At 38.1% G+C, this 60,948-nt stretch overlaps 3 protein-coding genes across 3 annotated transcripts; all 3 read right to left on the minus strand.

Moving 5' to 3' along the window:
- Positions 1–533: 533 nt before the first annotated feature.
- sox3 (SRY-box transcription factor 3) lies at positions 534–3,403 on the minus strand. The gene has a single exon (XM_079838805.1). The coding sequence runs from the start codon at positions 3,211–3,213 to the stop codon at positions 2,314–2,316; it is 900 nt and encodes a 299-aa protein (XP_079694931.1). The 5' UTR covers positions 3,214–3,403; the 3' UTR covers positions 534–2,313.
- Positions 3,404–24,523: 21,120 nt separating this feature from the next.
- On the minus strand, positions 24,524–27,163 carry LOC307139943 (P2Y purinoceptor 4). The gene is made up of 2 exons (XM_079839126.1): positions 26,804–27,163; positions 24,524–26,372 (listed from the first exon to the last, which is right to left on the minus strand). Exon 2 carries the CDS (start codon positions 26,368–26,370, stop codon positions 25,276–25,278), a length of 1,095 nt encoding a protein of 364 aa, XP_079695252.1. The 5' UTR covers positions 26,371–26,372; positions 26,804–27,163; the 3' UTR covers positions 24,524–25,275.
- A 2,263-nt stretch (positions 27,164–29,426) lies between these two features.
- Positions 29,427–56,510, minus strand: inppl1b (inositol polyphosphate phosphatase-like 1b). Its single transcript, XM_079839224.1, has 27 exons — positions 55,095–56,510; positions 50,492–50,555; positions 49,121–49,259; positions 47,475–47,613; positions 47,193–47,333; positions 46,999–47,086; positions 43,346–43,435; positions 43,109–43,231; positions 42,896–43,010; positions 42,703–42,803; positions 42,528–42,630; positions 42,240–42,436; positions 41,969–42,086; positions 41,682–41,778; positions 39,457–39,595; positions 39,125–39,224; positions 38,899–38,987; positions 38,621–38,702; positions 35,341–35,427; positions 32,991–33,098; positions 32,761–32,849; positions 32,550–32,637; positions 32,188–32,343; positions 31,830–31,911; positions 30,904–31,711; positions 30,672–30,787; positions 29,427–30,540 (listed from the first exon to the last, which is right to left on the minus strand). The coding sequence occupies exons 1-27, from the start codon at positions 55,229–55,231 to the stop codon at positions 30,447–30,449; spliced, it is 3,690 nt and encodes a 1,229-aa protein (XP_079695350.1). The 5' UTR covers positions 55,232–56,510; the 3' UTR covers positions 29,427–30,446.
- Between the last annotated feature and the right edge of the window lie 4,438 nt (positions 56,511–60,948).

Genomic DNA, 60,948 nt, shown 5'->3' on the forward strand with positions numbered 1-60,948 from the left:
CATTGCTGTGAAAATCCCCTTTTGGAACCTTTATTTTTAAGAGTGGACATAATCTCGTTTGAGCATTTAAGTGAAATTGTAAATGCCTGGTTGAGATTAAAGTAAGGATGGCACTTTTAAAAATACAGGTAGCATTTATAATGCCGTACATCCTGAGAGTTTTTAACGTAAAGTTGTATTAGGTTATTAAAAATGCAAATCAGTTGGTTGGTTTGGATTCTAAAAATGTAGGGTGCTTTTCAGAATGGATAATTACTGAATATGGATGAACAAGTGATATTTCAAAACAAGTTAAATCACGCATTCAAAATCCAATAGGTTCTGAACACTCACTTTTTCAGCCTAATGTTATAGGGAAACTTTAGGTAACTATCACTAAGAACTTTTTTTCTGTAGTTCTTTATTCAAAAACATATATGATTTTAAAAACCAATACGCTGATCTAAAAAAATACATTTATATTTTAATCTCCTATACCATAAAATGTGTCTTTATTAGAAGAGAGTTTTTGTTGAACCAAAGATCTTGTAAAGAGCCATTGAAGAATCTTTATTTTTAAGAGTGCATGTTACACAGTACATTGGCTACTATACATATTATATATTGAGGACTCAGTAGTGGAAATTACACTCTAAATTACAGAAGGCAGTCCGAAACGGCCTTGTTTGTTCCTCCTCTTCTTAGCTAACAGCAAGAAGTAAAAACGGTCCCTAAACAAACAGACCAAAAGACAATATGGTGCGATATTCAAATCACAAAAAAAAGATACTCAAACATTTAACCTCTGTCTGACCCCACAGAAATTCGGCAACACTTGGTAACTCATAAAGTGAAATAGCAAAGAAATGATCCCTGCATTAATCTCTTATGATGAACATAATTATCAGAATTTATCGGCTGTTTCATCGTCTGGTTTTGACTAATTCAAGGAATTAAAAATATTTATAGTTAACCATAATTATACAAGTAGTTTTGAGGAACTGTGTGTACCTAGACGACTCAACAAGTGAAAATGCAGGAGGAAATTACACACTTTGGAAAATATATGCATGACAGTTCATGTGAGGTTAAACAAATATGTTTGTCTCTTTTAGGCATTTATGATTTTGCATGTTTTTAATTTTATTTATGTGTGTAGTGTATTCTTGCAAAAGAGAAATGTCTTATCAATAAAGTGTATATTATGAAAACAACAAATATATTCCATTTCATGGTCAGTAGGCTAGTCTATATATACACCAGTTGATACTTTATGGTGGGGGGGGGGGGATACTTTATACATGAATTAGCCTATATTAATAGAATTATATTTATAGGCCCATAGGATTCATTTACAGGCCAGTTGTATTTCTTAGCATTTGAAAGGCATAAAAATAGCTATTGCTGTTTGATGAGAATGTTTAAAACCAATCCACGCGTGATGCAAACTGCTTAGTATAGCGAGTTTGTCTGAATTCGCATATTTACTCTTCATTTAACCGATCGCCTCAAATTACCACATTTGGGTTCAAGCGAATTTGACAAAATTTGTCACTGGTTTCCCGGTAAACATGCGATTCGAGCAACCAAATTATAACTGAAGTAAAAAAAATAATTGATATCTAGTCATAAACCTTTTTTTGTAAAACAAATTTATTCATTTAGGAATAGGATGGTCTTAAGTAGAAACGTCAGTTTAAATAAAACTCTCCGTCCCACACAATGGATTAACATGATACTGCCATAACATCACAGAAAGGAAGATTCACCAAACAAGAGTGGAACATTTCAACAAGACGTACAATGGTTCACAAGCTTTAAAAAAAAAAAAAAAACAACTCACTATAAATAAAACAAACTTTGCGCTTGCGACCAGCACAGTCTTTCATTTCAATAAAACCTAGTTCATAAATGAACAACAACAAAAAGAGACTACACAGATTTGGACAAAATTGACATTCTAAAAATAAGTGTAAACATTTATGAGTGAAAATTCTCTCTCCCTCCATTTTTTCGTTCTTTTTCTTTTTGAAATACAGCCTCTTCACGAAGCCACGTGCCTTTTTCATAGAGACAAACTCTGACGGCAAGTAAGTCAGAAGTCCAATATTCTTCTACAGACGTTGATTGCTTTACAGCTTATGATAAAAGCTCCTCTGCAATGCAATTTATTCTGAAGTCCCCGATATGTCGTCATAAAATGCTTTAAAACGGACAACTCATTGACATTAAAAATAGTTTCTTTTTTTTAAAAACGAAATTGAACTTCGATTCTTTTTTGCAAACCAAAGTGTTCAAGTATCCGAAGTACTTAGTCTTTTTTTTAGGAGTCTTTCAAATGTGGGTTAGGGGTAGCGTTCCGTTCACGCCAGTCCCTGCGCTTTGATAGTGCGGATGAACGCTGTGTAACCGACTGGTCTGTAGACTGGAGTGGTCGGCGCTGTCTCCTCCGGGCGGTAGGTACATGCTTATCATATCCCTCAGGTCTCCCAAACAAGCACGCTGAGAGTGAGAGGTTATGGCCGGAGGAGGAGAGCTGGGTTCCGTCTTGCACACTGAAGCCATGGAGCCCAAACCCATTGCACTGGAAGTTTGCTGCGTGTATGCTGGTGACATGCTGTACGTGGACGCCGCGTTCATGTAGGTCTGGGCCGTGGACATCATCGGGTACTGAAGTCCCGCCATGTCGTACCGGTGCATCTGCTGAATCTGGGGACTGTTCATGCTGGGATGCTGAGGGTAGGCCAGCTGGTCCTGCATGAGGGAGTACGCACTGTTCGTCCAGCCGTTCATGTGCGTGTAGTCCATCCGCTGGCCCACTGAGACGCCACTGTTGACAGCGTTGGCACCGGGCGCCAAGAGTCCTCCGGGCAAGGAATACTTGTCTTTCTTTAGCAGGGTCTTGGTCTTCCTGCGGGGACGGTATTTGTAATCCGGGTGCTCCTTCATGTGCATGGCTCGTAGCCGCTTGGCCTCGTCAATAAAGGGTCTCTTCTCGGCGTCAGTCAAAAGTTTCCAGTCAGCACCGAGGCGCTTGCTGATCTCAGAGTTGTGCATTTTAGGATTCTCTTGTGCCATCTTCCTCCGCTGACCGCGAGACCACACCATGAAAGCATTCATAGGCCGTTTCACCCGGTCCTGGTCGTTGGCACTGTTGTTTTTGCCGCCCGCCGCCGAGCCCGTGTTGGACTGCGGAAGGGGGCTTTTAATCTCGGTTTCCATCATGTTATACATTCAAACTACTTCAAGGTGGTGCCTTAAAAGCACTCGAAAGACAACGCTGAAATTTAAAGAGCCTCACAAAATAAAGTAGAGGGTCAGTAAAAAGTTCAGAGAGCTAAGACTCTGGTCAAGTTGAAAGCACCGAACACTTTCTAATGTCTCCACACCAGTCCCGCCTGTCTCGCTCTGCTCTGCCACGGAACTCTGAAAAGTTGTGCGCTAAGCTCAGCTGTTAATAGAGGCTCGGCCATGTGATTTGGATTGACAGCATAACAATGAGCTCAGCACCGACCAATCAGAGAGTGCATCACACTTCGCCATCCAAGCAGCGCACTGCCGGTGCACCACTGTTTCGGGATGCACTTTAAGTGGGATATAAAATACATCAGTGGCATCTTTGCACTTTGACAATAGTAATCACTTTGCAAATATTGTTTTAAAGCGGTCGTTATCCAATGGAAAATGTTAGCCTTACCCTACTTTTGCAGTAGCCAGATAAGGTTAAATAAATAGGCTATTGTGAATTTCAAACTTTCCCCGGAACATGCGAACAATTTCCAACGTAAAATATATATATAAATAAAAAAGCATGTTTAATTCATTGAATAAAAAAAGACAAGTGTACTTAATGGAATCAGACGTAAACTGCAAACGTTGCCTCTTACAATGGTACGAAAACTGCACTAGCCTATGACCAATTACACAAATAATTAGAAACATATTTTAATTCAAAGTTCAAATATTTATTTTCTTAAGCGACATGACAATCCTATGAGCTAATGCAAGCTTGGGTTTTGCCCTGCCTGGCTCCTAGGACAGAGTTAGACTGTGGGAATTAAAGCTCTTAAAACTGACATTGATTAAAAAGTACGATTTTAACACCAAGCAAAGTACTCAACTATAATACATATTATAATAATACACTACTGAAGCAGCGATTTACATTCTTTGTCACACAATTTATTCTAACTTTCATTTGACATCTCACAGTATTAACCTATACAGCCTATGTGCATGTTTACATGCTGAACTGAAAATAACACCAAGCTAATTTTATATATATAAAAAATAAACATTCAACCAAATAGTTTTGCGATTTAAAAACACGTCGCAATTTTTGTCAACTGTCTACGACTTATAGTGCAGAATACAAAATTAATGCAGTTACGCCCCCCTGTGGATCAGTTTTGTATTGTTCTAAAGCAAAAACAGGCTAACTAATGTTACTCACAACTCGACGTTTTAGAATTTGGAGCGTATGTTAGGCCTAATTAAGCCTATTTTTTTTTTTACATTATTATTTTTTGCTAATTGCATTCATTCTGCGTTTTATCAGCTATGTGATTTACAAATCAGTAGTAAGTCGTGTAGGGTTGGGAGAGGTTTTCAGTCTCCTGGGGAGAAATTACACCTTCGAAAGGGTCAGTAGCCCATTAGCACACCGTCCATCGAGAACATCGACATTTAACACATTCAACACCACCACTGAGACTGAACGATCACAGCACTGAATATTCACGATGGGCTTTTAACGCCACACACTAACGACTCAGCCATTTAGAGAATTTTCACGGTGTGTGACCGATTTGGGCATGTACACCAACACGTCTCCGTTATTTACTTTCCAAACTGCTCTTAACACGTGCAAGTGTTGTTACTCAATGATGTTATTCAGGCCCGATGTTTACATTTGTAAAGCATTAATAATTCATGATATAGAGCATGCAATTTAAAAGAGCGATCAGGTTAGGCTTCTAATTTTAGCATAATATAGAGAAAAATATTGGCCTAATAAAACATTTCCCAATTAAATTCTAAATCATTACGGGCAGATTTTGGGCAGTCAAGTTAATTTATCACGTCAAATAAAAAACTAATAGCTTAACATTTGTGATTAGAAGGCTAGAAATAAACAAATGTTCACTGACAAATTAATCACGGAGAAACAACCATATCCATTTTCAGTCGCCTTCAGTTTCGTTAGAGAGATAAAGTAGGCTAAATGTGTCATTTGGAACATCATTAGTCACTTTACATTAATGTGAATGGCAGTGCACCAGCCCTTATGACAAAAGTTCTAATTAGAGACTTATATTCCACGAAACCGGTGATTTATCCGAGTGGTTTCAGGAACATATCCTCTTGTAATCTGCTTATGGAAATGCAGGAGACTGCGGGAAAAGGAAAACTCCCAGTTACCCGGAGCTCGGTAATGATGGCTTCTGTTCTCCAAATTTCCTAATTAACGTGAGCTAAGGCCGAGGACCACCAGGAAAGCCTTCCAGTGTTCGACATCATTGAGCTCCGAGCCACAAGGCTTCCGAAAATCACTCACGTGTATGATGGCCGAGCAGTAAATTGTCCATTACGTCGTAGGCAATAAGCAGCGAGTGTTCAAATCACCCGAATGGACCAAAACTGCCCCGTGCAGCAGATAAATACAGTCCATTATATGTTAATTAGCCTAACTAAATAAACAGCAAATGCAAACATCTAAAATTATTAATCCTTCGAAAGCATAAGGTGGAAAATTAATGGTTACATTGTTACTTTATATGTCACATGTCAGACCTGAGAAATTTAAGATGCTGAACGGTTTAACAACTTGTTCTGTCGTGATCAACTATTGAGAGACCAACAATGCCATAACAAATCACCACAGGACTTCTATTCTTTATGACATGTAAACCCTTTTTTCCGAACCCATGGATTCACTTGTTAATTAGCTCAACGTATTAAATTAAAAGTAAATTATAAGCGCACAGAGCCTCAAAAATATTTTTTTTTGTCTAATAACGTTATTATAGCCATGCTGTCCGCGCTCTACAAAAAAAAAAAAAAAAAGTGGATTTGATATAGGCTAGTTTTTTATTATGGGAAAACTATGAATAGCCTATTTCGAATTATTTTTACCGGTTGAAAAAAGACATTGTAGCCTATATAAGAATAGTAGGCTACTTTTAAAGTAAAAATAATATAAACTATAATATATAGGATATAGGCTATATACAAAATCATATAGCCTAAGTGTGAATAATACAGTCATCAAAAGTTTAATTTGAATAATATTATATATTCTGTAGCAACAAAATTAGGGCAATAACTATCACGTTCAACGACGCCAAGCCAAAAAGATACTAAAATATATAAGCTATTTTTTAGTCTTTATGTAATCTTCACCTCCGATTTTTGAGATCAAATAAGCCTTCCCCGAACCATTAAGCATTGCTCTGGAGTCAATTTAAACGTCATAACCGTATGAATTAATAACTTTTTTGTTTCAACTCACTAGCTACGAATAAGGCCAGAGTTACCATGGTTAACAGAATGATTTTTCAATTGCAGGCACAATAAAGACCGTCTCATTTGGGATTTGCATGATATTTGAACCGAATATGCAAATGAAGATGCAATTTCAGCACGGTCTGTTATTCCTATTGTATTTCGCTGAATGGTTGCGTCCCCTCTGGTTCTGACACTAGTAAAATCATATTCACTGGTCAATTAAAGAAAAGAGGCTTGGATCTGACCTTCTTTCAGATGTCACTGCGAACTATTGGAATGATATCCCGTTTTATACCTACTTGAAACACGAGTCCGGTCATTAATATTAAGCCAACAGTGATTATTGCTGTCAAAATAAAATTAAAATAACGCCATTTCTGTTTCTCATCCTATTTTACTTTTGAGTCACCAACACATAAAAAACAAAACAATTTTACGCGCTGCTTGTCGATGTCAAATTAGCCTATACTTTTTAACTTTTTATTTAGACGATTTGAATCGAAAAATAAGTTAATGTGCGCGTTTCGGATAATTCATCACAATTTTGCAATCGAAACTAATTTAATGTAGCCTATAAACAGCCTTATTTAACAGATTATTATAAATATGGATTCGATTCCTGAAAAATATTACACGTCTTGCTTCCTCACGCACTGTCCTCAGCAAGTTTGTATAACTGTTAAGTAGGCTACTGTTGCTCTGTCACTTGCAGATGACAATTACCGACTATTGAATTAACAACATGTGGGATTCAAAGCCACTAATGCCACATTTAGACATCACAAACAATCCAATTTTCTTCGTTTTCAAAAGAAAATATTTAATTTATGTAAGATTAATTTCATTAAAAAATAATGAAGTAATTTCAGAATTAAAGACTGAAACATTTCTCTCAATGATATTCCATACATTCGTTTCTTTGAGGTTCTTCACCCAAGATTCAGATTCAGTTACCTGCAGGGAATATACAGGTAAACCACAGGTAAGGCACTTCATGTCTCCCAGTGATGTCCACACCCTGGTGTTTAACTGGTTTGTCTTGGTATCATACAGCCTGAGAAAAGATAAGCACTGTTACCTGAAAAAGAAGAAAATATGTCCATCACACTCTAGATATGAAAGGATATAAAAGCATCACTGATGCAAAACACATTGTACCATCTTAGTTGAGTATGTGATTTTATTGCACTGCATGGTATAGAACCTGTCTACAGCAAACTTTATGAAGTCCCTCGTAAACAACACAAAATACCATTTCTCGCCTAATTGTGTTTATGTAGTCTTTCTTTACTATAGAAGCAAGGCATGACCATACATACAGATTTTTTCCTTTTTAAATGGTTTAGATGTATGTTAATATGCATTTACAAAGAATATGATCATTTTCACACTAACCTCTCTTATATATTGTGTGGTTTACTGTGAAAACCATCATATTCTTGTGTGATATTCGCTGCAACAGAAGAATCAAGGCATGTTCGAGAAGCTCTTTAGCCCAGTCAGTGATAAATAGGATTTCTGATCTAATGCAGCATGAAGCTAATGTGCACACATCATCTGCTGGGACATTAAGACATGCAGCACATGGTGTGAATACACAGTCCCTATTTGCTCCTCAATGACAACATTTTTCTACAATATCTTTAATTTTCAGGAGGAAAAATTTTAGCGAAACATTAATAAAACCCCATTTAGTACATGATGCGTTAAATGAAAATAGTTTTAAGTACATTTATTCTAACCCAGTGAAAGCTAATTTCAATTAAACCGCCGATTTAATTTAGCAGAAAATTACTATAAATATAGTTTTGATTAAATCACTGAGCAAATTCTAATAGCACAAGCAATTGTCTTTGAGTTTAGAGGTGTTATTAGATTTGTCTGAATGTATCTGTGAAGGAATTTCTCAACGTGTTAAAGTGGCATCTCTGTCTCCTTCACATCAGCGCTGTGATAATGTTTATAATGTCTCTAGTTTAAGTGCCTGTCAGAAAAGCGATTATGGTGTCGTGCGTGTCATGCCTAGACCTATTTTAATTATTTTAAAACAAGAAAATGAATTAAAATAATTGAAATTTAAAAAATAAAGAAAAAAAATCATATTGAGCATCCTGAGCATTTTGTTAACTCAATGTTGTCTTTTGTCAGTCAGACTTGCAGAAATGGACAAGAACTGCCATCCTTGAAATGTCATCATTGGCTGCAAGGCTAATTACAAACCTCATTATTTCCCATGTATCTTTTGAATCATTTCCATGTACTACAGTTTCTCCAAAACAATAGAAACTTTCTCTTTTTTTGTTTAGCAGAGAATGCTGAGTTGTCTGATTTTGCTCTGCACCAAATGTGGCAAGCAGATGGCTTTTGTTTTAAACATAATTAAGATCCCACTAATCTGGTGCCTTTTAAAAATGAAACAGTCGCTTCGTCAGGCCTTCATTAGTTAAGATAATATTGTGGAAATGCACAATTAATTTGCAGGCTATATCTTTAATTAATTAAATACTCCCAATTTTGTAATATGATTAATGCCACAAAGTTGTTATCTCCAAATTATTCTTAAATGAATACGAAACGATAATACTTTATGCATTATTAGCAAGAACTGAGGTTTTGGCTGTGGCGAAATCCTGAAGAACTAATTATGCAGGGTAATTTATTGAATCTCGAGGAAAGAAACAAACAAGTATAAATTGATATATTAATCATGGGCTTCATTACGTTAATCTGCGAGTGATTTGAGGTGAAAATGACGAATCTCTGTTGAGCGCCGAGCACTTGATAATGGAGATACTGGCAATAAATTTACTCTACATAAAGGCCTCATTAAAATAAGCATAATTTAATTAAGAGTTAGCCATCGCCCTCCAAATGCATTAATTACCTTGGGTATGATGAGATGAGTTTTGGGATTACTGATGATTTCATTACGGCCAGTGTTGCTGCTAACTGTGGCAGGGACCTGCTGTTGTTGACAGGATAATGGATTGGGTGCCCGGGGATGAATCTGTTCACCTTGGCAGAGAGAGACACAGAGGAGACACAGAGGACTATACCGGACCCTTATAGGTGGACACTGTCCGGAATATTTACAATAACTGGTAATACTAAAAATAATTACATCCCACTAACATTTTTATACTTATTAGCTCTGCGTTGACCTGGCAGGGAGGAAAGTTATTTTGTAATCTCAATGGTACACGACGAGCCACTTAAAATGACCCAAATGTGCATTACTTCCTCTCTCTATTTTTTATCATGTAAACTCGTTTGCCACTAATATGGCAGTCTGCCATCCTGCACACAAAAACACTCTTTCTTCCGCTCTCTCGCTACTGCTGGGGTGAGAAGGGCACAGTAGGGCTGACAGCTCAAAGCCCTGGAAACTGACATGTCAATGGCAGATACAAGCTGTTGCGGTTGCACTGGCGGGGACACGTCGCAGACGCTAACTGCTTCCTCTTGGCGACAGTCTGACAAAGACATTCGACTACCTTTCAGAGCTACGCACATCATGTATAGACCACATGTGGCACAAACAGAGCACTGCTCCATATCTTTAGTGGCTTGTGTCATCATTTTATCAATAACATTTTTTTTTTTTTTTGGTCAAAATTTGCCTGGCAACAAATTAGGCAAGAAATGAGGTTGTAATTTCAACAGGTCCATACGATACATTTAACGTTTTTACAATAAAAAAATCATGAATCCAAGTTTAAGAATCTTGCTGAATATTAGAAAGTTTGAAGTCTTTGAAACACTCAATACTGATGCTTACATAGGGAAATGGTTATGAATATTCTTTAGGGAGTACTATCATCCAATGATTAATTCATGATGCAGACTGAGATCAACCGCTTTAAGAAAAATGACTCAACAGAATGACAGCCTAAAACTTCATTTTGACAAAAGGAAGTCTCAGACAAGTTAAATGTGTTTGTTTTAATACATTTTTAAAAATCATTTTACTCTGTGTAGCCTCTGGACTGAACTGAAATGTTAACAAAATCCAACATCCCCCCACCCCCCTTTACCCCTGAACAAGCCCCCCCCTCCAAATGTACTCCAGCCCACAGCTGCAGTTTTCCAGAAAGACACTCACCGTTGCACAGTCGTTCTTCTAAATCCTTCTCTCTGCATTTAAGGTCCTGCATACTGTTCAGCTGGAGAGAGCGGGGTAAGACTCTCAAACCATGCCGCTTTGAGCCGAGACGAAACAGAGAAGGGCAGGCAAGCTGCAGTCTTCCATTCCGCAGCAATGCTGAGCCAAGCCCTCCCTGCACTGGGAGCCATCGCATTCAGCCAAGATTGCTTCATACAAAAGTTGACAATGCCCCAGTGAAAGCCATTGTTGATATTCAACATTTTTTAAATAGCTGAGCAGAATGGACAACAAGGCAGACCACAAAACTTGGTAGGGAAACTGACCTGGAGCTCCTGAAAAGCACCACAGCATGACAGAGAAACGACTGAGAGAGTCTGAAATAAAACAAAATAGAATGTTATTGCTCAGGGTTAATGCAGTACTGGGGCTTGTTAAAAGGGTAAAACTAAATTTTAAACTAAGAACATTAACATATAGCATAACATAACATAATTCAAAGCAGTGCAAACATGTTCCTAACCTGCCATATAAATGATGACCTTTCTGTGCTCATCCATTATAGCCTTTAATTGTTGTTCTGATCGTCTTGATGATTCCTGACAGTAAATGGTGTTTTATTTCCATCTTTGTCAAAATGACAGGCACAGATTAATAAAGACATTTAACGCAGCCCTCGCAACCCATCTGTCAATATGCAACCGGAGGTAAAAGAAGGCTTACATAAATATAGAGGGGATTCTCATAGATCAATCTGACTGCATAATTATGCATATGTGAGGTAAATAATTTCCGTTGTATTTATGTTCTCTATGCAACGAGGCATCATTCGTTTCATTAAGATAAGATTAGAAACCACTACTACCGCGACTCCACCAGTAGCCCCATCTAAGGCACATCAACACATTCACACCCTACTGACCACGAGCGGCTGTTAAGGACATCATTACCATACATGCCACAGGGGGCAGTTTTGTTTCACTAAGATTACATTGTTACACAATAAAAAAAATGGAGAATTGAACTACTGCCACTTACATCATACATTATTTTCCAGTAATTATGCTATAATCAAGTAACTTCATTTGGCCTGCTGTGAGGAGGGCTCCGCATCCAGTCTGTGTGATTTCCAAGGGTTTAAAGTATGGGATTAGTCACCTGGAAAACTGGCCATCTGAGCGGGAGGAGGCCACTAGAATTGCATAATTATATTGATAAGGGACAAATTACAGCCTTGACAACAGAGGCCGGCCCAGTCTGATCTTACAGGTGTGTAGGGGAAGAGAGAGCAAGCTGCAGGAAGAAAGAGAGATCTTCCTGGAAATCTACGTCAGTGGCACTCATCTCAAACCATTAACTGCCATCAAAGAGCTAATTTTACTCTGCACATTACACCCAATCCTACTCGTCCAACCCCCTCCATGCTGGGCTGGATGGAGAAGCCTGGTGGGAAAACGACATTCAATCTGCCGGCCGGCCCATTCAGGCCAAATTGTCAAATGATGGCTTTCCACCTCTAAAGTTTCAGGAAGTGAAATGTAGCACCGGCCCTGGGCTGAGCCGAGGACTGAAAGCAGCTGAAGGAGGAATAGGAAAGGAGAAAAAAATCCCCCAAACCCATCCCCAGCACCCCTACTCTGCGCACTACATGATACAAATATCATGAATTCATTAATATATATATTTATTTTATTTTGCAACCTACCTTGCCTTATAGTATAAGATATTTTAAGAGACTTATTGACATGGACAAAGTCATAATGGTCAGCAGGGGTCAAAAATATATTTCCTGTATCATGATGTTATTGATACAGGAAATAACAACACACCCCCCCCCCCCCCCCCCTATATTGGTCTTAAAAAAATCATGGCAAAATAGATATTTAAGAATAAACAGATTTAAAAAGCACACGTGCAAAACAAGAGCAAACTCTTTATGGCAAAGGCATACAGCGAATATGCAGAAATATTGTACTCAACATAACAGACCCGGAAAGAGGGGTGCTCTCTGTGCTAATTAAGTGCTAATGGTTGCGGCCCTGCAGAGAATACTAATTAGGATTTCTATTCTTCTTTTGGGAGAGCATGTACTTCAACACAGCCTAATGAGGGGAGGCAGGTATGTGTGTTCTTGTGCTGGGTTAATGGGGGGTCCACTCTCAGGTCTCAGGGCTGTGGGCTGAAGAGGGGGGCGTTTCCTGTGCCTTGGCCTCTCTGACACAGAACCACACACACACACAATGAGGACTGGAGTCCAAAGAAAGGAAGAAACTCCATCAAGATTTATGTTATATTTACACTCCAAAATATTCTCTAATTCGCTTTGCGCGCTCTCTCTCTCTCTCCATCCATGACTTCATCTATCCCTTAAAAATTAATATATTCAAATACATCGATCACATCTTAAGGGATAGTTACCCAAAAATTAATTTACTCATCCTCATGTTCCAAACTTGTATTGCTTTCTTTATTCTGTGGAGCACAAAAGAATATATTTTGTAGAATGTTTTGACTGTTTTTGTCCATGCAAATGAAGTTAGGGGGCCAAAATGACACTAGGCCCTACTGACTTCTGCTGTACGGACAAACTATGTTTTTTAGGGCAAACAATCTCTTTAAAGCCTTAAGCTGGATCCAGTTACCTTATGTTAAGAATGTGTGTCTTAAATACAACTAGCAGTAGCGGCTTACTTTATAGTATCAAATTAGACCAATCTACATTTTTATGTAACTGACTTTTTATCAGTCATGAACAGTCTTAAAGAAAAAAAAATTGATGACTAACTTGTTAGACTCTTAGCAGTTTTTGCAACCGGCCCCCGAAACATTAAAAACATCTAATCTAATTTCCAATGACGGGGATAAAAACATTTTTTTTTTAACTTTACACTGATGAACATACAAACACGATTTGTCTTCCTATACTCGTAAAAGGCAAATGGTGCAAAGGAATTGTAAATAGTTCAGAGAGTTTTGCTCTTTGAAGTCGCTTTTTGAGATTTATATTTTCGGAAGAATACTTCTCAGTAGGCACAAGTTAAATGAGGAAAGCAATACATTTTAAAATCTCAATAGATTTTAACAAGGTACAGTTCCACACTCTGCTCCTCTTGTGTGAAAGAATTAATGAATGTAAGCAATTCAATGACAACTTAACTCACTTCTCAAGGCATTCAGACTGAATAACTTGAGTTCTCAGAGAGCCATGAAAGCTGTCACTTAAAAACTGCTTGCCGCTGAGAAAATGATTCCCGTCAGCCAAAACTTCCTGTTTATTTACAGGCAATGACTAGATAAAAAAATAAATAAACATGCATTGTGAGCCGAGAGACCGCAGAGAATCTGATGGCAGTGTAGTGTAATTGGGAATATGAGAGGATGTGCATGCGCGTAAACACGCAGATTGGGGGTGGTACTGGAATTACCTGAGAGAGATAATGGCAATGCATTAGATTAACTCTCCTTCCTTAAATGCGACACATTTAAGTAATCTTGTCCCCCGAAAACATGTCAATGTCTGAAAGGCTGCCTCAGCGCTATCAGGACCCTCTGGTCCCCCACACTGATGCAGCTGGCAAAACGCTACCGTCGACTGTCAAAACGCAGTGCGAGATCTAGTTATAATATAATTGAATTTTCATATCAGAGGAGACCAGAGTTCTAGCAGACAATAGGAGTGCTGAGTCCTCTCTGATATTGGCACAGGCCCTTTGCCATGCGCATGAAATCAGTATGTTAATGTTCCCCGGGTTTTCTTTTTTTAAGGGCACTTGTGCCTCCGCAATGTAATACCGATGTGGTTTCAAAAAATTGCAACTATTGATAAGTAGGCAGCTAGAAACCCTTAGACCACCCCCTCCCGTTACCTTTCCCCATCCAAGCAAGCAAGCAAGCAAGCTCCCAGACAGCATAGCACTCCCATCCCACACCCCTTTATTAAAATTGTAATTTATTTTTCTAAATCAGAATGACAGCTTGCTTTCTTTTCTCTGCAGCAGGCAGTGAATCAAGCCGCTTTAATTACTTTCGTAACTTCGCTGACCCCGGGACCGCGCGCCTTGTGCCGAGAAAATGGGCCGGCGACAAAGCTCTCCCACTGCCGCATCTGCTTCTGTTAATTTAACATGCAGGAATTTATCAAGCTCAGGATTTTCTATGATTTTGTTAACATTTCACCTCCTATCTTTTCCACATTCTCATTTGACCCTCTCAGACCGCGTCTGACCATCTTCCGCTAACAGCAAAAGCTTGCCGCATACAGAAGTGAAGTTCATTCAAGGAGAGTGAGCGGACTTGCTTTGCTGGTTGCTCTGATGTATACTTACGTGTGTATGTCAATTAAGAGAATTTTATCACTGTCCTCAGTAGTTTGTCGTGGCCCAGGCGGTGGCCCTCACAGAAGAACAGCAGATCTGGGCGGCTCAGCAGGAATCGACAATGCACTTGATCTCTCAGCAGCTTCTGACCAACAGAGGTCAGGGTTAACCTTCAGATGAGAAAGGATTCATTGAACTGCACGTCAATGCACAAGTCACATCATAGTTTAAAAGTGTTGGCGGTTCCTGTTTGCTCAGGAATTTTCTCTTGTTCAAAAGTTTCTCGCCGTCAGTAGGCCTACGCGGAGCCTCCGCAACCAAAAAAACAAGCCAGATATCTGGTCTCCCAAAACCTTCTCTGCATTAACCCTCCTGAGCTGTTTGTCTTATTAGAGGCTTTAATATGGTGTAATCCCTGCTATCACCCTCACCTCCTGACTGGCACCCCTCTGTTCCAGCCTGCCCGCCGACCGGGAAACAAGGCTAACCCGGTGGGCACGGCTGTGGGCTGACGGTCTAATAATTGAATGAATGATTATCTGTCTCGTTAATAGACAATGATACAGAGTGCATGGCCATATATCTGGAATATTAATGAGAAGCTGCAGGGGGCTTGATAAGAAGGAAATAGTGCGGCTGCTGTAATGGGGTTTAAAACAATTTGTCTAGGTTGGGGTGGCCCAGCTGATTTGGGCTGTGCTAATCCCCAGTAACCCTTACACATAGCTCCCAGCTCTATATGTGTGATCATCAGGCACATGCAGCCGGGCCTCCAGCGCAACTATAAGCCTCCAGGATCCCTGCTGCACCCGGAGCAGATTGATCAGTAACCCTCTGGCTGAATAATTTTATTAGCACTTTATCCCTCATTACGGAATAGGCAAATTTGATTTATTTGATTTTTTTAGTTTGTACAAAAACTGTGATTTCATTGAAATAATTCCAATATTTATACAGTTAAAGTCCTACAGATTTTTTAAAATTAAGGCATATTAACATTTATTCATTTATCAGACATATTAAATTAATAAATGTAAATATTTTAATAAGTATTTTTTTCCATTATTGAACTTATCACGCTTCTTGTGAAAATTTTCATGTGGCCAAAATCTGAGTAAAGAGGCAAATTAAACATTTATACAGAAGGTCTGCTCAAACACCCATGCAAATCAATATCTACACCTACTACATTGGAAAGCAATATTTCCCTTTTTAGCATGCAATAATTGTGTTTAGGCCGGTGAAGTACCTTATTATAGGTTTGTCAGGGAGAGAAAGCCCTGTTCCCATGGTGACTATGAAAGCCATTTGCCTCCTTTTCAGCTGGGTAATGAACTTCTTTCCTCTTTATGTCACTCTTTCTCTTCACTCTCAGCATCTCAGTCCTTGTCCACATCCTTGAAATCATTCGTTTATTCTCCAATGTGACAAACAACAGAGCAGAGAGACCATGAAAGTAAAGTCATCATGCATCCTAGGTTGAACAGTTTGCTTATAAAAAAGTATGGCTCAGTAAGCAGAAACAGAACGTATGACTGGAAAGTACAACCATAACTCCTCGCCTACCCTTTTAAAAGAGATCTTTAATATTAATATGATTTTTTTTTTAATTGTTTAAACAAGCATGTAAATTTTTTAAACAAATAATGTAAATGTTTTTTTGTTGAAATTTAGTTTACTGCATTTATATATTTATATACAAACACACACACATATATATATGACTTTGTATTTTGCTTTATTTACAATAAAGCAGCATTTGTGGGACTGTAAAAATGAATGGCAATGAACTCACACAATCATCTGACGTGTATGTTGTCACCATACCTTTTAGATAGACATGATTGGCTGCCTAAGGATCATAGGTCATCTCTTCCTAAAAGAAACACAAATATTAACTGAAGGCCAGAGGGTTTACAGGAATACAGAAAAAAAAGTTAATCTCGTTTGTTAGATGTTTTTAATATATCATTTTTGTATTGTCTCATAGATTAATATGGACATCTACCTTGTTCTAGTCATTTTTCAGAACATGCTTCTGTCACCAAAAGAGATTGACTCTCTTTAGACTGTGTAAAAGCTCTCTTTTACCTCAGTACACAGCACAAATAAGACACATAAAAGGTTACTTATTGCTAGAACTGACGGGGAAAACCATGCTTCTACGGCAGTTACATTTGCTCAATGTCTTTTATGAGTATTGTATTGCAGTGCTCCCAACCCCTGTCCTTGGGCCCTGCATGAGAATGAAAGGATGAAAACAGCTGAGATAGAGAGGTGGGAGAGGGAGGGAAGATTAGGACTAAATATTTGTCTTAGAACATCACACACACCTTAACAAGAACATATAACTGTAGAACACTTTAGCGGTATTTACTACAAAAAGCAGGCTTGCCACTTCCAAAAAAAACTTGCAATTGGTAAGTAGGGATGTCACAAGTACCGGTACTTCGATACCAAGTCGGTATTGAAATTATAAAAATGTGACGATACCAGCATTTCTGTAGTAGGCCTAGCGTTACCAGTGGTACCGACTTCTGAGTATATTCGGTACCCGCAGCTGCGTTCAGTGGCTTCCGTGTCTATCTAAGCGGGCTCCAGACTGTAGCAGAATATATACTAGTGTCTGCAGTGCTTTAAGTGGAAAAAATAAAGTGCCGGTAGGCCTACTCACCAGAGGGGGCAGGGCTTTGTTGGGGGCGTGGTTATGGGGATTGCTTAGTCAATAATTCAAGAAGGTCCGTATTTTAAAGCTCTTTCTAACTTGTTCTCAGCCTTAGAACTTACATATAGTTCTTGTAATTGTGTAAATATATAATTTGTTACAATAAGGGTTTATTTAGAAAGCAAGACCATTGACGGCACCTCATTAGGCTACCATGCAGGCCAATGTTAACTTTTTTCTTTCTTTTTTCTAATCAAATAGCAACACAGTTAGAAACTATAGCTGGGTCATTCCTGGTATGCGGTAACATTTTGGCTTCATAAATGTTTGAAAAAAAAGTACATGATTTTCATGTTTTTAGCATTCTACCAAAATGGTGACATGTTTAACTAGTCGGAATACATATTGGTCAAGCTCAGGGACTAAAAAAATTATAATTATGGGTAGATTCATTGTTCAGACACGGGCCGTGAAGGTGTTCCACACTGTTAGGGACATATACATAGTTATCACAAAATGTTAATAATGTAAATGTTAAACAATAACAAGTTTTTCTTGGATAGTATATGTCCCTTATGCCATCATGGTATTTTATTTAAATTCTTGAAACAATAATAAAACTATTATTGATGAATAGAATGTCTTGATTATTAAGAACGGGTACTTTTTGTACCCATTTTTGCCAACAGGATGGTAAATAATAAAAAAAATGGGTTTAAAAACATATATTGTATATGCTTTTAATGATCCTCACCTCCCAAAATGAAACATACGTATGCAAAACATTTAACGTTGCTGTCAAATTATTATTTAAAAATGACTCGCCTAACAGGGTGGAAGACCATAACAGTGGATGAGTTTTCCCTCATTGTCCTGCAGGATTTGCCATCAGTAATGTGTGGCACTGCACCTATATAACATGGTTTTATATATAATATTTATATATGCATATGTGTTTATAGAATTTTCAATATACACAAAATACGATTTATTCTATTAGAATTTCCACCCTGTTAGGTTTATAGATCTAACAGGGCGGAATCAACAGGGTGAAAAATTTTAAGATAAGTTAGCCGTAGCTCTTTGAGGGATCAACGTTTAGCTAACTAACCTTTTACAGATAAACAGAACTTTTATAACTATGTCAGATATGTTTTAACATTTTTTTGACCGGACAAACCTTCTTCATAACAGAGCCTAACAGGGTGGAACTTTAAGAGTGGGACAAGCAGGATAACATTTCAAAAACTAAAAAAAAAAAGGTAGAGGTGCGTTGAAGCTTACTTAATTTTGTACGGTTGAATTCCAGCAGGAAAAACTAATTATGTAATTTCCTGAAAATTGTCTAAATGAAATTGTGGTCTTTTTTGGAAGTCGAGAAATACATACAGGGTGGAAGATGACTTCAGGGACACAGTAAATGAAGACAATTGTAAAAAAAAATAATAATAATAACTATAGTTTCACATGATTTATATGTATAACCAGAGGTAGTTTAGCCTATTCTATAACATAATCTAAAAATATTTTGAGATTTTCATCATTTCATGGTTTATAGTTCTTGTGGAAGTTGATTACTTTGCACTGAGGACATGATAAAATTGAATGCATATATCAATAAAAAGGTGTGCAAAATACAAAATAGTATTTTTAATACCTATTATATCTGTTTAAGTGATAAAGGAGACCTACATTTATAATTTAAGCCATTTCTTATGTGACTCATTTTATAGAAAATATGAGTAAGTAAATCATAAAGACAGAAAAGTCACTGTATAACAGGAACGACCCAGCTACAACATGCGGCTGTTGTCATCGGTAGAAGTGGTGCCACTCTCGTCCTCGTCCGCGGCACAAGTGCTTTGTATTTTAACCATAGATTTTAAACGAGCAGCTATGGTTGCACGTTTCCAACCCAGTCTCACGTGGCGTTTCACACACCCTCTCCGGACCACTTTGAGTTGTTGACACTAGCTGTGTCCCAATTCGGGGGCTGCATCCTTCAAAGGCCGCATTTGAAGGCCGATTGCGTCACCGCAGTGCGACGAAGGCTGTCTCAATTCGAAGGGGCCTTCAAATGCAGCCTGCCGTCCGTGTTGCCAAGTCCCCGTTTTTTCAGCCGAATTAGGCTACTTTTAAGTTGTTGCCGCGGGTGAAAAATTATTTCCGCGGGTTTGTTTCTACCCCTTAAGTACGATTTCGCCGCTCCAACACCCCCAAACGTACAACTGCAGTGGATAATTCGGCCGCTCGATGGAGAAAATCGCATTGGGAGTTTTGGACTACTTTTGTTGCAGAGACCTGGCAACCCAACCCATCCGTCTCCCCGGCCGCGAAGGATAGAACCAACCAGAACAAGTGGATCCTGTGCAGTGTATTCCTCTGCCCATCCCGCGGCCGAGGAACACTTATACATGTAAGTAGCCTAGTCTATTGTGTTTTAATTTACTAAAATAACCAACGAAACGTTTTAAAAGCCGGTGGTCTTTATTTCTGTGTTACCACGGGACAGCTTTATTCGTTAGGTGATCTGATGTAATATTTCGTTTTGTTTTATGGATCAATTTACTTTTAGCAGCTTTATTAAAATGAGGCAGCAAATGAGTATTTATTTACCAGGCTGGAAAAATCGAGAATATAGAATTTGAGTATCTATAAATATGATTTCTGGAGTATTTTGTATGTTTGTAGGCTACTGATGCATCATATTTTTAAATTTTCTTAAGATTGCACCCCTGCCTTGCAGGTAAAAAAAAATAAACTTATTACAACTTAAAAAAATAAATAAAAAGTATGCAAGTTAATAGACACATCTTTACTGAAATGTATTGTGCTGTTGTGTTTGTTGTTGACAGACATGTTTATTTCTCTGCCTTAGGATTGAAAGTGTCCTGGGACAGGTGAGGGAGTGGGGAACTTGGCCATGGTTTGTCTTCATGATTGAGGTGTTGGGACAATCCCCCTGTCCTCATTGGCTCCATCATCCCTGAGGACACACCAGGGCCAAGTTCAGCAGTGGATGACCAAGATGAGGAGCAACTCCAGCCAAGAGGAGACGAGACCGAGAGGATGAGCTGATGGAGATACTGAGGGAGGACAGGAAGAGAGAGAGACAGAGGAGACGAGACCGAGAGGATGAGCTGATGGAGAGACTGAGGGAGGACAGGAAGAGAGAGAGACAGAGGAGACGAGACCGAGAGGATGAGCTGATGGAGAGACTGAGGGAGGACAGGAAGTTTCAGCGAGAGACAGAGGAGAGCAGGGAGAGAATGGACTGATTGTTTTCTCTACTTGAGAGATTGTTGAGAACTAAAATTTTGGTTTTGTAAATTAAAATGTGTAAATTAAATATTACCGTTCTACACATTATTTTTGTTATGCAAGTTATAATTTGTAAATAAAATAAATAATTCTGTACATTTATTTTTGTCATGTCAATTAATTTGTAAATGAAAAAATAAATTGTTCTATACATTTTTATTGACAGTACTTTTTACAACTATTTACATAAGTTACGTTTAAGATTACAAAAACTAAATAAATTTTAAAATTAACAGTACATAAAACAGATGGAAGAAAATGTTTTTATGTAGTCTTTTATTGAGCTGGGCTTTATTGACCCTGGTGAAGCCTCTGTCAGCGGGACATCATCTGGGATCAGTGCATTTTCCACTGTCTGCCAACAGGTTTGCAGTGCGGACTTATTCGACGGCTGCCATGTCGCTAAGATGTTTTCAGAAAGAGGGAAGAATAAATTAAATTAACTCACATCCTCAAAGCAAACAACAAAATATTTTAACATGCATAACTGTTCTATGAGCTGAACTCTGCAGGACAGTGGTCCTCCAAGATCAACGGTGCCTATCCCTGATCTAGACGACATATTTCTAGTGTATTTTATTTTTAGATTCTTTTTTAAACGATAACTAATATCAAAATGTAATATCCATGTGTTAAAAGTCAGTTTTTCATAAAACCACAATATTTGCCTCTGAGATGAAGTTGAATAAAAATCTGAGGTACTTCACAATTATACTCAAATACAGAGTACATGTATTTCGTTACATTATTTGTAATATTTAGCAACTGTTGACAGCTGCCGTTGAAGAGAACTGAAATGAACATTTATACTGGACTTTAAAGTTATATTCAACTGCCTAAAAACAAAACAACTAAAGATGTTTACCTCGGCCCATTTATGTGCATAATAAAGAATATAAACTATATAAAATCGTATGTTGGTAACATATTAGTCAACATTTTATTTTTATCAGTAGATAAATTAGATTACTGGAGTAAATTGAAACCCAATACTTGCATTTAAAAGTGTAATCTGGCAATTTCTCTTCAAAAATCTGACGTCGCGGCGCGCAATGAATTCTGGGGTAGGCAAGGCTGCGAAGCATCCATCCAACTATCCTTCATTTCATGGGAAAAGAAGGACGCATTTGCAGGCCGTATTTTGAAGGAGCCTTCGAAGGACCTACGAATTGGGACAGCCTTCGTCGCGCCGCGGTGACGCAATCCGCTATACCTTCCACTGTAAACGAGTCTCAGAGCGTCCTTTGAAGGCTGCGTCGGCCGCGCACTTCAAAGGACACGGCCTTCAAAGGATGCAGCCCTTGAATTGGGACACAGCTACTGACAGCGGCAAAAGCGACGCATGCGCTTTTCACTTGTAAAACTCAAGGGTGTATGGGTAATGTAGTCTCTGCTCGCAAATGAGCGTACCGGTACGCTAAAAGCACGTTCTGGGCGCACAGAGAGGTGGTGGTACGCTCAAGAGCTATATTTGGAAGTGGCGGTACTGAGTACCGGCGCGTACCGGCCCACTTAAAGGACTTGCAAAATACAATTTAAATATTCCTCCTCCTTGCGTCTCTGTGTGAATGACGGGGTGCAGAGGCGCGGGCGGGCGGGCACGAGCGCACACACGCGTGACACTCGCTCGCTGTCTTTGTAGTCTCTGCCGTGTGTCACTATATGAGGACACGAACGCATAAACCGTCCCTTCATGAGAATTTACCGTTTCATTTGAGAAAACTGTCATATCATGAACACTGACACTCAAAGGTCACAGCAACCCGTCAAAATAAAAGTTCGGTTTAAACATTTGAAATTGACAGAATATATCAGCCTACAGTAGATTTAGCTATACTCTACTAATGATAATAATTATGCCTAAATGGTTGATTATTTTTCACTTGATATCTTTTTTTATAAACAATGTTTACTTTTAAACAGCATACAGCCTTTAAATGTTTGTATTATTTACTTAGAATTATTATCATCATAAGTAATAAACTTAATACATTTAATAAATATTTTTTAAATACTTAAATAAAATACATTTAGCTGTGGTACCGAAATTGGTACGTTACCGAGTAGGCTACCGTACAATATTTATGGTATTGGTACCGACTACTGGAATTTTGATACCGTGACATTCCTAACTCAAACTGCTGTTTGTTTACATTTATTTGCATATTATTCAAAGATTTACAATTTTCCCCATTTTTAACAGAAATGCATAAGACTAAACTTAGCCCAGTCATCATTTTTGGCCATTTTCTTTATTTATATACTTGTATTGTGTACATGGGCCCTGGCTCATTTGATTTAATTTATTTATGAATATTCAGGGATTTTAGAGGAAGAAAAGAAGTGGGGCATGAACTCTCCATCTTCAAACTCCATATCAAACTATTCATGGCCTCAACAACCCCACAACAAAAGCAGCAGCCAACAGGTCTATTTATCATAGTCAAAGTCATTGGGCAGAGAGCTTAAGGATATGAAATGCATTCACTCATTAAAAACATTTGAAAACAGTTCTGGGGACCTCTACTGACCAAAGAAAAAAAAGAGATCCCTAAGAGCTTCCCTCCTCCTTCACAATCTCAAAAAAGGACACAGACTATTAAATAATGATAATGACAATATAAAAAATTTAAATAGTTGACTTTTTTAATTGCTCTAAGCATGAAATAGTAAAATTTACTTTTCAAAACAATTACAAAAAAAGGCATATTTTCTGTCTACTTGATAACATTTTTAGAAAAATAGAAAATTATACTCAATTAAAAATTGTATAGTATATGTATATATATATATATATATATATATATATATATATATATATATATATATATATATATATATATATATATATATATATATATATATATATATATATATATATATATATATATATATATATATATATATATATATATATATATATATATATATATATATATATATATATATATATGTGTGTGTGTGTGTGTGTACACATTTATGTACGCAACTGTTGTCCTCAAATGACACCCACAATCTTCTACTGTACAGTATATAAGGGTGGATATAAATACACAAGAAATTTGCATTTCAATACACAACATTTAAAAACAAAGTTGTAAATGATCTTTTAATAACTTACATTTTAAAGTGGGAACTTTTGCAGTATAAAAAAAAGCACATAGAAGACAGCATAAATGATCAGGTTTACAACACATTTTAGCATGTTCTAAATAATCCCTTTATCCTACTTAAGTGTAAACAAGTATTTTTGTAAAAATATGGTATACTCTAGTCTGTCTCTCCTTTTGATTTTAATATAGTCTTTTTTTTATGAGAGAGAGGCATATAAAATGGACGGAATATGCAAGGAAAACTTAGTCACTTCAATGAAAATAGAAAACATATTAAGTAATTTATATGTATATATAATATATAACATATTACGTAATTTCATTTAAGTAATAAATGAAATTAAACAAATACCATGACCAGATAAATGTCAAAATATTTACATGACTAAACATGAAATAAATCAAATGCACAAACTCACAAACATTCCCAAAGAGGTTATATCCGGGGGAAATATTTGTGCACTGTGCACTAAACTTTGCACCACGCCAAAACTGATCTGATTTCTTAAATCTTTTTTTCCCTTCATTCAGCTCTGCTATGCAATTACACACAAACACATGTACAGCAACACAGCTGTATCTTCTCCACCAAAGGACAAAAACATCTGTATGAGAACTGAAGCAAGCCAAGGGGGGATATCTGCAGCTCGAATTTCAGCCTCCCCCACAACCATTCACCTTTTCACTAAAATTACCTCAAAAGGTTTCCAACTTTGCGGTTTAATTCAAATAAATGACATTTTAACAGCACCTTCATTTCCTGCCATAGGAACATAACCTTCAGACATAACAGAACACACAAAAGGCTTTGTGCTGGCATTTCTGTAGTAACAGTCAAAGGCCAGAGTCCATCTCTGGGATATAGAGTGGGTTTTGTTTTCAATGTTGACAGAACCCCAACACTGCCAAGTTCTGTCCTTGAACAACAGTGAGAAACTTCAACATTACAAGTAACCATAGGAGTGATTGGCCATCAGTGCTTTTATGAGCTGCAGTTTCTCTGAACTACATTAGCAGCAATCATGCTGAATGGGAAAAACATTAGAGGTGCACAAAGGAAGCAAACCACATCCTTTCTCTAAAGAGATTCTTTTACTTTTATCTACGCTGTAGTGTTTACAACGAGACTGTTCTGAATTCTTCTGGATGTGTGTCTCTGTGACTTTAGCAGACATGGATTTTGACAGAACACTTAGGATTTCTAATCAAATTTGAGGCAGTCTTCCAGAACGGCTTTTTAAATTATTACCCAAAATGTCTGGGTATGTGGGTCTAGAGTCTTGACTCATTGCCTACTTGGGCATCTGGGTTCTTAAAGGCCAGTCCGATGTTGTTTTCATGCACATACACTGTAGAACGAGTGTTCGGAGTCGGTCTAGTAAAAACTCTCATAAGTTTAGAGCGGTAAAGATCCCCTGCCAGGAAGTAGAGGATAGGGTCCAAACAGCTGTTCATGCTGGCAAGTGGGCGGGTGATTTTGTAAGCAAAGTTGACGATATTAAGGGACTTGCAATCTGCATCTAGAATGCGGTAGGCGTAGTAGAGGGAACGAGTTATGTGGAAGGGTACAAAGCAGATTGCAAACACAACCAGCACCACTATGATAAGTTTAATGGACTTCCTCCGGGATGAACTCTGTTGGTTTTGGGACAGGCCCTTTCGGGGTTGGCAAAGGGCCCGTGCCATTAAAAAGTAGCAAACCACGATGACCATAAATGGCAGAATAAACAGCAGCACCATTACCGCAAAGTTGTAGGTAACATAGTTGTGAAATTCATCAGGGCTGCTGGTGTCGTGACACAAAGTGTCATTGCCCCTCTGAGAAGTGGTGACGAAAATCAGCTTGGGCACCAAGCAGGCTATCACGGCCGTCCAGACAAAACCACAGACTATGTGGGCATGGCGTGGCTTCACCAAAGTCAGAGTACGAATGGGATGACAGATGCCAAGGTAGCGGTGCACACTGATGCAAGTGAGAAAAAGGATGCTGCAGTACAAGTTGGCATAGAAAAGAAACCGCACAATCTTACAGAGGAAAACACCAAAAGGCCAATGGCTGCGGTTTGCATAGTAGTATATGAGCATAGGCAAGGAGAGTACATAAAGAGTGTCTGACAGGGCGAGATGGAACATATACACTGTACTGGGTTTCCAGGGCCTCATCTTAGTGATAAACATCCACAGAGCCACAGAGTTCAGTATCAGTCCCAGGAAACACACCAGTGAGTATGACACAGGTAGCAGAATATACTTGAACTCCTCATTGAAGAGACAGCTGAAATTCACTTCCTTCAGAGACATCGGTATCGGTGTGGTGAAAGGAAGGGACAAATTCCCCGAGACACTTTTCCTTACGAATGAATTCATTTCTGTTAAAATAAAATAAAAATATATACATTTATAGCAATTTCAGAAACTTAGAAAATCTTATAGGTAAACATGATAAAACAGATTGTAATGAAATGCACAAGCTATAAAATCAACATGAACTACTGAAAAGTGTCTACAAAGAATAAACTCTTATGTTTACAAGTGTTATTTTTAACTCACCTTTAGGAGTTCATGTTTAAAACAATATACCCAAACACGAACAAACTAACCCACTCATAACTGAGAGTTAGCACCTAAATAATATATTACAAAACAATCTCCAGTCTTTTTCCAGACATATTACACAACTATTAATACATCTTTGCACGTAACAAAACTCTCGCTGTACACATGTAGGGTAACTTACATTATTAGAAATACAGAGAGAGAATGGGAGCACGCGGAGCTGTTTCCACGCGCTCAAACTTACCGTCCACTCAGCTGAACGAGGCAAACATGTCCCTTCACAGTTCAAAACATGAACGTAGATGTTTGACGCTAATTGTTAAAAACCATTCAGCCTGTTAAAGAGATTTATCGGATTGGGAGCGCACGAGTTGATATGGTCCCGTCCCGCTGGTAGAGGTGGGCAGATCGATACTAATATCGATAATATCGATACCAACGTTGGTATCGGTATTGATCGATACCAACGTGAAAATATCGATACTTAAGTTTCAGTTTCTCTCGTTTTGCGACCTGACTGAGTTTGTCAAAATGCTGCTGCTATCAAAGAGCAGAGCATTGCAAGCTCTCTGTAATCCTCCTCCCAAGAGTGCTGCTCGTGCTCGACACTGCTCTCCCCCTCTCTCCTGTGTTGTACCGTCACGTGACTCACCACCAGCGCGCCGCTCCACCAGCAGTCAGGCGCGCGCTCGCTCAGCCGCGCGCGCATTTCTAGTCAGTCAGAGACGGAGAATGGCATCAGAGAGAAAGAGGAGCGTTGTATTTATATTTAAATAAAGCAGAAGTAACCAAAAATTGTTTCTGAACAAAAGCTTTTGTAGTACTGATTAATAACCCAAAATGCAAATCACAAAAACTAATTAAAAGTCATGAAAATTCATTACGATTTAGGTTGAAGACGCATCCACCTTAATTATTAAAAAGTATCGGTATCGGTATCGGTATCGGTATCGGCGATACTGGCCCTGTATTTACTTGGTATCGGATCGATACCAAATCTAGCGGTATCGCACACCTCTACCCGCTGGAGTAGATGAGCGCGTGAGCTGAGGGGCGGGGAATCGGAGCCAAATTGTGTATCCCTGCAGAAACGAATCCGCCGACGTTTAGTGTTGACGGGTATTGCTTAGTATTTTTAGAACTTTTCTTAAATACCAAGACACGAGTAACCTGCCACGATATTGGTTTTAGAATCTTCTACATTTAAAGATGAACTCACATTTTTCTCACTTGTTCTCTGAGTAATCGCTTAAATCACTTCAGTATCATATCACGCTCTTATCAGTTTCTGCCATCTATGCTCATCACACAGACAGTAGAAAGTCATTACAGTCATCTCACATGCCCTTTAAACATTATATGTTGACTCTCATAAATGATACAGCCCAGTTTTTATGATAAAATCCTTGAAGGTAAATTATACAAGATTATACAAGATATAGCAACTCCAGACATTTGGCGTTATAATATTTTAATTCCACTGTATTTTAGAACGTTTTAATTTGGTTTTATACTTCCTTTATATTTCACTTCCAGTAAGCATAGTGTCCTGTGACTGTGTTGGCTGTAGCTATAAAGGCCTACATCCTAAAATAATGTAGGCTAATACATTTCCAAAGAAGTTACAGCAGTTTCAGTATCCAGTAACAGAAATAATAAAGAATGTCTGTGTTTGTTTTCCAATAGTTCTAAGGGAGTTTATGCATTTAGTAGACTAAAGTTAACACATTCCCATTTGACCAATGTGTGGTTGTAGGTGCAGAGGAGATTTGATCACAGAAGTGAATGCGCATTCGCCAGAAGCATACCATAGTGAACATGGAAGAGCAAGTGTCTGGAAAGCTAAATGGACAGGGCAAAAGTTTACTGCAAGAAAGACCTTTATCTGCTAGTGATCAGTTAGAGTGCCATAACAGGGTGCATGACTGCTATGCCTCTCTGAGTTAAAGTTCACGTTGAATATTCACACAATGGCTTTATGATGTTGGCTGTGGTAATAAACTGCGTAGTTTGTGGTTGAATAATCTGTGAAACAGTTTTCAAATCAATTTGACTTATAGCGTTAGTAGTCTATATATTGCTGACACCAAGGATGCTATAATAAATTACAATTTACGTCATGTGTCATGAAAAAATATATATATATCAGCTGTGTGAAAGCTGGGGAGATTAGTTTGTGGTGTTGGTATACGGTAAGACCCACTTCCTTTGCAGTGCTGACCGGATGGTTAGTCCAAGAGGAGTTACGGAAAAGTGCATAAATTGTTCAGGAATTTGAGTGGGACAATGACTCAGTAAAGTGATGTGAACTGTAGGTCACCGGAAATACAGCTAGTTCCGATTCAGTCTTCATCTCTGGCCTACAAAATAATCTAATGACTGACAGGTGAAGTCAGGAAAGCGATGCAGAATACACATCTACTGTCCACCCGCTTTCATTTGTGTCACGACAAAGCAGATAGAAAGAGTCCAGATCAGTCACAAGCTACTGGAAGGACACTTTTTTGAGAGCGGAAAGAAAGTAGTGTATTTGTGATAAGCTAAGATGTAATAACCAGACTCACTGAGATGCATTCTCCGGAGAGCACAAAAGGATGTGAACTCATGCTGAACTTTATCAAACTCTTTCTCTCTTTCTCTCACTCTCTCTCTGTATCTATCTTTGCGATTCCTGCAGTTATGCTTGCAAGACATGTCTCTTAAAATTTTTAGGACATGTTGATGTCATTACAAACATTCCCAACATCTGAGAGTCAACCCAACGCAAGCATAGTCCTCAAAGATCCTGTTTCTGTACAAACAACCTTCTGTACCATATTTGTTCAAGTTTAAAGATGATCAAATATTGACACTGAATAGTAATATTTGACGTAGATAAAAAAAAAACTTTAATCACTCTTTTTCTGTGACTTTATAAAACCATCAATCCAAACCTAATATTACATAATTAACCAAATTACAAATATACAAATGCACGTATAAAGCACTACTTGGGTAAAAAGGGGTTTATAGGACTGTGTAGGTGGGAGAATTCATTTAACGTCAAGTTAACGTCATAAATTAGAGCGTAGCTAGTTGGCCTTGATAGTTTTATAGTTTGATAAGAATAAAAAGCAAATAAAATGACATTTACACTGAATTTTACAGTCTGTATTAAATCTCTGTGGAAAATCAGGTTACACCTTCAATGTTCAGAAAAAAATGTGAACAGTTATTTTTCTGTTACCTGTTTTTGCAGGTAAGATTTACAGTTGTTCAGCGATGTAAGACTACACTGGAAATCATTATGTTTGTTCGAGCTTATCTCCTTAAGTAAAGGGGAGAACAGCAATTAAATCCCTGGCGTAAACAGTAAAATAGGCATTCCTCTTAAAAGGACCAGCTGACTCCTTTAGCAAACAGTTGGTTTATGCACTTTTAAAAGGTAATATATAGATTGGGGTCTCTTATAAATAAATACAGTAACTAGGCTCAAAACAGGGATATAGACCAGCTGTGATACAGTCACCAGACAAGGTACTGAACCACAACGTAACATTTAACAGCTAATGCTTAGATAAGACAAGGATGACTTTGCTATTATATACACAGTATCTACGAATGAGTATCAAGTCGCTCGACATAGAATAAACAATTAAAGAGCCTGTGTTTTTAGTGAAAGATATGATTTGTTTGGATTGTTAGAATGTATTGTACTGTAGTTTATTCCACGCAGTATGATTAGGACCACAGGGACAGAATGAACGCTTGGTGTATTGAGCTTTATTGTGAATGGAATTGAAACCTTTGAAATTACAAAGGAGAATAAAAAAATATGTATTAGAAATGCAAATATCGAGCTTGTCATTTATAGTCTGACACCTGATAGTCTCTCAGGCTCTTTGTGTTCAGTCCCAGATCTTGGGAAGGTTCTCCAAAATTCTTCGTCGATGAGATGGGTTAGAAACACCCGCTGCACACAGCTCCTCCTCAGTAATACCACTGCAGGAGAAAAGAACACACTTTTGGCAATGTATTTGTTCACCAAGCACCGTTTCTGCGTAGAGTAATTAAATAAAACACATGGCAGTGAGCCTATTTCAGATTTTTCGCCACATCAACAGCAACCTCACCTGAAGTAATCGAGATCATCCCAGCCATTACGACTGAGGTCCAGCGTGTAACGCTGCAAACCCAGAGTGCTGAGCAGCTCCCGCACTGTTTCTGGGGCTCCATGTAAGACTGACACCTGCAGACACACATTGCCTTTGTATTTATCAAAGCAAAGGCCAAAAGCAAATCCTAGTCCATATTTACATAGTTCACTGAACAACATAACCAATAACTGAAAACTCCACAGCTTACCTCTTTCTCCCAGCTGTAGTTTTTCTCATTTGCTAAGCCATAATCATACCCATGATGCCTTTGCTGAGATGACATTTCATGAAATTGGTACTTTCTGTCTACTGGCTGAAAATCCACTTCACTTAGTGATTTAGCAATTTGGAGAGCTGTAAGTGAGTTGTCTCCTAAGGCTGTAGTTGGCTGCTCTACAATCCAGGGTACTGAGGATTCGTGGACGGGAATCCTTGTGGACACATAGGGGTATAGCTTTGGTCCATTTTGCATTGGCATGGGCCGGCCTTGATGTACCCTGTGATAGTCCTTTCTGACTTTTTCTTTGAGTGGCGTCTGTATGTCCCGGGAAAAAACAGAATGGTTCATGTAGGAGTTTGTGAGTTTTTTGACTGGCAATACTGAACCCTGTGTCATATTGTTCTTATGGGACTGCAACTGTAAAGATGGATTTGAAGAAGTGGTGTGTCTTTGATTTGGGGATGTATTAGGAACATCTGGACCTGGGAAAAGCTGATAAGAGGACGCAGTCAACGACAGTTCATTTTGAGTCTTACAAGATGGTTTATAGGGTGCTAAGGAGCCAGGAATCTCAATCTCTGTGAAGTCCGATCTCCGAGCAGACCTTTTGACATGGCTATGACCTCCAGTCACTCTAGGGAGCTGTATCACAGTGTCTTTGGCCCCTAGTAATTGTGATTCTTTGCTGGATGAGGGAATCTCTTCGACTCTCTGCAACACAGGCAACCCCTCAAAGATGAAGTACGCAGGATTGGTGTAGCTGTTTGGCGCTGCCATATACGGGGCTGATGGTGCTCTACAGTGGGAACATGAAGCGCAAGTCAACCAATAGAAAAGGCTAGTGGAAGTGTGCGAATAAAAATACTTTACCATAGATGACGTAAACACTATTTATTAGCTTAGGGCTAACTCACTGGGTGGGGAATGCACAGGAAGAAGGGCGAGACAAATGGTCCTTCGTCATTTCCTTCTCATCCTTCTCAACACAGAGCCACTCTGTAATGTACAGAAGACATGGCTCATGTCAAACTGTTAAAATTTTGTAAAAGTCTGATGCTCAGTCACTGGGTGTTTAGTGTCCATCATGCTGAGAGTAATATTTCAGTAAAAGTCAGGATCCATCTGGACAAGATCATGCAGCAGGGAGCCAAAAGAGGAAGCCATGGTAGATAGAAAAGTAAAACGAGAGGAGGAACTAAAACAGGAAGAAATTTAAGGGGGAAAGTGTCCAGGGCATATTTGAAGAAAAGTAAGGCCATGCGGATAACCCACCATAGACCCTTTCCCGGATCCTTCGGCGGTCTGGTGGTACAAAGACCCTGATCCGTCCTCGAATAGAGCCCATCTCTTCTCCTCTGTGAGTCAAGCATGTCTCAAATGGATCCGATGATTTCCCAATTACCGAGCGAAGAGGCACACAGCACTCGCCTGTAATGGCATAACTCTCATTACATGTACAATCAATATGACCACAATGATTCAACAGCATTAAGCAGTTCAACAAAGTGTCCTTAATTCACCATAAATAAGAGTATGTGGTATGTAGTTGGTTGTGAGGTAATGGTTTCTAAAAATCCAAACCACTGTATCAGAGATATTTCATTCAAACAGACATGATGAGCTTGACCGTTTACCGTATGACTCAAAGCCATCACATGACTTTACAGACAACAGCAAGTGCTGATCCCGGAGATGCTCTAAATCCGACAGAACTGGGTGGAACTAAAAAAAGGAGGGGCAAAAGAGATATTTGATTTGATTTACCAACCAAAAGTATCAAATCCTTATTAAACTTTAGGTATAGCTTCAAATGATCACACTGAGCCAAATGATCTCTATCACAACCTTGGGAAACTGTTTTGAAGACCAGCCGAGTTTGAGAAACCCTGGCACCTCACAGCACTGTGAGTCATTCTCTGCAGAACGGCGAGACTCTAAACAGAAGGAGAAGCACAAAAAAAAGAAATGTCACAATTATTTCACGATCTCCTGACATTTCAAAAGGAAACAGACTAGCAACAAAGCACTGCATGATCACTAGTCTGATTGATTATTGCACAAAAGATACCTTATACCTTCTAGACAGCGGGAGTGGAACTCGATGAAAAACTTGGCCTTGCTCGCCGTTTTCACAATGGCCTCAATCGCCTCCAGCTCAATGCTGGCTCTCTCTGAACCTGAGTCTACATCCACAGATTTGTAGAATGTAGATGTAGAAAAAAGTTTACATGGTTATGACACTAAGGCCCGTTTTCACAGACAGGGCTAAGATTAAGCCAGGAATAGGCCTTAGATCAATTAGGACATTTAAGTAACTTTTATAAACATGCTTTATAAAAGAAAACGTTTCTTGAGACACAACAATGGCCCTGACTTAAATTAGGATTTGTCAGTGCAAGTTGCTTTTAGTTAAAACAGCTCAAACAAGCATTTTTAGTCTGGGACTAGGCTTAAGCCTTGTCTGTGAAACCGGGGGTAAATTAAACAGTAAATAAATACTCAATTTTAATAAATACTTCTTCTATTTTATAGCTGATGTGTAGTTCACCCAAAAATTTAAATTATGTTCGCCCTCAAGTGTTCCAAATGCCATAAGACTTGTGTTCATCTTCAAAACAAATTAATACATTAATCGAGAGATTTCTGTCCCTCCGTTATAAGTCCATTCCACTAAAACCTTTTTGCGTCAAAAGGTTCATAAAGAGATCATAAAAGAATTTAATTAAGATTTAATTTAGGCTTTTATTCTATAAACAATGATCAAAGCACATACTGTACATCAAACACATAATTTATTTATTTTATTTTACATAGTTTATTGTGTTATTACCTTAAAGGATTAGTTCACCCCAAAATGAAAATTTCCTGATAATTTACTCACCCCAATGCCATCCAAGATGTTCATGTCTGTCTTTCTTCAGTCGAAAAGAAATTAAGTTTTTTGAAGAAAACGTTCCAGGATTTTTCATATAATGCTTTTCAGTTGCAACCAAAATGCTGAAGGTCCAAATAATGCAGTTTCAAAGTGCTTCGATGGGCTCCAGAGCTCTGTGTGATCCCAGATGAGGAATAGGGTAAAAGGAATAGCAAAACGATCAGTCATTTAAAAAAAAACGTTTTAACCTAAATTGTTCATCTTGTGCAGCTCTGCGAGGTACTAAGGATGACGTAATCACGTCGGAATGGTCACGCTAGACGTAGGTAGAAGTACCGCCCCCGTGTGTACAAAGCGCTTGTGTGAAGACTAATACAAACGCCCTTTACCAAAAAAAAGGTAAAACAACGATATCGGACGATTTTGAAGTTGAAAATTTAGTGTTTTTGGTAAAGAGCTTTTGTATTAGTCTTCACACAAGCGTTTAGTACACACGGGGGCGGTACTTCTGCCTACGTCTAGCGTGACCGTTCCGACGGGATTACGTCATCCTTAGCACCTCGCAGAGCTGCACAAGACAAACAATTTAGGTTAAAAATTATATTCCTTTTTATTTTATTTTTTAAATAACCGATCGTTTCGCTAGATAAGACCCTATTCCTCATCTAGGATCACGCAGAGCCTCTGGAGCCCATCGAGGCGCTTTGAAACTGCATTTATTTGGACCTTCAGCATTTTGGTTGCAACTGAAAAGCATTATATGATGAAAAACCCTGGAATGTTTTATTCAGTCTTTCGACTGAAAAAAGAAAGACATGAACATCTTGGATGAGATGGGGGTGAGGGAAATATCAGGACATTTTCATTTTGGGGTGAACTAATCCTTTAACATGGTTTAGGACTGCCATGGACAGCTGACTCCTAAAGTTTTTGTTATTCTTCATTTTCTGTGCGGTTCAGTTTGCAGCAGTGACAGAAATGATATTTCCAATAAGTTTAAATGGATTTTTTCCTTTTTTGGCCATTTTTAATTTTGTTTTCTAATTGATTGTTTTTTAATTGGTTGTTTTCTTACCATCTAATCTACCCAGACCTTAATATGTAGCCTAGTTAGGAGCTGATCAACGGTATTCTCTTCACCTGTGATATTATAATATCGTAATTTTTTGGCTCATCAATGTATAACGCACACCCTACACTGATTTGAACTCTAAGGTTTTATTAAAACATTTTTATTTGTGTTTCTAAGATGGTTGGGAATGGCATAAGGGTGAGTAACTAATGACAGAAGTTTACTTTTTGGGTCCACTAACCCTTGTTTTCTAAAAGCTGAAATAGTTTTAGGGCTTTCTCATGCGGGTGCTATTAAAATGAACCAGCCTTGAAACCAGCCTTGAAAGAAAAAAAAATCTGTGGTAAAGGGAAATGGTGGTTCCTTAATGAAATGCATGTTCAGCAACCCTTAATATAACTACTTGAGTTATGAAATTACCAAAAGGTCAAAGTCAAAAACTTAATTCTCAGAGACACAAGCTGAAAAGACTCCATACCTGTTCTGAGAAACTGTGATATTACACCGACTTCAAAAGTTGCAAAAACAGGAGAGTGATCACTAGTGAAGATGTCATCTGTGCATCCTGATGAACAGAACCAAAAAAAAATCGAATTTAAATATGAAACATTTTTCCAGGTACACACTAGTTTTGCCAGGTACACAGGTTTGCCTGATTTACAGGTTTGCCTGATTTTCACCCGCCAGCAGTTTTGTGGAAATTGCCGACAAATGCCTAAAATAGAGGCAAACCGGTACTTGTTCACATGAGTGACAATTGCAAAGTGCATGTTATCAAAGATGCGATCTAAGAAAAGTGCCAATCCGTCGCCGATGCTGATGAGATATTTAGACCAGTCCTGTAGTGTGAAATGTATTTTGACTGGAAATTACATCCGCGACAACCTTCAGCCAATGCAAGAGCAAGACACAGGGCAAGGGAAAGTTCAGGGGAAGGAGTCATAGACCTGCGACAGAACATCAGCAAGCATGGCTTCTGCTAGCTAACATTCTGCCCTTCATATTCTCCTTTTTTCTTTTTGCAAATCAGCGTACAGACAACTTGGATCGCAATCTTCATACCAGCTACCATTTTTAACAAAAAGATATCCAGTCCCGCTTAAGGATTCCTGTCTCACACGTGATCTTACGTTAGTTCCTGTATCACTTCTTGAGTGTGATTTATTGTGAAATGTAGTTTGTAGGCAGAGTTGTAGGCGATTCTTCCTGTTGAAATGTTGTGTAATGTGTGACACCCCTTTTGCCGATCCGTTGTGTAATTTACACACCACAGCAACTAAATGGTACTCCAGACAGTCATGTAGTGTGTGAGAAGAACAGTGATCCGACGACTTTGAAAATCGTGCATTACTTTAATTGTGTTTAGTGCTGGTCCTAATAGTGTCCTAATAGTTTCTGAGATAAAGTTTAAGGGTGCTTTCACACTAGCACTTTTAGTGTGCACCCGAGTTCGATTGGCGTCAGAGTTCAGTTCGTTTGGATGATGTGAACGCTGTTTTCTGAACTTGAGACGTCGCTGCCATAATGCATTACTATGGGTTTTGCTTTGGACTTGACTGACTGGCATTCTGGCACCACGACTATCATGCTTTATAACCTTCTCCACTTTTTTCTTTTTGTTGCAATTATTCTGCTTAATGTACATATAAACTACAAGAAGTTTATATCAGTAGTCCCATATTCATAATTGTGACCACACAATTTTCTTACAATGTCTACCATTGTAACAGATACATATATACAATAGGAATTGTCCTATTGGAATTACTCTGTAGTAATAGGTGCCCCTTTTTTTTTTTTTTACATTTGAGCCCCTGCCCCTGAGGAACTCTGCACAACCCTGTATACCAATTCTGCTCCTGGAGGGCCACTGTCCTGCAAAGTTTAGCTCCAACCCCAATTAAACAAACCTGCACCAGCTAATCAAGGTCTTACTAGGCATACTAGAAACTTCCAGGCTGGTGTGTTCAGACAAGTTGGAGCTAAACTCTGCAGGACAGTGGCCCACTAATCAACCAAAACGCATCTTAATACCAGGTGTACAGGTCCACCGATTTGGTAACACTTTATAATAACTACATGCTATGAAGCATTAGTTAAGCATTAGTAAATAGTTAATTCATAATTTATAAAGCATTAATAAACAGTTTATAAATGCAGCTGTAAATGCTTTATTCTTGATTTATAAGCAACTGCTGTTCTCTAATGTTTTAAAGTTAGTACTGTTTTGACACTGCAAAATATTTCATTATATTATTATTGTTTTATCTAAATTGTATTTGTTGTACTTTGGTACTCCTGTATTCCACTGGTACATTTTTATTCAGCAATGTTTACACTTGTTTATATCAGATTGCAGAGGCTTAGTTTCATTTGACTGCAGTTATGGTTTCTGGCGGTCTACAGGAATATTATTTTCTATGACATTAAACAGGTTTAATTTTAATTTGATATTAAGTTACTAGTTGTACAGTCTCCATTTTTGCATTTTGAAATAAATATTTATATGTGCTATATTCCTCCTGTTTTGTATTTGTTTCCTTTTTCTGTTCAGAAGAGAACCAAGCCTTTAAATCTCATTTTTAAAAGCTTTACAAGGCATAACTAGTCCTCACTTTAGATGAGCTCACAAAAATAGCTAACTGACAACAAGCAAATGTTTTATAACTACCTGAATTAATCATGAACTACAGTAGGAATACATGTTAATAAAGCATTTATTAACACACTGAGTAACTATTACTATATGTCTAAATAATATGTATAAATGTACATTTAAATAGCTTATTAATCCTTTACTTACACTTTCTAAATGATCATATGAACCACTGACAACTCCTAAATAAATAATGTAATACTTCATTTAGAAATTATAAATAGATCATTTATAAAGCATGAAAATACAATAATTAAACACATTATAGATATGCTTATAAATCAAGAATAAAGCATTTATAGCTGTATTTATAAATTGCTTATTAATGTATATTAATGCTTTATAAATGATGAATTAACTATTTACTAATGCTTAACTAATGCTTCATAGCATGTAGTTATTATAAAGTGTTACCAAAGAGGGTAAAAAAAGTCCTACCTATTCATTCAACTCTATCATCTCTGTTCTTGTCAACACCAACACATTGTGGTACATGTTTACAAAATGCATCCAATTCTTAATGCTGCAATTAGTGTGGAGACTTCTTATGTAATGTGAAGATTTGTATGTAATGAGACTGCAAGCATACAAGCCATCCTCTGAATTGCACATCTAATTCCCATCATGTTGAATGCTGCCATTTAAATAGTTAATTAAAATACTAATGTGAGGTAGTTATAAAATACTAAGCATTTGGTCAGTGTTGGCTGTGATCATATACACTGGCATAATATATGTTTGAGGCCTTTGCTTAGGAGGCTGAATTCACATGTTTAGAGCAGACATGCAGACAGACAGACAGGATATGACTCTGATTGTGGACCACAGACCTACAATCTTACCCAAAGTAAACCTTTACTGTGCAGGGTAGCTGCACATCTCATTCCAAAATGCTACAAAAATAGCAGTCTGATGTTTTAGTTTCTCCCCTCAAGGCAAGCTAAAGTGCAAACCAACAAAGGAGTTTGCCTAGCCACTTTATGTATTATTAAGACACCGTAATGCACTAAACAACTGCAACACATTATGGCTGCTACATTATTCCTTTTTTATATGATTTGACAAACACTTGAGAATAAGAAGTGAAATAAATAAAATATACCATATGAGGTACAGGTTATGTGACACTCTGGGTAGGACTTCCACAGAACTCTGTCACACCATGAGGGCCCATTGACTTGCACCTAAAGAAAGTTTATAAAGTTTTAATTAAACAAAATAATGTAAAACAAGATTAGTAATTGTAATCTCCTATGTTGTCACACATGATCATCCCAATCATATCACCCATTTGATTCATACCATTTAGAGTGTAAATTTTATGTTTGAGTAATTTCAGATCAACAGAAGCGACAGAATAAATGAAATAGAAAGTCTTACCCCACTGGACTTGTATTTCTGCCACAGATAACAGTCTCTAGAACCACGTTCATACCGATAGGTGGGTGGAAACAAAATCTTCTCCTCCTCTTAAGAGAGATAGCAAGAACAAAACAAAGTGTCCGTTAATGCTTTTTTTGGCCCACATGTTGCTGTGTAACCTCATCTATTGATTGACGTGTGTGTATGGTGACCATGGGAGTGGAAGAGCAGATGCTGTTCTTACTAAAGTTAAAAAAGGCCTTTCTTCTGTGTCGCTCTCTGGTCAATTGGTCTGCACACATCAGCTCCTCAAATTCTCGCTTTGAAACATGCTTCAATATGTCCTGCAAAAGAGATTCCTCGGTCAGGGACAGGTGACCTTCAATATATGATATAAGTGAGTACAAGGATTCACAGAACAACTAAGATGATTCAATGCGCTTAATGTGGTCTCCTTGGAGCAATGTTTAAATGGCTATAGATCACAGACAGTTAATCAAACGCTGTGAGCAGGAACAAGTAAAGCTGGAGTGACTAATATCTACACAGAAATAAAGCAGATGTAAGCTGTGTAACCAGTGCATCCAGGTCCAGACGGTAGTTGAGGTCTCCACACCAAAAGAGATGATTGAAACGAAGACTAATATCGAAAGTGCTGAGCTGCTTTTCGCCAAGAGACAAAAGTCTGAGGATGTCTTGGAAGTTGTGGTTCCTCCTAAGACAAGAAAGAGGAACGATAAGAAGAACAAAATAGACACTCTCATTTAAGCTATCGTTCAAAAGCTTTTTGACTATCAGATGATCCTTTAGAAAGTATTCTAATGAGCTAATTTGGTGCTCAAGAAAACATTTATTATTATTATCAATGTTTAAAACAGTTTATTTTTGTGAAAACAGTGATAAAAAAATATTCTTTGATGAACATTATGTTCAAAAGAACAGCATTTATTTGAAATGGAAATCTGTAATGTAACAATGTAAGTCTTTACTTTTGATCAACTTAATGAGTCGAATAAAATAATATTAAAGAGATAGTTCACCTAAAAATGAAAATTCTGTCATCATTTACTCACCCTCAAGTTGTTCCAAACCTGTACGAGTTTCTTTGTTCTGCTGAACACAAAAGAAGATATTTAAAAGAATGTTTGTAACAAAGCAGATAGAGCAACCATTGACTACCATAGTATTTTTTTTCCTACTATGGTAGTCAATTGTTGCTCTATCTGCGTGGTTACAAACATTCTTCTAAATATCTTATTTTGTGTTCAGCAGAACAAAGAAACTCGTACAGGTTTGGAACAACTTGAGGGTGAGTAAATGACAGAATTTCCGTTTTTGGGTGAACTATCCCTTTAATGAAATAAATGTATTAATGAAAGAATTTCTTTCCAAAAAAAAAAAAAAAGAAATCGAACCCAAACTTTTGTGTATGGGTGTACATACAACACAACGTTATCCAGGATCTGGTTACATGAACTGTTTAGACTAGTCTTAAAAATTAATTCTAAAAAATCTATATTTTTTCTTCAAGACCAATCATAATTTAAAGTCAGTTGCATAAAAACGTAGCTTGGACAAATTTGATGCTAAAAAGTAAGACTGATTGCCTCTTGACTAACTGCTAGTTGGTCATACTAGTACTTAAGGCATTCTTAACCTAATGGCTGGTTATGCAACCGGACTCTGCAAGGGTCATTTTTAAAGGGTTAATTCACTCAAAAATGAAAATTCTGTGATTAATTACTCGCCCTCATATCATTCCAAATCTGTAAGACTTTCATTAATCTTCGTAATACAAATGAAGATTTTTTTATTTAAAAAAAACCTTTCTGTCTCTCCTACCACTTTGACACTTCAAAAAGTTCGCAAAATCGCAAAACTAACTCAAATGAATTGAGCGGTTTAGTCCAACTTTTCTGAAAAGACACGATTGCTTTATATGGTGAACAGATTGAATTTAGGCTTTTATTCACATATAAACGTTCATCACATTACATCAGTTGTGGTAAACAGAAGCTCAAGCAAGTTCGCTTGACGTGCAAGAACCAATGAGGTTAATTCTAGTGTTACGCAGCACGTTTGAGCTTCCGCAAGAGGTTTGTTCTTACGCGTCAAGCATGTTCCGTTGAGCTTATGTTTGCGTTCGCTGATCAGTGTTTATATGTGAATAAAAGAGCAATTCAATCTGTTCATCATATTAAGCAAACAAGTCTCTTCAGAAGATTTGGACTAAACTGCTCAATTCATATAGGTTAGTTTTACAATCTCTTTATGAACGGTAAAAAGCGTCAAAGTGTCAGATGCATAGCTGTCAATGTAGAGACAGAAAGCTCTCAGATTTCATCAAAAAGATCTTCATTTGTGAAGATGAACGAAAGTCTTACAGGTTTGGAACGACATGAGGGTGAGTATTTTCCTTCTTGGATGAACTATCCCTTTAAGTGTTATGTGTAATATTTTGAGCTGATTTCAAAATGTTGTTTTTATTTGTCGTTATGTCTCCTAGCAACAAGGTGCATGTTTCTCCGCAAGTTTGTGTTCTGAATGACCTTAATGTCTGATTGTGTGATCCACAGTTGTTTAGTGTATGTTGCACAGTTTTTTCCTCTGAAACCATTTACAAAGTCGGCAAGTGTATGATATCCTAGTGTTTTAAAAACCGTTCAGATTTTAAAAGTCATATAGTGTACTGTATTCCATCCTTAAAGGTAATATGTACATGAAATTTGGGCTGTTAGTGGTCCGCCACCTGAAAAGGTTTGAGATCCACCTCTCTAATATAAATATGTGTGCATGAATACCTGAGCGCTTTATCACTACCAGAAGTCAGATGGCAGTTCACAAAGCCCATTGAGGTGCCATTAAAGAGAAGAGAAACTCCTACTGCTCCTTTATTTCCTGTAACCACCAAGACAATGAATCTAGCGTAAATAATAATTATAATAAGGATGATGATTTATTGATCACTTGGTTTGTTTTCCTTGGCTACAAGACATAGGATATAAAGGAGGTGACAAAAGAGAGGAAAAGGAGAGTTAATTAGTTAGTGAGTGTGTTTGTTTGTTTGTTTGATAAAGAAGATTTGTACCCAGTGTGTTCCCTAGGCCAGTTTTTACACTAGCGGTGTTTACTTGACTAATGCGTCCTTCATGCTCTGGTTTCACAAACACAGCCAGTCTGATATTCCAAAGGGACTGTACTGCCACCTACAGGAGATACACAAAACACACTCACAATCTCCTCTCACCATTGTAACACTCAAATGTAATGTAATCAAATAATAGAAATATGTGATCACTTAGAACACAGAAGGAACACCGTTCTGGCCTATGAAGATTTTGATTTGTATAACGTTAGACCTGTTTGAACTCGATGTTGGTTGCACTCCGAAGCGTGGCTCTAATGTGTTCAACCCACTCTCTCTCGCCCTGCGGGTTGTCCTGAGTGCCCACTGCATAGATATCATGAGGCAGAGAGGCAATGGACTCATCTGGGGTGAGACCCAGACCACAGCAAGTAACCCAAGTCTGCAGTGAAGCAGGTGGTGGAGTGTCCCCTGCAGGCAAAATACAGATACAACAATAAAATATTTTACTGCAGGTGTTGAGGCCATAATATTTTACTAATTATATATTTTGTATTGATACCCATATTCCAGGTGCCCACAAACACAGAGATGACATCAAGTTCAGACTGCTGAGAGTGAGCAGCCTTCATAAGCTGCAGCAGTCGACAAAAGGCTTCACGTTTCTGGTAAAGATAAATCGGTACTTTAGATTTAGGTCATTTAAGGTAAGCCAATTCAAGTCTTTTCCCCCTCACCTTCATGCTCTCAAACACCAGTTCTTTCGGTGGGTTGTGATGATTGTCAACGACCATCTTTAGTTTGGCAGGGCCTCTCTGAAACTTTACCAACTGCACAACTAAAACAAAAGCATTAGATGGCATTTACTAGCCTTGCATTATAATAAAGGAGACTAAAGTAATTCATGTTTTCAAAGCAAGGTAAACTCACTCCTGCCGTGTGTGACAGTCTCCACACCAAATGAGCCAGACTTCTTGTCAAATAGCAGCACTCCTGCATCTATGTCTACCGACACTGTTTGCCTGCCATACCTGACCACCTTGACCTTGACATGCAAACACATGCACATAAATAAATGCAAACACTCTCATAATTATATATAAAATATTACAATTTCAAGGAAGACGATAGACATTGGGCTACCTGAAAGCTGTGGACAGGATTGGGTCGGGCAAACTTTTTGGTAGCTGTAACTGCCTCAGGAGGAGTGGCTGGTTGCAAAGATAAGTTGTGATTGGTTACAGCTTCTTGCAAAGCTTTCAGAACCTGAAAAAGACATGATATTGTTATCATTATTACAAATAGAAATGCAGAAGGCATGACATGTATATGGTTTGTGTGTGTTCGTGCATGCTGTTTTTATATTTCATGTGTCTCTACCCTCTTCTCCAGAGAAGACAACAGGTTACATAGGGTAGTGAGCTTGTGAAGCAGATTATCCATGTTTTCTTCAGGGCTCTTCCCTGTATTCTAATGAAGAGAGAGAGTTAATGAGAAAACAGGAATATATGAGCAAAAGGTCCCAAATCTTGCTTCCTGGAAAACTTTGTACTTTGCACTGCTAGCTCATGCAGAAGTCACCTATACACAATTCTAGGGTGCTGTGGTTTGTGCACGGTGCTGCTATGCTGTTGCTAAGGTGTGCTGTGAGGTTGCAAACGTGTTCTGAGTGGTTGCTTTACCATTGTTTACTGACACAAGTCAAAAGAGCTCAAGGTTCTATGATATTCTGATTCCTAATAGGGTCTACTGGTTCTCAACCAGGGAGCCGGAGCCCACTGGGGGGCCTCAGAAAAGGGGGATGCAGGATGACTTAAAAGGTACAATATGTAAGATTTTTAGATTAAAATATACAAAAACCACTAGAACAATGTTATATATTTTGTTGACATGTTTACTTTATCCCAAACGTTTCCAAAAATGTTTTAATCCAGAGAAATCAGCCATTTTAACCAGTGTTACAGACCGTGTCCTTGCATCACCTGTCAATAACGTTATATCTGTGCTACCCTTGATTTCCATAAGAAACCATGGAAACACCAAAGATGCTTTAATATAGTTTGTATTTTATTAGACAGGCTAGCAACTTATACATTTATCAACAGAAAACTAATCACTACAGCGCAATGCAGTTAGTCTTTTCGAATCGCATGATTCATCGCGAGTAGCGTTTTTACCATGCCATGATTTTTTTTAACCATGTAAAACAGCACTGTGATACTTCACAGACAAAATGAAAACAGTGGAAGCGGCCGACTGCATAATAAAAGCTCAGAGACCGGTGTTTCGCGCAGGTCTCTCTCTTTAGAATTCGCTCCCAAGGGCTCTCCGCGCGTTCTGCTTCATATGCAACGTTAATAAAACTTTAGTACATTCGCTCATTCATGAATTCTGCCCAGATTCCTTTCCATTCGCTGTGGAGGTGAAAAGTCAAGACTACAACTCCCATGATTCCACGCTTATTCGCAGCATCATCAAGCTATGCTTTTGAATAAGCGACCTCCAGCGGAAAAACTTACATACTGTGCCTTTAAAATAATTTAAATTTAAACATTAATAATAACAACACAATTGGTTAACATTTATCAATATATTAACTCTTTCCCCGCCAAACACAGAATTTTCCGTTATTTGTGAAAAAACAGGTTTCCGTGTTTTCACTGTTATACTCTAGGGCAGGGGTTTTCAAACTTTATGATGCCAAGGACCCCCAAATATGATGAACCTTTATGAGGGACCCCCTTCCTAAAATCCATCTGTATGCAAAAACATAAATACAACACATTGTTTCCAAACTTAAATTGGCTATTAATGTTGGATGTATAAACCTGAAGAAGAACCTTTTCAATGAAAAATTATTTGTATAAGCAACTTTCACAATAAATGTGTGCAAGCAGTTTACGTACTGCGTTAAGGAAACTGCCTTACAACCCCAGTGAGCGAGATAAAGGGGACTATAGTGAGAAAAACAATCTAAAGATACAAATCAAACATATTCAATTCTGGAATTTATAGAGAAACATTTAGAAATTAAACCGTTAGAATATTAGGTCGACTTTATCCATTTTTGCTTTGTCTTTTTATTTTCTGAAATTTTCTGGGGACCCCTTAGAACCTTCTGGAGGACCCCTGGGGGTCCCCGGACCCCAGTTTGAAAACCCCTGCTCTAGGGGTCGCTATTATGCATCTTCTGAATGAGTACAGAATATCCTGATCAAAACACAGGTGAAGAAGAAGCAAAAAAAACAAATTATCGTATGTAAGCAGACGCATATGTAAAATAACGTGATCATTAATATTAAACAGCATATAAATCAAAACTGCCTGTTACTGAATTAAATGTCGACACAGAACTAGGGATGCACCGGTTGACCGGCCAAAAATCGTTTTTCTTTGTATTTTTCTGCCGATTTTTCCGGAAGTGCGCCCGCGTGCACATACGCCTATATTGCAATCATTCGCGAACATGTCACTTGTGTGTTACAAACGGAAACTGGAGATCTGAGGGAAGAGACGAGATACGCTGAAGGGAATGAAGAGCCGCTTTTCTGTGCGAGCTGAAGTTGCGCGAGCTTACCTCTCCGCGCCCTGCACAAGCGTAGATAGTGAGCGTTTGTTCAGCTCAGCTTCTCACGTGTTGGATCGGATGAGAACGAAACAGACTAACTTGTGACAAAGCCGAAATACTTATTTTTGTAGCCTAAAGAAGAACATGCATGCACTTTTGAAATGAAATACTATCAGTTCTGTAGCCTATAGGATGATCATTTTTATTTTACCTTAAAATTAATTTGACTTAATTTGATTTAAAAAGCACCTGCTGTAGCATCTTAGTTTTTTTCGTTGCACTAAACATTATTTGATTTAACATTTTGGAACAATTTGGAACTTTGGTTTTATTTAATTTCACTGGTAAAGACTTTTTTTCATTACACTGAATTTAAAACAAATGCTGATTTAAGTAACATCTCTGTTTGGATTGCAGAATATGCAGTTGTTGCCTTTAATTTCACCTTTCAGCCTTTTAATTTCCAATTCAATTTCCCATTAATTTCAGATTGCGGACTTGTTTTCATTAGCCAAAAGCCAATTTAGCCTGTTAAATACCAAATAAACATCTTGTTCATGTATACTTTAATTATTTTATTGTGTAAAAAAAAAAAAACGGAAATCGGTATCGGAATCAGCCAGTTTTCTTGAAAAAAAATCAGTATCGGAATCGGCCATGTAAAATCATGATCGGTGCATCACTACCCAGCCAGAACGAGCTATTGGACTGTGCTAACATTAGGGGTGTTGATGGACTCGATCTACTCCATCTGTGTTTGATCATCACTCTGAATCTGATCCAGATGTAGTCTTTGACAAAAACGTGATTTTCTCAGCTTTTTGTTCAAAATGTTGCTTTTTTTATGAAACTTTTTTAACCCATATATAAGTGTTGATAAAAAAATAAATGCATGAAGCTAGAACAAAACTTTTTTGATAAAAAGCAAAGGGTCTCTCTTTCTTTTGATATATTGCATGATCAGATATTCATTCAACAAAATATTCTATGGGCCATTACATTTTTGTGAAAATTATCAAAAACCCTGGCGGTGGATGGCAAAAAAAAAAAATGTAAACGCTAGCGGGGAAATATTTAATATAATATAACTTTATAGAAATGCTAAAACATACAATCACTATTGTCAATATCAACACTCCCAGTTTCTGTTAATAAAAAGTTTGAAAACAAGCAACTTAACATAAATAATTACAGCATAAATATCATAGGAATTAATAAATACTGAATGAATATCAATGAATATTGTGTTGAACAATGATGGGCCTTCGAATAAAAAATGTCAAGAACCACTGGTCTAAGGATTTTTTTTTTCAACCCATCTAAACATCCACCCATATCAGCCACACAGCGTGCAACCCTTTTATAATAATGTTGCATGTGAAGTACATTTATTAAAATAAAGACGTATATGACTGATTGAAAATAGTAGCTTACTATATAAGCCTTAAACCATAAAGGGATGTACCTGCATTGTGGGGAAGGTGAGATGGCCGCTAGGATGATCAAACACTTTCGCCAAAGTCTCCAAACTAGACAGTGTCTGGTCAATCTCACTGTGATAAACAAATCAGGGAAAACTTTTTGTCAGGACATTATTCAAATGTTCTTCTTTCAAATAATTGCAGCGTGTGAAAGGACATGATGTTAGAGAAACGGCACCTGTGCAGGCTGTCGCATATGCGGCTGAGGATACACTGAAAGTGTTGGAGTCCTGACGCACCCCCTTTCACATTCTCCAGGTCCTTACACACATTACCATGCAGATACTCATCTAGTAATGGGACGATCTCACAGCCTAAACTGCAGAGGTAAACATTGGTACAATGAGCTGTAAAAATGGTGATAGTGCTTTCTCACATTTATTTACGAGCACAGACAGTGTTGTGTGATGTGATCTAAAAGTTTGATATTGATCCATAGGTCATGTGTGAATGAATGTACCTATTTGGGCTGAGTTCCTGAAGCCTCTGAAGAAGTAAATGAGTAGCTGCTGAACTGGAAGTTGGAGGGTGGCCTGTAGGGGACTTTGCGCGTGCTGGGGGTGTGGCAAATGTTGAACCTGGCTTCTCATCATCACCATCTTCAATGAGAAGACACTTGTATGTAAGCTTAAACATTTAAATGTTGTGCCTGTGTCCTGTGGATAGAACTGTGTCACAGCAGCCTCACACAAAATAGAATATACACTTTGTTAACAGGGCTGCAGATTAAATGGTCGACAGTTCAACAATAAGTTTAAATCTAGTCGAGAAAACGTTGTGTCAGTCCGGACTCCTTATGCAGTTTCGTCAAATATAATACGCACACTACCGTATTTTCGGCAACAAAAACAAAGTGTAAGTCATGTCCGATTCGCAAACAAATCAGACTCTTTTGAACAGCTTCTTTTTAATGAACCTATCAAAAAAAGGATTTAGCCTACAAAGCAGCCTCGAACTCGTAGTTTTGGAGTTCACCAGACCTTATTCGGAGCAGCGCCATGACAGGTGTGGAAGTGATGGACTTACTGTGTTTTCAATCCTGTAAAAAGCTGTACGAAGCTCCTAGATAACTTATAATTTTCCACAGCTGATGTTGTCTGGAGTTTTTTTTTTCTTGGAAATATATTTTTGCAGTGTTTCGTCAGCAGAACGATCCAAAACCACATTAAATAGCAGTACAACCCACTGAAGAGATGTATTGCACAGGCTGCGTCTGAAATTGCACACTCTGAGTATGTACTTATTTTAAAATACTACTTCACGACCGCTAAAAAAATCACGTATATGAATGTGTTTAGTATGAATGTAATCTGGATGTAGGCTACTACATTCGCCATGTTGTCATTATCACTTGACCTACCAGCATCACGTCGCTTAACCAAAGCCTTCCCTCCCATTCATAAATCTTCTCCCATGGCCTCATGGGATATCATGCACACTTCAGAATCTCACCAGAAGAAGGTCATCCGGGTACTTTTATACTTTTATGAGTATGTGAATTCGGACATGTTTCTTTTGTCACATACTGTGCGATTTCGGATGCAGCCACATGCTGAATTCGGAACCGCATACTAGCATACTCTTACTATTTCTGCCACAGAAAGATAAGGCAAAAGTAGTACGCTAGTATGCGGTTCCAAATTCGTCAACAATCACGCTTTCATTCCCATTAAAAATAAAAAATGGCGCTGCTGTGAATAAGGTCTATTGACTCCTTCAGTTAGTTTTCGTTTATGTCGAATTCTAAATGAAGAACCCTTACTGTGAAGTATAATTTCGTTTTTTTGCGATACTTTGATCTTTTTATTGACTGCACGGTTGTTCATATAAGACAATATGTAATTAAAGATAAATATTCACAGCATACTTTTATTTTTGTAATAAGTTCATGAAGGTGTACTAAAATGTCCCTTCATCACAGCACAAGGCAGTGAGAGTTGTTAAAGGATTCCTCACAAAAATGAAAATTCTCTCATCAAGAAGATACTGTATGCACTCAGTGAACCGAAGTGCTTCTGAACAAACATCTTTATCAAACGATTCTGTTATTTGTAAATGTAAAAATATTTTTGTCTGGAATTCACTATGCTTCCCATCCCGTCTTACCTGAGCTCTCATCGTTGGGCTCTGATTCACGCATAACAGGGTAAAGCAAAGGGGCCACCAGACCTTTGTGTGGGTGTTGATACCCCACAACTAAATCACCAAGAGTACGGAAACAATTCACCTGCACTCCCTGCGTGGCCTGAAACAAAAACACACACACAACCCAACAGATTCACAGATCAAATATACAGCAGGACAGCACAAGGATTTGAAATGTGTATTACAAAAAAGGGAATATTAGTGTATTAAAAGAGTAACAGAAAAAAAATCGTACCATCAAACCACATTTGATGAGAGATCTTTTTGAAATGTTATACATTTAAACCTTTTTCATTTTTTTAATTTATATTTCAGAACTGGCTAACTTTTTTATTGAACTACAAATATTTGGAATTCTGACAGACATATTAAACTTGCACGGCAAAAAATAATTTGAGACTCTATATCCTGAGTAAACTAAAAAAGGAAGGCAGAAAATGCAGAACTGCTAGGTTTTCCACAACAAGAAGTTGGTCTAGGTAGGGTAACTCCCAAAACATTTAAGTTTTTCCGCTTTATGGACCAAAGATACAATTACATTATGATGCCCTCATTCTAGCGTCTGCCAAACTCTACATACCACAAACAGCCACTGGCCAGCTACCCACTGTGCAAACAAGGGTGCACACACACATACTTAAACCATCAGGCATCATGACAAATAAAATAACCAGCTCTTTGAATGGCTTTTTTTAGAAGCTTGTACTTTCAGAGTATGGTCGATGAAACCATTTTGGCAAAAACGTTCAATTATTTCCCCTAAAATCTCTATATAGCAGCATGTTTTCCTTCCAAGAGTGCAGCTCTTGAAAAGCGATTAAAGAAATCAGACACTGGGAGGGGGAGAATATTCAGAAAATTACTCTTTTTTTACAACAGAAGGCAACACTTAAACAACTTAATATGACTGTGTTATTGTATTAATTCTGTGTTTTAGATAAGAAACAGGCATTTTAAAGTCACCAAGTGTTTTTATATGAAACACAACAACATGCCTTACCCATGCATAATAAAGAATTAGTAAAAAAGACCCACAATGCATCTAGCAGCATGCCCAGAAACAATTATGTCACACATATTTTAATCTCCACACAGACAGACAAACCCATTCCTGTCATTCCCCACTGGATCTGAAGCGTGGGTGCAGGAGGAATCTGTGTGAAACATTTTATTGACAGCAAGCCACTGAGGTCATTTTGAAACTACGCAGCTGCCTGCTTCAGACAGCAGACAAGACTGCTTCTTGTTTTCTTTTTTAAGAAGTGAAAGTAACAATGAATGAAAGTAATTTGCCTAAAAGGATATGATTAGCAGACTCCTTTGTCTTCTCACCTGTACAGCCAATAATCCATCTGCATCAGGGAGGATTCGGTATGTATGAACATGTCGCTGGAACCTATGTACAAAACAGACAGACTGTTGAATCAAAGACGATACAATATTCTTTAATTCATAGTTCCTCCAAAAATTAACATTGTTTATCAAATGTAGTGACCTTCTTTGGACCACATTTAGAGTGATTTTGTCCTTTTTAGGATTTCGACAGCTTGTACAGAAGAGAGTAACTCAGACATTCTGCTAAACTTCTCAATTTAGCAGAAGAAAAAAAGTCTTACTGAATTATCTCTTGGAATATCTGAAAGGTTTTTCCTGTCTGTCATTATTAGAACACGTTTGACTCATAGGGAAAACTAATTGTTTAGTCAATAATTCAAGAAGGTCCAGCATTTAAAGCTCTTGATTCTAACTTACTTGTGAAAAGGTAACAGTTCTTGTAATTGTTTAACTATACCATTTGTTACAACAAGGATTTCATTACAGGTAATACCATTGATGACTCCTCATTGCGATGTTTAGGCCAATGTTAACTTTTTTATTTCTTTTTTTATCTATAGCATTTGTTATGAAAAAATAGCAACCTACACATTTAGAAACTATAGCAACAACATGCCACAGTTGTAATTTACAATATATATGCCTGTCTATGTTTTGGTGGGCGGTCAGAATACCGGCAAACATGTGAGAAGTGGCGAAGAAGTGCCACAAGATAAAAATAAATGGTACTGCTTACGTGAGTAAATGATGACTGAATTTTCATTTTGAGGGGTGAACCAACCCACATCTTCTGCGGAGTTGAAAAATAAAACTAAGAATAATATTATCTGCCATTATTCATCTCTGACCACATACATAGGTTTTTTGGTGTTATTAAGCTATTCTGAATATATATTGTTTTGTGTTTGTGTTAAAGGTATGGTTCACACAAAAAAGGAAAATTCTACTCATCCACATGTCGTTCCAAACCTGTATGACCTGCTGTATATCTTTCTTTTGTGGAACACAAAATATTTTAAGAAATGTCTGTTTTTTTATCCATACAATGGAAGACAAAGGAAACCAAAACTGTTATTTTATGTTCCACAGAAGAAGAAAATCATACAGATCTTAAATGACATGAGGATGGGTAAATGATGACAAAATTGAAATGTTTGGGTGAATTATCCCTATAAAGCACTTGTTCATCTAACTTTTCCCTTATATTCTTAGTATAGTTCACCCAAAAATTTTAATTCTATTATCATTTATAGAATTAGTTCCAAACCTGTATGAATTTCTTGATACTGCTGAACACAAAAGAAGATATTTTGAAGAATGTTTGTAACCAAACAGTTGATGTGCCCTACTAAGCAGCCTCAAACGCAAGCAAAAGCACCCTCAATTGATACTGTAATAATAAAATAAAATAAATAAATAATAAAATTTGTGTCCGAGCTCTTGATAAGCGTGTTTTTGCAGCGGTGAGTAGGCTAAAGCCTTGTTTACTCAAAGCGTCTGCACGAGCATTCATTTAACATTCATTAAATAAAAATATTGTTGCTTAGAGGACCGACGGCCAATTGTATGCTGCAAAGTTTCGGAAGTGACATCTAAATATAAATGCCACGAGACCCAGAGTAGAGGTTTTGCCTCTGTAGAGGACATTATATTTGAGTGAATTTCTCTGACAACATACACAGTTTTAAGTCTGGATTCTTATGAAATATAAGACATTCTTATGAAAATATTATTACACATCTTTTTACATTACATATTATCCCAAAATACATTGATATGCAAATTAGATACAGTGTATAGATGCATTGCCTAGAATGGGAATGGCATTTATGGCCATTTTTACACACATATTGCATAAACTAAAATGGTATATCAAATTATTCTGTATCTTTCATAACATTGAGAATCATCTTAAATACAAAGTTTGGATAAAAAAAACTTGAGGCATTAAAATTGATTGGTGAATGAAAAACAAAATCCCATTGTTTGTCTATTCATGTCTTTTAATTTTCTCAATAAATTGGTTCTGGTTTCCTCTACAGAGCAGAGGATATATTTATAACATAGGAATTAAAAAAAAAAAAATTTGTTTTTTATTCTCCAAACTATGTAATGACCGTAAAAAAAATCCTGGTTCTCAGGATGACAACATGTTAAAATACTAGTAACGCATTAAAGGGTTAGTTCACCAAAAATGAAAATTCGGTCATTAATTACTTAACCTCATGTCGTTCGACACCCGTAAGATCTCCGTTCATCTTCGGAATACAGATGAAGATATTTTAGTTGAAATCTGATGGCTCAGAAAGGCCTCCATTGGCACAATCACTTATATAGTGATGACCGATTTCAAAACACTGCATCATGAAGCTTCGAAGTGTTATGAATCAGTGAGTAGATTCAGCGGTTTGGATCGCCAAAGTCACGTGATTTCAGCAGTTTGCCGGTTTGACACGTGATCCGAATCATGATTCGACTCGCTGATTCATAACGCTTCGAAGCTTCATGATGCAGTGTTTTGAAATCGGTCATCACTATATAAGTCGTTATTTAGGTTTTTTTTGCGCACAAAAACTAATTCTCGTCGCTTCATAAAGTTATTGTAGAACCACTGTAGTGAGATGGACTTTGTAACGACGTCTTTAGTACCCTTTATGGGTCTTGAGAGTGTAAAGTGCATTGTGCCAATGGAGGCCTTTCTGAGCCATCGGATTAAAACTAAAATATCTTAATTTGTGTTCCGAAGATGAACGGAGGTCTTACGGGTGTCGAACGTCATGAGGGTAAGTAATTAATGACAGCATTTTCATTTTTGGGTGAACTAACCGTTTAAAGCAATGTAAAGGCAGACTAATAGATTAATAGAAAATTTGTAGCAAAATATTTTTGAAATTCCAATTATTAGTAAAACTGATGACTTGTAAATAAATAATCATACATTTCTCACTGTACACTGCTATGGTGGAGCCGTTGCTTTGCCAATCTGCACTTTACTAGAGTGATTTCAGAAGCACCCTCAGTGATTTGATTCTGTAACCGGGCCTGCTTACTTTCATAGTATTTTTTTTTTCATACTATGGAAGTCAATGATGCCCCACAACTGTTTGGTTACAAACATTCTTCAAAATATCTTCTTTTGTGTTCAGCAGTATCAAGAAATTCATACACGGTTGGAACAAGTTGAGGGTGAGTAGATGATGACAGAATCTCTTATCTTCAGTAAAACTCAAAAATATCTTAAGAAAGAAATATATGTAAACTGTTCTATATCATCACATAGAAAGTTAATCAGCTTTAACAACATTTTCAATGACAATTAAGTAATCTTGTACTGATAGAAATTCAGCCATGGTACAAATAGTGTGGTCCACATAAATGGGTCATAATTTGTGTGGCTTAATGAAACAAATTGTGCATTGATGTTTTCCATGGCCACCATGGGGCAGGGTTATAAATTCCGAAAGTAAGGTCAAACCCCACTGATACCATATTTAAGGCCACAGTAAAATAAAATTCAACCTGTTAATGTGGTCACTGAGGTCATCAGTATGTCATATCATACAAGATCATATTGCTCTGCCCATCAGAGGTTAGATAAACCAGTATTTGTGCTCATTCGCATTTGGCCACAGAACCTGGCACACATATTTAACTGAGCCCAATGAAGACACAATTAGAAAGCTCATTGTTTTCAGGTCATCTAAAACGAGAAGAAAGCACAGAGAGGAAGTGAGATGTGACTGTGTGAGTTGATGTTTTGCATGTGAACGGTTTCAGAGAGAAGAGATGAGGTAGCGATCAAGGGAAAGAATGAGCCGGAGCCAGATAACGAGCAAAAAGGAGAATAAATGAGAGAGAAAGTAGGAAGAGCATTTGAAGCTGGAGGGCTCAGCCTTCAGGAATGTGTCTGGCTGTGGGCCGCAGTGGAGAGAGAGCAGTGCGGTCACTGGAGCCTATTCCCTCCTACAGAGGCCAGAGACAGGAGGAAAACAGTGAAAACTGAGGCATGAACAAAGCTGATCAAGTGGGGCCTAGAGGGGCTGCTGTAGACTAAGTCTCGTCTCCTGGAGCTCATATGCATTGAGATAGACAGCACTAAACTATATGAAAGGTAGCCGAAGTCCCGGTCTTGCTTAAACCTGATGGGGAAGGCAGACACATGGCTGTAAAATCCATCTCACATGCACAGACTAAAGAGAAGGCCTACAATAGCTCATTGACTTCTTGACAATACCTGATAACTATTGCGATTTAAGTGAAAATGTCAGTGTGCATCACCCGGAAGTGCTGCGGATAGACAACTGGGTGTGGTACCAAACACATTCTGGGTAAATTTGTCAAATTGCTAGGAAATGCGTGACAGATGAAAACAATATGTGTTCTAAAATCAGCTCAAAATATAAAGCATGTCTGATATCCTCGGACTGGGTTAAATTATAGTCTGTAGCTAAGATAAATTAAGTTTGTGCATACCACTACGTGATTTTCTGTCAACTCCGACAGCCCAAAATCTGCAAGCTGGCTATGACTTTTTGCAACTTTGACTCATCGGACTGCAAATCTCGTGTAGTGTATTGCAGCATGAAGGTGTTATACTTACAGCAGACACAAGGCATAGGCTCCAGGCACAGATTCGCTGTCCCTCACCAAGAAGCTGCCATCTCTCGCGGCACGAGCCAGCAGCTCTTCGGCTTGCACGCGGCTGATGTCCCGATGGTACCAAGTCGCTGATGTCATGGTGCTTTCAAAAAAGTAAACAAAAGAGTGTCCTACAGTCTAATTTCCAAAAAAAAACAGGTGTGAATCTAAGCGGTTGAAGTTCATGAAGTTAGATGAAAGATGCTGTTGCTGTTGATCTCCAGTGATACTAAAACCAGGGGTCCGCACTGTCATCCCATCTCCATCAGAAGCTGAGCATGCAAAGTCAGATCCAGCAGTGCCTTCTTGTTTACACTGTTTGCCCTTCCATGAGCATGTGCATTGCAAAGGCAGGATGCATATTTTGCCAGAGGGCAGGTCCAGGACCGGCCTCCTCCTCTCTTGAGTTGTTCTGACTCCACTTGTGAGAGCTCATGACAGAGCACCCATACACATGCTGCCCACCCTGCTGACAAAAGCTCCCTATTGTCTGGCAGCGAACATCCTCAGTGCAAACGCTTCCAAGAAGAGGAACCAAGAGTGAAGAAAAGCACCAGCTCCAGATCGCGCAGACATGAAAAGGCAGTGGGGTATTACCACCACAAATTCAAATACTTTTCCACTCAGTTGGTTTCGCCTTATAAGGGCAAGGCAACACCCCTTCAGCTGATGTCTGCAAACTACTGTAAAGGACAGTTAACTACAGCCAGAGGTTGGCCAACAAGCTTTAGGGTAACAACCAGATCTGGACTCCATACACTAAGATGATTGAAAACCATGAGGGTCGTCACGCAGACGTAAAATCGGAACGGATGGTCCCCCGGCAAATGGAAGGAAGTGCTTTACAGCTCCAGATGGCAGAGGAGGAAGACAGAGCAGGGAAAAAATGAAAACACTAACCTGAATTCCTCTAAGTGACCTCACGTCATCGGTGGTGCATGAACCTGAGGAACTTTCAGTCTCTTACGTTCTGCCTTTCTATCCCTCTCTGTGATCTTCAGAATAAATCATCCTGTCCCATTCACAATCACATTGTAACTAAATCATGGTCACATGCTTTGAATCGGTCTCTACAGTTCTCTCCCAGTCATATGCTTACAGATGATCTAGGTTACTGTGCTATGCTTCCAGTTGTTTTTCTCTCACTCCTTGTTGGCTTCCCAGCTCTCTCTCTCTCTCTTCCTCTAGCCTCTCTCTTCGACTCCCTCTCTCTGTCCAGGAAGTGAAGAACACAAGCTCCACCATATGGATACGATCATCCCCCTTTTTCTACGTCTCTTGTTTTGTTCTTCTCCTCCTCCTGCCCTCTTTTTCTTCACTCTTTCTGTTTCCAGCTGCTTGACTAACACCATCCCTCACTACTCAGCAAAAACAGTCTGCAAACCTCTCCACCACACACAAATAGAGAACTCCACCCCCAAATCTCTGTTTGTTGTGAGTGGGCAATAAAAAGTCATTGTTTTTCCACTATTAAGTAGCTATGAAGGAAGTAAAGCGGTCCCGAGAAGTTTCTACCGCACCCTTCATCCGTAGTGTTGTCTGTTCAGTGTTGTGGCAATAGACCACACAAGGTCATATGAGGGTACAGGTTATTGAACATGTAGGAGCATTCAGAGGTACCAGCATTTAGAGTGCCAAAAGCACCTCCCTTGTGAAGCACTGATGAAGACAAATGATCATGGAATGTAAACAATCTCTATTTCTATCCCTGAGAATATGCGAACCTAAAAAGTTGCACACTTTTGAGCTTTAAGGGTTTTTATCAGAAAAAATATATATATAAAAGTACTGATTAAGAAGTTTTTTTTTTTTTTTTCAAAATGATCCTGTTTACTTTCTTAATGCACATTCCACAGTTGTCTTATTATGAACATCAGTGCACTTTTTTCCAAAGGGAACATCAAAATGCAATAAATTGCTCATCCTCTGAAGTGACTTTTCTTTTTCTGCTGACAGCACATGGGGTTTTTGATAATAGGCTTGTTTGAGATGCGCCTTGCCTCGCCTGAAATTCAGCCGAGACTAGGGGGCTACAGTGAGGGGAGTAGTGAAAAAAGTACAGGCAAGATGGACAGTTCTCTCTTCTTGTAGTGGATCAGACACCTGCTAGATCAAAGGCGGATATCGTGGGATTCACACTTGTGCGCTTTGTTGCTGATAAACTGGATGTAATTTAAGTTCTGTTAGTTTTACGGGTTTGGGAATATTCACACATAAAAACATGATATCAAAGTTTTAAAATCAAACATTTTAAAAAAGAACCATACAAAAGAACCATGCCCGAGGTTTTATCACTGAGGTGGCTGCAAATTTATTTTTACGGACATCCATGTGAGAAACAAAGGCGAACGGCGCATGACATACGTTAGCGATTGGTTATGGCAGATCCAGAGTGGCTTTGGGCAGATCCAATAGTTTTAAACTTCAACAGAGTACCCACCTTCAAGGAAGTAAACGCTTGTCAATGGAGAGTGACCAGACTCTCTGTACAAATGAAATGTACGAGACCAGGCTGTAAACAAATAGCCATTGAGACAAACTCACTCTTACAAACTCATATTCGATGGTTCCATTCTTTGCACCATCCTATCAATTTGCAATTAATAAAAACATTACATTATGAAAGTACATGCTTAAAACAAGTGCAGAAATCTGCCAATGCATTGAGACTTAATATGGCTTCTCAATTAAATTGATATTCTTTGAAGACTTTTTGGATATTTGAACTAACAAGACTAATAAAAAAACTTATGACGTCATGTTTTTAGTGTTCACCTGGTATTAATATCTGTCTGTGATCCAAAATTCTTTAGATATGTGATCATGGATAACTGAGGGTCACTAGATGGACCTGCCAGTTTTTCTGTGTGCTTTTCTGAAGGTACAGTCCATCCAATTACCCCCTGGGTCATGTTTACAAAACACACAATGGATTACTGTCCATCTCTAACCCAGGCTAAGCCATCTAAGACATGCTCTTAGTGCCCAGCATTTCATACAGTTACTGAAACTGTTGCTTCTCTTGCACCTGAGGGAAAATTGGCCTTTGTTAGCACCGAACACGGGTAAACAACATTTTCCAGAATATTTCTTGGCAAACGTACACTATTTCGATGGATCGTGACATAAACCGCATGCTAAAACTCCCTCATCCTAGCACAAGCAGAGTTAGAGCTTAATTTTAATCACATTAATATTTGACTGCATTGGCCGCTAATTCAGAGTGAGCCATTAAGACCAGCAAAGATCAGACTAGCAAAGAGCATTACCTGCTTATTCCAAAGTATTATGAGAAACAAGCAGGTGATGGAAGAGGATTTGCTCTCTCTAAAGATAGATCCCTGGTGTTTAAATAGACATTTATGGCTGTTTAATGTGAAAATCGTAGTACAATATTCAGCAGGTCTAGTAATCGAGTTTCTATCTGAGTTTTAAAAAGTGAGTAGTGAGTATCAAAAGAAAAATTTTGAATCGAGAGATAAACTCAAGATAAAATTTTCTAGTGTTGGGGTATCCAAAACAGTGTTTGTGTGTTTTCTCTGTCTTGCACTGTGGGGAGATAAGACATAAGGAAAGAGGATCATGCGTAAAAGCCAAGCACATGAGCATTAACAAACGGTTCTTTAAAGATAAACCACTTTGTTCTGTTTTACTAGGGGGGCTAAAAACATCTTAAATTTGCGTAAATCAAACGTGATTTCTTCTTGAGTTTTAAATAAAAGGCTGCATGTCTGTAGTCTCCAAATAAGTCATTTAAATTAGTCATATGGGGAGTGAGTGTTTGTGACTACAGGAAATGAAACCAAGATGTTTAGTTCTTAGTTGAAAACTGAATTTGGTTGGGAAATTTGGTTGAGATGTGAACCTTAGTAAAAGTATTTGTGGCTTGGAGATAGCAAAGTCATGTGTTGTCATCTAGACCACCCGTTTTGAATATAAATTGGTCTGTTCCAAAAACATATGGAAACCCCATAAACAATTATCATTAAATGTATATATTTTAAACAAAATAAACTAAAAAGTAACATTAGCCCTTTTCCTATGTAAAGTCTTACTGAAATGATTTTGGAAGTAACATCATATTGAATTTTGAACCATGTAAAAACTATAAAAAAGTGTTTCGGAACCTAATTTGCTTATGCTGATGTGGAGGTCCACGCATATTTTGGCAAAGTGTGGTAGTGAATGGCAGGGAAGTGCTTGATGCTTGTGACCTCTCGGTCAATATCTACCTGTTCAGGCCAGAAGGGTTAGAGACATGAGCAGCTGTGTTTAAGGAGATCACACTATCCGATGCCCTGTTGAACACACACAGCATCAAAGTCAGCATGTATATATAGACTGATCAAGCATAACATTATGACTGGTGAACTGAATAACACTGATTATCTCTTCATCACGGCACCTGTTAGTGGGTGGGATATAGGCTATTAGGCAGCAAGTGAGCATTTTGACCTCAAAGTTGATGTAGAAGCAGGAAAAATGGGCAAGCGTAAGGATTTGAGCAAGTTTGACAAGTGCCAAATTTTGATGGCTAGACGACTGGGTCAGAGCATCTCCAAAACTTCAGCTCTCGTGTATGGTGTTCCCGGTCTGCAGTGGTCAGTATCTATCAAAAGTGGTCCGAGAAAGCAACAATGGTGAACCGGCAACAGGGTCATGAACGGCCAAGGCTCATTGATGCACGTGGCGAGCGAAGGCTGGCCCGTGTGGTCCGATCAAACAGACGAGCTACTGTAGCTCAAATTACTTAAGAAGTTAATGCTGGTTCTGATAGAAAGGTGTCAGAATACACAGTGCATCGCAGTTTGTTGTGTATGGGGCTGCATAGCCGCAGACCAGTCAGGGTGCCCATGCTGACCCCTGTCCACCCCTAAACGCACCAACAGTGGGCACGTGAGCATCGGAACTGGACCACGGAGCAATGGAAGATTTTGGCCTGGTCTGATGAATCATGTAATTGCAGTAATTCAAGTCTGTAATTATTCTTTTGTTCTGTGATTACTTTACTATAGTGCAGATTTTACTATGGCAAATGTGTTGATACTACCTGATTTTAGTAATCATAGATTTCATATGATTAACTAGTTGGTGACAGAGTTAACAGAGCATAATAGTAATCAAAAACACCTTAACATGTCATTTGAACTGAGAGCACAAGCTCTATAACCTAGACCATCTGTTCCAGCAGGTGTGTGATGTGGTAAGAACCGGGTCCCAGTCTGATCCTTCTCACAAAATGGATTACATCGGTCACTATACTTCCATTAATAACAATAAGTAGCTACAAATTGTGTTTCTGTTCAACACCCTTTGACCCATTTAATCCCAAATTTTCCCCAGACATGAAAATATCCAAATGATGTGCCATTAGTAACCCCATGAAATAATCAATAATAATTGTTTGAATTTTTTGGGGAAAAGTGTGTGAATAATTGTGTTTTATTGTCGGTCACAGTTGTGACTGGTGGGATAATGTGTATACTGATTTAACATATTTCTATAACATAAAGTCATCAAAATTATTATATATATATATCATATTCTTGGGTTAAAATCATACATAAAAACCTTTATACAACACTGATAGGAATACTGAGATAAAAGACAAAAAAACTGCAATTGCTGGATAGTTCATTGTAAGTATATGTACACCTAAATGCACTGTATTATCCCACCAGGCATTATTGTTGCATCAACATGTTTATTCATTATATGACCACTAAACAAAACTGAATAATTGGGAATTAATATATTAGCCTCATACTAAACACCTTAAAGATCATGTGTACCAAAGATCTTTGTCATATCTTTAT

This window comes from Gobio gobio (genome assembly GCF_949357685.1).
Source record: "Gobio gobio genome assembly, chromosome: 16".
In the NCBI taxonomy this organism is placed as follows: Eukaryota; Metazoa; Chordata; class Actinopteri; order Cypriniformes; family Gobionidae; genus Gobio; species Gobio gobio.

Coding starts and splice junctions, on each gene's coding strand:
- sox3 (XM_079838805.1), bottom strand. CDS start 3,213: ATGTATAACATGATGGAAACCGAGATTAAAAGCCCCCTTCCGCAGTCC.
- inppl1b (XM_079839224.1), bottom strand. CDS start 55,231: ATGACATCAGCGACTTGGTACCATCGGGACATCAGCCGCGTGCAAGCC. Junction 41,779..41,968: donor TGGCCTAGGGAACACACTGG/GTACAAATCTTC, acceptor TGGTGGTTACAG/GAAATAAAGGAGCAGTAGGA. Junction 32,850..32,990: donor CCACTCCCGCTGTCTAGAAG/GTATAAGGTATC, acceptor CCTTCTGTTTAG/AGTCTCGCCGTTCTGCAGAG.
- LOC307139943 (XM_079839126.1), bottom strand. CDS start 26,370: ATGAATTCATTCGTAAGGAAAAGTGTCTCGGGGAATTTGTCCCTTCCT.